The sequence below is a fragment of the Mangifera indica genome, chromosome 11 (assembly GCF_011075055.1).
Source record: "Mangifera indica cultivar Alphonso chromosome 11, CATAS_Mindica_2.1, whole genome shotgun sequence".
Classification (NCBI taxonomy): Eukaryota; Viridiplantae; Streptophyta; class Magnoliopsida; order Sapindales; family Anacardiaceae; genus Mangifera; species Mangifera indica.
Genome location: NC_058147.1, coordinates 15418764 through 15490852, shown reverse-complemented (window position 1 = coordinate 15490852; position 72089 = coordinate 15418764). Strand labels below are relative to the sequence as shown.

Here is a 72089-nt window from a genome sequence, read left to right as displayed (position 1 = left end):
GAAAAAGTTGGAAGAAAACAAGTAAAAACTGATTGCTTTAGGGTTTATCAAGCAGAACGTGAGAGATTGAAGAAGACTTTTGAGGAGACTAGAAGGATTAGTATTACTACTGATCTTTGGAATTTAGATCATCAAAATATTGAGTATATGGTACTCACGACACATTGGGTGGACCAGTCGTGGTCCTTAAATAAACAAATTATAAATTTTGTGCACCTACCTCCACCTAGGAGAGGAATAGACATTGTAGCAGCAATTTTTTACTATCTAAAGGGTTGGGGGATTGAACATAAGGTAAAATCAAATTTGCAAATTGTTTATCAAAACACATATAATTTTATCGCATATCATTTCATTAATATTCATTAATTTTGTTTGTAGGTGGAAACTGTCACAGTAGACAATGCTACTGCAAATGATAGTTGTGTTAGAAGATTGAAGGAAGATTTTCAAATGCAGAGACCTTTGTTGTGTGATGGAAAACTTTTCCATGTTAGGTGCACTGCCCATATTGTAAATTTGTTAGTTCAGGATGGGGTGGCCATGATTAAACCCATCATAGACAATATTCGGAAAGTGTGAAGTTTGTGAAAGCTAGTGAGGCAAGGCAAAAAAATTTTGCGAAAATTGCTATGCAGTGTGGAATAAAATAGAGGAAGCTAGTTTTGGATTGTACTACACGATGGAATAGTACATACAAAATGCTAATGACAACACTGCAGTTTAGAGAGGTCTTTCTTCGGTTTATGTTTATTAAGTCAAGCTATATATATTGTCCGACAAGGGAAGAGTGAGAGAGATTAGAGGTCGTCTATGACTTTTTGGAAATATTTGATGATATAACAAAATTAATTTCTGGGTCGCAGTATACAATTGTGAATAGATATTTTCAAGAAGTGTTTAGGATAAAAGAGGTCCTGAAAGAGCGAGAATTTGATGAAGATTATTCTATATCAATGATGGTGCGAGCAATGTCAGAAAAATTTGACAAATATTGGGGTGAGGTGAATTTCCTTCTGGCGATTGCTAGCATCATGGATCCCAGGTAATTAATTTACAATTGATTGGGTATATTATAATATATATGTATATGAAGAACATGTTTTTGACTAATTAGTTTGCTTGTGATGATTTCAGGATAAAGTTTCTTATGATTACTTTGGCATTTCCCACTTTATATGGTGAAGAAAATGCCCCTGTGGAGATAGAAAATGTCAAAAGGGCGTTAGAAAAATTATACGAAGAATACGTTGACATGTTGTCATCAGGAAATTCATCAACCGTATTTGTACATCCACAACATCAGCCAAAGACCCAACAAGCACCATCAAGTACATCAGGTACATTAGATCATTGTCATTAAATGAAATTTTATAACATATCATAAATTCTAACATTTAATTTGTAGGTAAATCATCAAGCTCTCGATATTCAGAAACTAGACATTATGGTCCTGGATATAGTTGGATGCGTTTGAAGGATCATAAGGAGAAAACATACTCAGGGGAAACTAAGAAGTTTGAGTTAGAAATTTATTTGGATGAACATTGTGTTGAGATACCTAATGATGTCAACTCAGGCGACTTTAATGTGCTTCACTGGTGGAGAGACAATCAATATAAATATAATGTGCTTTCACAAATGGCAGTCGATATCTTAGCAATTCCTATTACAACAGTGGCTTCGGAGAGCGCATTTAGTACGGGTAGTAGAGTGATTGACACGTACAGGTCAACTTTATCACCAGAAACAGTCAACATGCTTATGTGTAGAGCTGATTGGATGAGAACACATTATAATATGAAGAAACAAGATGAGGTAGTCAATAACTTATCACAACTATATGATCTTTAAATTGATTTTTCATTTAACTGTTGGCAGTATGATTAATAGCTTTCATTAATTTTTAATTTCTTGAAGATTGAAGTTGAAAACGAGATTGCTGAGATTATCTTGCCAGATAAATTATGATTGGGTAAATAGGTGAGAATAGTCTAGCCTTGAAGATTCTTCTTTCTTAAATGTGATTGTAGATATCTCAAATTATTTGCCTGCATAAATGTGCTATCCAGTTACATGTTATCAGTGAGTTTTTCGTTTTGGTGGACATAGTTGTCACTTAGATTAATCTTGGCATGGCATGGGTAGCTTTGATTTATATACCTCTAGTTATATAACCTGATTCTGTTGCAGATATGCATATCCTCCCCCAGATGGAAATATCCTGACCAATATTGTAAATGCCCTTATTGCTGTTCCTAGCTTCTATACTCAGGTTACTCCCCCAAATTTTCTTTCTTAATGTCATGTGGTTATTATTTGATGTGGACTTCATACTCATCCATTTGGCTTTTCTTTTCTTTTGTAGGTGTTGCACTTGATGAACAAAATGAACATTCCAGCTTCATTTCGTATGGCTCTGCCCACACCACCGCTTCCGCCTTTAGTACCTGCACTACCAGCACCACAACCACCACCACCTGCTCTTGTAGTAGATCTGTTAAGCAGTGAGTCAGAAATGGAGTCCTCATATGAGGTAACCTCTAGCTGCTAAATATCGCACAATTTTATAAAATGTCATTCCTTCTGATTTTGGACATTTTTAGTGAGGAAGCAGATCAACATTTTGTTTTCTGTTATTTGAAAAGTACTAGTGATGGGTTTGCAAGTTGTCATGCATGTTGTTTGTCATATCTTGTCAATAGATCAGGGTTTTAATTCAACAGCCTCATGAGCCATCTTCACACAAGTTCCTAAATTTGATTGATACTTAGTGTTTTATGAATACAATTTCATAGGAAAAATGTGATTCATTGGGGGATGTAAAAACAGCAAAATCTGGAAGAAAGCGTACCAGGCGAGAATTTATTGTTAGCCCTGCAATTGATAAGGAAGTGGCTCATGAGGCTGTTGGAGTGAAACCAGCTACCTTAATGCCAAAAGAGATCCTAGTGATAAAAAAGAACCCTGTATTACAGGTTTGTTCTTATCCTATATAATTTATTGTGCGATGAATTTTCCTCTGTCGGACTACTTTATAGTTCTTTCTTTTTCTTTCATAGATCAAAATTGCCCCCAAAGTAATTTAGAGTCAACATAGAGATGATAGCATTACTGAGGAATTGGAGGAGCCCATCGAAGTGGATTCTGACAATAGACCTTTTGTGACCCCAGAAGAGGTGGAGAGGGGGAAGTTGCCTCTAGAGGAACTTTTATCACTTCCAATGTTCAAGGTATCAGAATTTTATATAAGTAAGTGGTGAAACCAATTGAATATGCAGTGATTACAAACAAATTAACTTGTCAATCAATTATGATCTCATTCGTTTAGATCTGTTATTTGATGCTTCAAAGATTATTAGCATGAGTGATGCATACCTGTGATATTTAAAAAATAAATAAATATGAAAGAGGCTTTCATGGTCTTTCTTTTGTAGTCTGGCAGGACTTTTCCTTGACCCTACGACTATTTACATTGTTTGTTAATAGATCTGAAGATCAATTATTGTACATCTGATGCAATCCACAAATCTGAGATTCAATTAACATGCATAATTTATAGCCATAGAATAATTAGACATTTGAACTTTGCAGAACTACACTGCTGGGAATCTTGCATCCATGTTATACATAAAGAACTTGGCAAAAGATGTTGTTTCTGATGACTTTTACTTTATATTTGGTGAGTGCACAAATATTGATGCTTACTGTGTCCTAATGGTAGCCTTCTTTTAGTGATGCGAGCTTTGTAACAAATATAATTTGTACAATTACATTATGATCATATCCCCTTGAAATGTTCAGTGTTAAATCCCTTTGGTGCTTGAACTCTATGCTTCTGTACTTTATTTTTTATTGTTATAGCAAAGGTTTTTTGGGCTTATTAATTTATTGCTTTCATTGTGCTGTAGGGTCACTATTTGGAACCATTGATGCAGCTATGTCTGGTCTTAGTGTAAAGCTAATGCAGGTGAGTTGTATTGTGTATGTACTCATATATAAGTTTCATGTATAAATGCATTTATGGAAATTGCATTGAAAAATATTCATTTAGAAATTACATAAGGATCTAGGTTGCCATAGTGATTTCTTGTTGCTGTATTGAGGGGGAACTGTGAACGTCATCCAAAAGTTTAAGTTTATTTATAGAGCAACAATATAACTGGACTGTTATCAGGTGTAGATGTGTATTTGATTTGCTAATCATGTTAATTTGTTGTACCATATCTTTCTATTTTTTTAAAAAACTTTATGATCATGCTGAGCTAGAAAGTCTCCAGGCCAGTTTTATATTGGTCCGGAGACAAGTTAGAAGAGCAGACTAAAGTGTCTAACACTACATCAATTGCAGGAGGGAAGAATGAGGGGCCAAGCCTTTGTGACATTTCATCAGTTGAACTTGCCCATCATGCTTTGGTATGTTTTTCACATGATGCAATTTCATATCCAATTTTTAATCCCTATAAATGTTTGCTTGGCCATATGGCATACATGGCATGAAGTCTTGCTCAAATAGTCTATTATACAACTTTTGTGCTGATTGATGAACTATGACTTATTCTTTGAATGTTGTAAATGATTTGTTACAGAATCTAACTTTTGAGCTATGATCCTAATGTTCTCTTGCAGAATCTAGTGAATGGATACGTTTTCAAAGGCAAACCAATAATCCTCCAGTTTGGGCGGAATCCTGTTTCTTCAAAAGCAAATTAATTGAACATTTCTGCATGAACAGGAGAAAGCTCTTTATGCTGCCCTGTCATCGTTGGTTTTATATTAACTATTCGTTCTCATATTCCTAATAAAGTTGGACTTCAAATCCATCAAACTTTGGTTTTTTAAGTTTCTTAGTGACTGGTGCTCCTTCATTGACTCAATTAATACATGAAAAATTTTTTGTTGATCTTGGAGAATTGATACAAGTTGTGATTTATGTCAATATAATTAACTTGGTTCTATTAGCCTTATAGATGAGCAAACATAAGTTGAAAAATTAATTCTTTCTACTCAATGTAGGTAATTGCATCATATGAAAGATGGCAAGTCTTTCTACTCAGGCAGAAGCATATTGTTATGGCATTCGCAGCTCTTAACAAGATTGTTATCTGAGCATGCTCTGACACAACTATCAATGACAATATATTACTTAGTAATAAGTTAAAACTAAAAAAAAAAAATTACCTAGGGATGCGTCTCCTTACCCCTTGATTCCCTAAAATAGAAAAAAACAAATACAATTTTTTTATTTGGATTTAAATTTGTGTCAAGGACTTACACAAAAAAAAAGAAAAAAAGGAAAATCAAAAGCAGAGGAAGCCATTTGCGTTTTTACATTGCTTCTCCATTTGGGTTTATCTTTCAATAAATACATTTCACTGTTTTCTCTTCTCTCTCAAAATATGTAAATAGATTGATTTACAAACAATGAAAATGTATTAAACAATGTTTAAACGAAAATAATATTTTTAAATTTTGAAACTGTGATCTTGCGAACAAGCTCGTTAAGCTTGGCTCAAAAGCTCGGCTCGTAAGCTCTTTCGAAAGCTTGGCTCGTAAGCTCATTCGAAGCTCGGCTCGTTAAGATTTTCGATCCTAGCTCGATCTCTCGGCTCGTTAAAAAGGCTCACGAATTTCAGCTTGTTAAGCATTACGACCCGAGCTCGTTAAAGGCTCGCGAGCCAACGAGCTCGAATACGAGCTGCATTTTCGTTAAGCTCGGCTAGAATGAATAGTAATCGAGCTGAAACCGAGTTTGTCTGTGTTCGAGCTCGACTCGGCTCAAATCCACCCCTAATCACTACCTTTATGATTACCCTAGTTGTGGTAGCATGTTGGATACCATCAAACCATACAAATTCTTACATGAGATGGTCTAGCAAACTTAATTCAAAGGATCACATGCACCTATGGTGTTTAGAGGTATTTATTTCATAGATACTAGAGTAACCATCCATATGAATATCCTTTGGTCAAGTCAATTTGATAAACATGTCTACAACATGCACCCATGTGTTGTACAAAGTTGTCTACAAACAGCTTCAACTTATAGGAACTATCACCACCTTTTGGTAGAGTCACTCAACACTATGATGATCTTATCATTATTACAAGTACCATTGATTATAGTAATGTCGGGATTATAAACATTTCTAGAATAGCCTTTTCATATGTGTATAAGGTTTCCACGATCAATCATCTAAATCCCCTCATCACATTTTTATTATCCTAAGAGCATATTATTCATACAATTATATAATTGAGATACATATGAATTGAATAATAATAAATCTTTTTATTAATAAATAATATAAAACTGTAGTTACAAATGTTAATTGCAATTGGCTCTAAGGCATATAACCTAACAAATATCAAATAATCTCATATCTCAATAGGATATTCGACCCCTATCGATACCTAATTTCTTGGAACTCTTTTGACATTACCTTAAATCTAATCTATCTATGTCTAATAGGTATCAAATTATCTCTTATTTTATTTGGATATCAATTCCCTATAATACCCAGTTGTCCATAATGTTCTTGAACTTATCTCAAGTTTAATTTATTCAATACCTGGGAGATCCATTCTCTCCCTTAGGTATCTAACCCCTCAAATAGTTCTCATATCAATCTTATTCCCCCCCTCTTGTATCTTTCAATACCTCGACAGACGTATGTTAATAAACTTATCACAATTCCAATAATTTCTAAATTTCTATTTCCTATGCATAACAAACTTATGTCTATTTTTTCCTTTGAAGTATGGCATATCTTCAGTCATATTCAGACATACAAATTTATTGGTTGACGTATGATTCTCCCTAGTTGGAATGTTTTTCCTTATCAAACGTGAAACTTTATTTCAAAACTTATTTGCAGCAGTGGCAAAAGAATCTTTTAAAAATTAAAATCAGTGGCCACAATAAGGAATTTATAGGCTTTTTCTTAAGACGACTTGTGGCCTAATTTTTAGCAAGAATTCCAATCTAGACTCATAAACTAAGCATATTACATTCAAAAGTGTGTGTGGCAATCCAATGAGAAATCTCACAACAGCTTATCAATGCCCTTAGAAGGTGGATTTCCTAGCTAAATCTTTGTTTATCGTCCAACTAGGGTTGGATTCGAGAGCTCGACTTGAACGAGCTCAAAACGAGCCAACCCTAAGCCAGTTTGAGCCAATGTTTTCGAGCTCGAGCTTAATTGTCAAAATTTGTAAATTAAAATTTTTGATACAAAACGACGTCGTTTTGACCAATATGTATTAAAACGACATAGTTTTAATAACGAATATTCGAATTCAAAATGAGCTGAGCTGAACTCGAGCCTAGTTCGAGCTCAAGCATAACGAGCTCGACAAGCCCGAGCTCGAGCTCGAGTTATATTATTATTAAGTCGAGTCGAGCTCTAGCTCAAGCGAGCTCGAGCTCGGTTCGGTTTGAATCCAGCCTTACGTCCAACCTATTTGGTTCATAAACATGCAATTTTCACAAATATTTTTTAAGCAGCAGGTATTCAAGTGGACTTTTAGCATCTTTAAATCTCAAAGGCTTGCACCAAAAACATTAGCACATGTAAGATGATCTATCCAACAACCATTCAAGAACCATTTTTGCCTAAGAATAGTGTTAGACAAAGAAGGATAACTAGTGAAAAATTTCCACAAAACTCATAACATGTAGACCATGTTAATATGTCATAAACTTTTTATGCCATATTAATTAGTTAAGAACAAGATTCCAACACTAACTTTTGCAAGAGTTATGCTAGAAATCTATAAACTACATCAACTTGAATCACCAAAATCACAATAACAAGAACTCAAGGATCAAGCCAAAAATTCAACCAAGTTTCATGCAAAATCCAAGCAACACCAAGTAAGAAATCATCCTACTTGCCTGAATCTTTCTCTACAAGGAGAGATATTAGCAAGTTGTCATTTTTATTTCCTTTATGTTATTGCTAGTGGCTAACTTTTCTCTCCCCCTTTCATTTTTTTCAGACTCTAACAACACAAAGATGTAGTTTGTTGCTATTTTGGCCAATTTATTTTTCAACTTCTTCAAGATTCTTGGTTATTAAAGATCATCCCAAGGCTATTAGACTTTGGCTCTCTTTTTCCTGTAAATCAATGTGGCGAAACTCAACTAAAAATTAAGGAAAGAGGTTGCTTATATACACAGTATTGTCTCACTTTCACAAGCACTTCCATATGCATAAGTCTTCTTTTATTTTTCTTCTTTTCTTTTTTTTTTTCCTTTTTTTCTTTTCTTTTTCTTCTTTTTTTTTTTCTATTTAATCCGCACATGCATGGTTCGACTAGCAAACCCAAAACAAGGTCTTATATCTATTTCATCTTGATTGAAATTTGGTTTTCAATTTTGACCTAATTTTTGCCCAAATTTGATTTAAATCAAAATTAAAAATTCTAAGAAAGGACACTAATACCCGAGGAGAAAAATTGAAGGTGTTACATGTGTGTGTATGAAAGTCCTCATGCTGGCATGTGCATGAAACACCTCATAGGTATCATCACACAACATCCCTCACACTTTTACATTGAATTCATGAGCCAAAGATCTCTCAGTAGTGACTCTTAGACCTAGACTAAAGATCACATAGCATTTATTCTTCATGCTAAAGATCACACAAAAGTAGCACAATATCCATTTCTTATGCCAAATATCACAAATTAATGGCGTCTCGTGTTAAGGATTACATAGTAATGACACAATATCTCCTTATGTCAAAGATCACACAACATTGGCATTTAACTTTTTATCATATATAACACAACAGTGGCTATTATCCATCCTTGTTGTATGAAAGATCACACAACATTGGTATTTACTCAATCCACTTAAATAAAATAGCATACAGTAATGATTGTTCTTCTATGATCTTATGCCACAATTCACATAGTCAATGGCTCATTATACTATTTCTCAACACAGTTGTCATTGTCTAAGTGACGACCATGCATCCTTACACATAATCTTAATCGTTCATTCCATGAATGAGCCACTATTTATTGTCTTCATTCTTGCAAATAAACGGTCATTTATCACGACTTGTAATTTGAATTTTTGTCTTTTTGGAAAATGTATGTACATCCTAATGCATGAAATTTAAGCTATAAAGCTTTATGTCGTTCGTTCATCATCCAAACATGAAAATGCATCCTTATTCCTTCTATATGTAAATCAGTGTAACAATTCATAGATATACAAAGAATTCATTTTCTATTTATTCTTCTTAAAACATGTTAATATCCAATATACTTATATCATCACATTTATATAATCACAATAGATTATAGCCTCCAGTGTTAGTCTCAGATAAAGTCACTCCTTGTTTAGCTATCATCAAATCTCAACTAAAAGTAGGGTAATGGACATCCTTACTTACCTTATTATCTTATGACTTGCTCAATTCTTTATGTGGCAAGAATTATAGCAATTGATCATTTTTCGGTAGTAGTTGATCAATCTCCAATACACTTTTTGGTCTTTCTATTTCCTCTCCTATTTTAGCTTGAGTCAAAAGTATAAGTTTTATAAAAAATTATCTAGTTAGATATGTGTCACCTTTCATAAAAATTTAAATGAAAACTACCATGAACAAGCATGCATCATCCTTCAAGAAATTGTGTCCCTTCTTTTCCAACGATTATCTAATAGGAAAAAGTAAACTTTGGTAAACTTTATGTCAAAGAAGAGGAGTAGAGATGGGGAGAATGATGAAAAAAGGGATATGTTTAGTCTATAACTCGAGTTTATCTTTATATCGACTTGCATTATTTTTTTTGTTGATATTTTCTTTTTCTAAATTTTCTCATGGTCCGACTGAATTATTGAATTTGGGACTTTTTTATATCGTTTACATTAAATATACAAGGCTAGTTTTTTGTACTAAAGTTTATATAGGTTTAAAGTTGCTTGTTTTATGTTTGTTGCAGGTCCTAACCTACCATCATAGAGTTTGGTTGAAAGAATTGACCATCTTTTCTTTTCTTTAGTGATGATGACTTATTGTATCTGCATAGACTTATTGATTATCCGAATGTATGTGCAACTACTTGATCACATTTATAAATTTGTTCTTTTTACAGGTTGTTACTTTTGTCATTGAACAAGTTCTTTGTTCATAAGTTGTTACTTGATCACATTTATCTTTTAGGTTTGTTTGCTTGCTTAGATCATGGATTGTGCATCCATTACTAGAGCTTGAAGGGATTTCAAATCTAAGTGTTAAAGGAATTTCAACTATAAAGTTTGAGGGGAGCTTGAACTATGGTTAGATTTAAGTCAAACCGAACTCAAGCTTACATAGGCTTGAGCTTAGCTTGGCTCGATTTGAGGGAAGCCAAACTCAAGTTCACCAAGCTCTCCTCAAAGATTTTAAAGCTTAACTCTCTTTAAGAAAGTTTGAGCTTGAATCAGCTATAATGTTTAGCAGAGCAGACCTTTGAGCTTGGCTCGATACTATAGTCGAGTAAAAAATAACTAAAACTATGTCCTTTTAAGATATATTGATCAAAATAATATCAGTTTAGTCGATTCGTATTTAATTTTTTCAGGCTCAGGAGCTTAGCGAGTTGAACACCCCTCAAACTCAAACTAGAAAATATTTAACTCAAGCTCGAGTTTGCTAAATTTAAGCTCATTTTAGGCTTATTCAAACTAAGCTTATTTCTTAGTTCAAATAAATTCAATTCGAATCTAGCCTTGACTTAAGCAACCAAGTGGAATTTTCGAAGTGCTTTAGTTACGAGGATATGTTGTTGCCTATAGGAGAGTTTTAGAAATTAATTAAGTGAAAAGGGAGCGTTCTATTTTCAGATGCATTTGACAATTTGTTTATTGTTTAGTAGATAATTTTTATTAGACTTAGTCACATGAATATAGGTTATATTGAGTTTAGCCAAAACCCTGTTTACTTTCTCTTCACTTCTTTTTGATTGCGTTAAGTTTGGTAAAATCACAATATAAACGAAGTTCAATGCAACCTAAACAAACCAATCATATATCATTAAACTTTCCATTTTAAAGTTTCTCATCGTAATTTCAATTGAAATGTTTAATAGTTTTTGAAATTATTCAACACTTGCGGAAATGAAATTAACCACATTAATTGTATTAATCTATACATCTGAAAATTCTGGGACAATTTAAATATAAATAAAAAAAAAGGTATATAATTGATGGGTTGGGTAATGTTAGACACGTCAATGGGTCAAGCTGAGCGTCCATCGGGCTCATTAGTCGGGTCAGGGTCAAGCCCGTACAACAATAGACCTTTAGACTGACTAATAGATTTTTGAAGGCCTAAGGCCCGACTCTATATATATAGGGTCGGGCAAGCCTTAAATGCGCTAGTCCAAGGGCTTTAATTGGGCCAACCATTTAAAAAAATTTTAAAAAATTTTGATTAAAACTTTTAAACATAAATTATTTTTCAATTATTAAAATCGATGATAGTACTTTAAATATTTTATTTATAATATCTTACTTGTGACTGAGAAATACCATAGTTATATGATCAAAAATATTATGAGTTTATAACATAGTACAAATAAATTAATTTATATACTGTGTAATTACAAATATAAATAAAATATATATATCATACAATTTATCTACTCGTCCTCAATATCCAAATTTCTGAATTTATTTGACATTGAATCTATTTGTAATATTTTGTAATAATAAAATTGAATTAAAAATAAAATTATAAACACAAATAATTATTATTTGTAAATTCAGACAATTTTTAAAAAAGAGTTAATGAGAAAAAATAAGACTAAGAATGTAATAAAAGAATTGAGAATGAGAGAATTTAGATTGGTTTATATAAAAAAAAAAAAAACTGCCACAAGTAGAAGCAATGAAGCGAAAGAGCAAGGCTTCTATGTAGAAGTCTTTATTTCTATCTTTTTTTTAATTTGTAAATAGTATTAGATCGGGTTGGCCTATAGATCTAATATTAAAGTTTACAATCTAATCTGAAAAGCCTATGAGATAGGTTCGATATACTATAATATTGAATCAAACTTTAAATCCATATTTTAGGATGAGTTTTTATTTGGTTAAAGCTAATTGACATGTATAGATAATATTCTAAATTAATTTATACAAACATAGACATAAAAAATTGACTAAGAGCATTAATTGCAGTGGGAACCACTCAATTATACGAAAACAAGTAACATGGGTGAAAGATAAATCATTAAAATAAAATAAAATAAAATAAAACCATAACAAAATCAAGCGGCTGTCATATCATAAAAGGCAAGTGGCGTGTATTTTCTTGGAAGAAAGTGAGGAAGATAAAAAGAATAAAACTAGTTGAATGGCCACAAAATGTGATAAGAGTTGAAAGCAAATGGATATTCCTTCAAATATCCATTGAGTTTTCTTGAGCCCCATATTGCATTTCTCTCTCTCAATAAATTTGTTCTTATTGCGATTATGATGTCAACCTCTCCAACTCCCATGTCCGTACAACGTGGAAACTTTAATGCAAAAAGTGCTTTTTGGTTTAACAAATTCGAAGAAACAATTGATTTTCAATTTTATTTAATTAATTAAGAAGAGCTAATTTTAAAAGGTAAATAGAAAATCTTGAATGCAAAAATCCGAAACCCTTATATTCTGTAGGTAACTTTAATTTGGAAGAGCTTATGCAAACAATGATTTTAAATAAAGACATATATATAAGTGCAAATTCAATTAATACCTTGTTTAGAATAAAAAGAGGACAAATAACTGACCCATCCCCCCAAATGTTTAATCAAATGATATATTCTTACCCTTTAAGTATAGGAAAACCACTTTTCTATTTTTCTATTAAAGTCAACAATTAGTTTTGTTAGTTAAAGGATATTTATGTCATTTTATTCAAATATTATAATAAAATTAGTACCACTTATATCTTTACTAATATAAATAATTATACTTTAACCTTAAATAGTTTATTTTTTCCTCTCATTTTTACATCACCATTACAACTACAATTTACCCAATTCAGTAAGATTTGTAGTAAAATGATTCTCTTTGCTTTGATAAGAACGTGAGGTTGAAACAAAGTTATTAGATTTATTAGACAAGAGGGCCATGACAATAACACACCACTCTATATAGAAGTGATGAGGTGAAATTAAGGGTGAATAAGTTGAAGATGAATATAAGAAAAAGAATATGTGAAAATGGGAAGAAAGCATCCAGTGGCTTGCAAAAGGAATGGTTTGATCGGAAAAAGCAAGAATGAAGACAATGAGAGAGATTGATAAAATGAGAGTTAAAGTTGATGCTAAAAGAGGAGAAATGGACCTCAAAACAACTTAATTTCAAAATCGCACTGATGCAATTTGACTAATGTGGAGGTTATTGTCGAGGAAATAATGGAGGTCTACTACTATGAAGGTGGTAGAGGTGAAGGTGCAAAGGGGAGTCATACTGAAAGAGGTAATAGAGAGAAGGGTTTTTTTGTAGTTAGAAAAAGATGTGCTAAGTCACTGGTGAGTCAATTTGGGGCGAGAAATTAAAGGATGATGATGTGAGCAATCCTTGATCAATTTAGAAAGTCGTTTTGACTTCGTTGGTGGAATCAACTTGACCCTTGCCTTAAGAATAAACCCTACATTGGAACGCCTGTCAATTTGTACACAAATGATTATACCAACAAAATTTTGTTTGCACAAGAAAACAAAAGAAAAATTTGACAAAAATTTACCAATTAAACTAAAGATGAAACAAAAATTCATTCTTTGGCTAAAATCATTGAAATTAGTTTATGTGCATCTAGTTGGTGTGTTTAGTTTATGTTTGTTTTGAGCTAAAGAATGCATTATTTGTATTTGGGTAAAACTTTTGTTTAATAAAATTTTGAGGCAAAGTAATATTTAGCTTGAAGACTTTTTTCTCTTTTCTATAATTTTATGAAAAAGAAATTTAACAAATTTTGTTAACGCATTGTTTCACTAACAACTTAGTTACTTGAGTTGCTAAATTGAAGTGGAGCTTATTTCTTTCCCAATTCATCTTCCTCGCTCTTCACTTCTTCTCTCTATTTTTGTTAATTACTAATCCTCTTGTTACTTACTAATCCAACAGTTGACAAGAAAACTTTTAGTGTTTTCTTTCTCTTATTTTCAATGGTTTGGATTGTATTGTGACAAGGATTGTCAAAGTAGCACTAACTCCTAAACACTATATAAACAAATCTATACGGTTTTTTCTATTTTGAAAATATTGAGGAATTTCAACTGTTGTTTGTTAGGTTTTTTTTTTTAGTACAATTTTTCAAACTACCACATATAAGATTATTCTTGGATGAAAACCCAATGCCCTGGGGGAATAAATTACATTGATATATATAATGTAATATATTAGTAGAATACAATAAAAGTGTAGATAAAGCTAACAAATTATAAAATGATAAAGCTAATAAATTGTAAGATATGCAAACTGATTTACAGGTGTACAATCCTAATTTTTTTCATTTGTACTGTATACAATATCATCCCCCTTCAAGATTTGCGTGTAAGGCTTGTATTTAACAACTAGTTGTATTTAATGCAAAGATTGGCACAAAGACTTGGTGAAGACATTAGCAACTTGATCAACACTATGAATGTATTTAACAAGTTATCCACTAGACACTTTTTCTCTTACAAAATGAATGGAAATTCCAATATGTTTGAAGTAAGCATGTTGAATGCGATTAACAGTGATGTAAATTGCACTGACATTGTCACGATAGATAATTAGAGGTTGTGAGAGATTGAAGGATAGTTCATGAAGCATGTTTTGTAACCAACATACCTTTATTGTTGCACTTGCTAGGGCATGATATTATGCTTCAGTGAAAGAGTGAATCGTTACATGTTTCTTCGTAGACTAGGAAATTAAATTAGAACCTAGAAAAATGCAAAAACCAGACATAAAACTCGTAGTATCATGACTCTGTACCCAATCAGCATCACAGTAAATAGACATACGGTCAATAGGACCAAAAAATAATTTAAGCCCATAAGTTGTAGTACCTTCGATGTATCTAATAATGTACTTAAATGCTTTCAAATGATTTTCTCAAAGAGCACTTAAAAATTGACAAACTTTATTAACTGCAAAACTAATGTTAGGTCGAGTAAATGTCAAGCACTGCAATGCACCAACAATTCTCTGATATAACTAAACATCATGTAATAAAGGACTCTTAACAACAAATAATCTATTTGTACATACTACTGGTGTGACAACAGGTTTGGCATGTTGAAGACCACTTCACTGAATAACGGAAGTTGCATATTTAGATTAATCTAAAAAGATACCTTCTAAATTCTTTATAACCAAAATTCCTAAGAAATAATTTAAAGAACCAAGATCGGTCATTGCAGATTCAATCTTCAGTAAATAAAGAAGTTTCTGCAAAGATGTTGTTGTAGATGTAGTTAAAACAATATCATCAACATACAATACTAAAACTGTCATGCTAGTACTAGTTTTGAGAGTAAGCATGGAACTATCTATAGCATAATAATTGAATCTGATTTGTCACAAAAATAATGTGAATCTATGAAATTAAGCCCGTGAGACCTATTTGAGGCTGTAAATTTAACTTGCATGTACAATCTGGTTTATCAGGATATCCAAACCCCTTTAGTTGTTTCATGTAAACATTTTCTTGCAAATTGTCATATAAAAAGGCATTTTTGACATTTAATTGCTTAATGCACCAGCTCTATGAAACTAAGAAGCTTAATATTGTACGAATAGTTGTCGACTTTACAATTGGGTTGTATGTCTCATCATAGTCTAGGCTAGCTTGTTGAGTATACCCCTATACAACTAAACACGCTTTATAGCATGTTATAGAACCATCTGCCTTTCTTTTGATTTTATAGACTCATTTACTACCAATCAAAATTTATGTTAGGAGGACAAGGAACAAGAGTCCAAGTGTTGTTCTGAATCAAAGCATTGTGTACACCATTCAAAATGTTATTGTGATTGAGTGGCTCAAAAAGTGTAGCATTAGAGGTACTCATAGTTTTGTTGTTATTTTTCAATATGGTAGGAAAAGAAGGAATGTGTTTGGGTTTAAAATGACTTGTCTTAAACTTGGTTTGCATATGTTATATTTTATTTGATTGGTTTGCATGTGAGGATGCATTGGAAAAAATAGTTATGGGAGGAACAATTTGTCGTGTTGTTAAAGGTTATGATATTGATCCAGAAGGGATATTATCATGTGGGTAAGGAGATAAGGGATAAGATGGAAAAGAACACTATTAGGTAGACTAAAGGTATCTTGTTGTGGTGATAAAGATAAGGAAAGATTATCTATATCTTAAGAAGAGTTAATTAAGGGTGGTGATAAGGATAAAAGAGAATATGATGGGGAAGAATATGCAAGATTAGGATTAGAATTAGAATTATCATGGTTTGGTGATAAAGATGAAGTAGAGGAAATAAATATAGATTGCCAATTTGATGATTTATTTGGGATACAATGAGATGAAATTAATTATTGAGATAGAGATAAAATAGAAAATAATGCAAGAAAGAGACTTTAAGGAAAGGTGTTTGTGGTAGAATGAAAGTCTTTGGTTTTAGATAGTGTTTGAAATAGAAAAACATTTTCAAAAAACGTCACATGTTGAGAGAGATATACCTATTTTGAAATAAGATCATAACATTTGAACCCTTTATAACCATTCAAGAAACCAAGAAAAATGCAAGCAACTGATTAAGTTGATAACTTGTGTTATGATTTGGCAGTAAGATTAGGATAACGCAAACACCCAATATACTCACAAATTTGTTTAACTAGGTGTTTAACGAAACAACATCTGAAAAGGAGAACAATTTGCAATAGATTTCTTAGGTAGTAAATTAAGTATATAAACTAACCTATGAAGGGCCTTTACCCAAAAAAAATTGGTAGCAATTCAACTCGTAATAGCAAAGTGCAAACCGCCTCAATAATTGTCCTATATGATGTCTTTGCTGCCACCATATAGGCCATATAAGGACAAGAAAATTGCATTTTGATACCATGTAAATTGGCATAATCTTTTAATAATTTACTTGTGAACTCACTGACACCATCACATTGGAATGTTTTAATGGAATATCCAAACTGATTAATTATAAATTTTATGAAATAATTTAAAATTTTCAAGAACTTGCAAATTATAGTGCAGTGGAAAAACCCAAATGTAACACGAGTAATCATCCAAGAACACTACATAGTATTATGCCCAAAAAAAAAAAGAAACAAGTGATTGTTAGTGTATGCTCTTAGAACCATTTGTGTTGTTAGTTTTTGGATATTTTATCTTTTATATATATGTGAGTATTTATTAATAAAAAAAGAGTTATTTTGTTCATAAACATAAATGTTTCATTTATTTGCATTCATATAAAACATGTATGTTAAGTATTCAGATAATTCACTTAATCTATAAAACTGAATTATCTTCCTTATGGACATTATATAAGTTGGATAATAATATCAATCAGTAGGCTTATTGAATGTTTCTGTTGAATATCATGAGATGATATTAATACGGGTGACGAAGATAGTCATGTCATTAGGGTATTAGTATGGATTCACAGTTAGTGAACCATTTTTTGAACATAATTAATAACGATAAATCACATGCTCATTAAATGGTAGTCAATGACTTATTATATGATTGTACAAATGTACCAAGTAATCCTGCAAGTTGAGACGTCATGGTCGAGGTACAATACAAATAGAGATAATTCATATGGTGTATAAATGCAACGCTAACCACTTTCCACATGAAAGGCCATTTTTGTCATACATTATTTGTACACAAAGATGATTTATGATCAAGATGTGATCCATTGACTCAAAAATATTGGATTCAAAATATCCATTGATTCGATCTGAATCTAAGTTTTGGAATGAATGTCACTAAATATTGGAAATCAAAATATTTGTCTAGAGTATAATGTAAGTCATACAAAAGGTGTTTGTTATGACGTATTTTGAATATATCGATCAAAAATTTGTAGAGAATCAAAATTAGGGTTTTGACAAACCATGAGCTTGAAATCGACCAAGATTAGACAACAGAAAGATCTTACCTATACGAAATTTACAATTGGTAAATTAGATTTGATAGTGTTTCTTCATTGTGGCTTAGGGATGATATTTTTCCACTACATTCATTCATACTTATATGTCACATGTATGTCGTTTTTCATCCTAATCGTCACCAAGTTCTTTCAAATGGTATCAAAGCCAGGTTTTGGCTCCTTGCATGTTTGATTTTGAGCCAAAGTCATGTTCTTTATGCATAAGAGTATGTGTGGTTAACATGGGTACACATGCATGTTGTGGATTTGCCTTAAAATCAACATTTCAAGCTTGTTTTGGTAATGTACCTATCGACCAAGCTTCAATGGATGGGTTTTTGTTGATAATTTTGTGTTCTAATGATTTTAAGTTGAAGAACACATCATTTAAGACAAATATATGATGAATGGTTCATGGGATGCATGCATATATGCTTGAAAAATGACATGCTTGTTCTTATTTGGCTTGTAAATTGATTTCAACATGAATGATTAACGTACATGTCTTGGCTATGGTTTATATTTGATATACATTGCATTTATGATAATGTTTTTATGTATGGTACATGAAACATGGGTATTAGAGACATGCATCTAGAGTGTATATATGGAAAATGCCTAATATACAGAGATGTATTGTTTTACATACATATGGGTTTTGAGATGTTGAAATTTAAATAATATGATTTTTGAAATTTGGGTTAAACATGCTAAATGTATAAGCTTTAATGTTGATTAAAGAGTGTTTTTGGGTAAAGAATAATATATGTGAAATTAATGTAATTTCATTTGGATAGATTATGGATGCATGGTAAAAGGAGTTTTATGTGACATGATAGATGGCATGAGATCTGTATGAGCCATGAAAGGAAGTGAACAGTTTTGTTCACTTTGTTTAAATGATAGATTATGTACAAGTATCAATTTACATTAATGTAATTGAGTGTGTGAATTGATTATAGGTGAACAAAAGTCAACTAACATTTGAAAATTACCATGCAATCATTCCATTTGTGCTTAAATTATTGGATCAATGTTAGTTGAATATAATATTATAATGTTGCATAAGAGTACATGCAATCATGATCTAGTATTAGGTAATATTATCATGAGAAAGTTGAATATTATGAATATTTGGATAATATACATCATGTCATTTGTGCTTAAAGTATTGGATCAATGTTATTTTATTATATTGATAATTAATTTGATAAATTATGTGGCTAATATTTATTTGGGTTATAAAAAGTTCATAAAGTATGATAAATATTAATTTAGTTAATAGATTGATATCATTAGGGATGATCATAGGGGTGATTTGTGATTTTTCAAAGTTTAAATATTTGAAATGCAATATTCTTTTATTAAGGGATTTGTAATAAATAACCTTTTATTTATTTTTACTTTATTTGACATGCGTGCTTAAATTTCAAATGTAATTGAAACGGTTAGACAAGGACTCGAAGGCAATCCAAATGGTGATCCAAATGAAGATATAGACCTAGGTGAATAGTTTATCACTAGGTTGTATTTTTGAAAACCCCTTGATCATCTCACCATGTTTTATTTTATACATATATGAGATGTATGTATGTCATGTTAAATTGACTTAATTAAATCTTAAGTTAAACTTAAAACCTTCCTAAAAAAAATTATTAATTCTTTGTCTCTTATCATGGGATAACTAAATTTTACAACATAAAATTTAATATCCCAAGATTTCTATTATACGAGGGATATGAAATTTATTTCATGGAATTAAGTTTATCTTGTTCTTGGATGATTATTTTCATTTTGCCCAAGATTTTTATTATGTGAGAACATGATGGAAATGTTATTTTAGGAAAAAGTGATGGTTCGGATTTAACTAATCAAGGATACTAAGATTTCTATTATGTAAGGTACCCGAAAAGAAGGGCAAGAAAAATAAATCGAGTCTTATATAGGGATATAAATGGAAAAGGTTTCCTACTTGTTGAATTTAATTGACCATGATTTCTATTATGTGAGATTAATTATATTTAATAAGAATTTGATTCCCTACTAGAAATTTAATCTAACGAAAATTTTGGATCCTGTCTAAGGGAGTGCAGAATTTGAATAAAATAGTTTGAGCTAATAAGGTTATGCATAAAAGGTTTAAATTTATACAAGACACTAATTAAACCATATTTTCTCTTTGTAGTATTCTCTGATTAATTGTGATAAATTAAAAATGGCCAACAATGTGTTGTTGTGTAATTTGAATAATAATGTTTTAACCAGACTGAACATCAAGGATTGGCTAAGAAACTTGATAATTGTTTTCAGTTTTGAAAAAGTTGTATACATATTACAAGTGCCCATTCCTATTAATTTAGCTCCAGATAACATAGAACAAGAAAAGGAAGTTTTCAAAAATTGGCAGAAAGGTAATCTTAGAGCCCGAAGCTACATGCTAGCTTCGATAAATAGAGAATTACAAACAAAGCATGAAAACATGCAAAATGCATTCGATGTACTCATAGTCTTACAAGAATTGTATGGGAAAAATTCACAAGTAGTCGAGTACGATCTATGTGTAACACTATTTAGAATAAAACTAAGGAAATGAATGCCTCTAGATGACCATATCATAAAGATGATAAATATTCTAGAGTAGCTGAATGTCTATAGGGTTGTCATTCCCCACAAAGTCAAGGTGAATTTGATTCTCCATTCCCTTCCAAACATTTATAAACCATTTATAACAAATTATAACTTGAATAGAATCGAGCACACGCTTCCGGAGCTTCTAAATGAGATCTAAGAGTTTTACAAGCAAGAGAAAGGGCACGAGGAAGTTAACATTACTTTCAAAAGTGGAACTAAGAAGAAGCAGAAACAACCTCAAAAAGGTCCAAAATTTGGACCAAAGAAAAAGAATTTCAAAAAAGTTGAAACCAATACAGAAAAAGCTAAGGCCAAGGGGCGGTGTTTCCACTACAAAAGGGATAAACATTGGAAGAGGAATTGTCCTTTGTACCTTTAGATCTTGAAAGGAAAGAAAGCAAATATATTTCCTTGTGATAGAATTTGAATTAAATGTTAATTCAAATGATCAATCTTGAATATTAGATTTAATAGCTACATCTCACATGTGTATCATTGCAAAACTTATAAAATATTTATATGTTGTCCAAGAATGAAGTCATTTTAAAGATGGCGAATGGATCAAAGTTATAGTTGATGTCACAGGAAAATAGAATTTGAATTAAATGTTAATTCAAATGATCAATCTTGAATATTAGATTTAATAGCTACATCTCACATGTGTATCATTGCAAAACTTATAAAATATTTATATGTTGTCCAAGAATGAAGTCATTTTAAAGATGGCGAATGGATCAAAGTTATAGTTGATGTCACAGGAAATTATTCTATTATAGTCCCATATGGACATGCTTTGAGATTATTTAGAGTTCTGTATTTTGTCAAAGCTACTAAAATTATTATTTCTATATCTGTTCTTTAGAAAAACGGTTACATCGTACAATTTAATGAAAATAAATGTTTGATTCATTTTGGAAATTCTTTAGTTGGCAAAGCAATAAATACAAATGGTTTTTATGTTTTAAAAATGAAAGGTTTGAGTATATGAATGTTGTCACAAATAAAAGATCCTGAAATGAAGTCAACCTAAGGTTATTTTGGCACCATCGATTAGATCATATAGGAAACAAATGGAATTTTGAATTCATTGGGTTCTAAACCTATCCAACTTGTGAATTTTGTCTTTAAGAAAAATGACCAAATCACCCTTTAAAAATAAAAAGAAAAGATCCAAAGAACTGTTAGAACTAATATATTTGAATGTATGCAAGCCATTCAGTGAAATGGTAAGAGATGGTTTCCAATACTTCACCACATTTACCAATGATTATCCAAAGTATGGGTATATGTATTTGATGAAATACAAATCTAAATCATTTGAAAAGTTAAAGGAATTCAAGAATGAAGTAGAGAAACAATCCGAAAAGAATATTAATACCTTATGATCATATTATGAAGGCAAATATGACCACAACACAATGGTGTATTAGAAATGAGGAATTGCAGCCTATTAGATATGGTATGGCCTATGGAAACTTTTATGGACCTACCGATGTCATTATAAGGATATACATTGCTTACTATTATGCATATTTTGAATAAAACACCATCCAAATTCCTCTAGAAAACACTATATGGATGTGGTATAGCAAGCCTCCTAGTATCCATTATCTTAAAATTTCGAGATGTCTAGCTTATGTTAAATTAGTTAAATTTGATAAGCTAGATGCTAAATTCGAAAAAGGTCGGTTTATAGGATATCATAAAGATTGTTTAGAATATTATTTCCACTTTCCAGTTGATCAAAAAATTTCAATAAGTAAAAATACAAATTTTTTAGAGAATACGTTCTTACAAGAAAGAGGTATGAAAGGAAGAATAGAGCTCAATAAAAATTTTGAAGAGCCTTAGATTGAACAGGTTAAGCTATGAGAGTCCTCTCAGTAAACTTTTGCATATGATGTACCAATTCTAGTTTGAAAATCTTCTAGAGTATCAAGACCTCTAGATAGATACAAATTTCTTCATATATAGGATTTTGAATCTTTCTTATTGGAAGAAATAGATCATGGTAATGATCCTATAAGTTATAAGGAAGCTATACAAGATATCGATTCAAAGAAATAGCTAGAAGTTATGAATTCGAAAATAAAATCCATGCATGCTAATTAGATATGGACATTGTTGATCCACTGGAAAGAATTGTTCCTGTAAGTTGTAAATGGATATTCAAGAGAAAGATTGGCAAGGATGGACGAGTAGAGACCTATAAAGCTTGGCTAATGCTAAAAAGGCTATACTTAGAAACAAGGGTTGGATTTTGAGGAAACCTTTTCACCCGTAATTATGATTAAATCCATTTAGATAATGTTAGCCATTATTTCATAGCATGACTATGAGATTTGGAAAATGGATGGCAAGACTATGCTCCTTAATAAATTCATTGAGGAAAATATATATATAGAACAACCTATAGGTTTCGTATTTGCTACCGAAAGATATAAAGTATGCAATTGCACCGATCTATTTATAGATTGAAGCAAGCTTCAAGAAGCTAAAACATCTTATTTGATAAAATAATCAAATTGTTTAGTTTCATAGAGAATTCTGATGAACCTTATGTTTACAAATAGGTTAAGGATCATGCGATTACATTTCTCATATTGTATATAAATGACATAATTCTTATGGGTAATGATATTAGCATGATGAATAAGGTCAAGATCTGGTTATCCACAACCTTCTCAATGAAAGATTGAGGAGATGTTACATATGTCCTTGGAATTTGTATTTATAAAGATAAAACGCAAAGGATAATTGGATTATCCCATAAATTATACATAGAAAATTATTGAAAAGGTTTAACATAGAAAACTTAAAAAGAGAATTTTTGCCCTTCACTTACGATCTTCATCTTTCTAAAAATATGGGTCTAAAGACAGATGAAAAGCGACAACAGATGCATAATGTATCTTATGCTTTAGCTTTGGGTGGGCTTATGTTCGCAATCTTATGTACAAGACTTGATATAGCATATATCGTAAGTGTTACAAGTAGATATCAAGATAATCCAGGTAAAAAAAAACATTGGTCAATTGTAAAATCAATCCTTAAATACTTAAAAAAACTAAAGATCTTATTCTAAGTTATGGATGTTTAGGGTTAAACATTCAAGGATACTCAGATTATGATTTCAACTGGATGTTAATAATAGAAAGTCTACATCATGGTTCATTTTTATTTGTAATAAGGGTGTGGTTAGTTGAAAGAGTTCCAAAAAATCAACCACAACTAACTCCACTATAAAGGCTAAATATATCGCTACTTTAGAAGTAGCAAAAAAGGTTATATGGATATGTAAGTTACTATCTGAACTTGTTGTGGTTCTAAATATGGCTTATTCGATAGCCATATTCTATGACAATATCAGTATTGTTACATAAGCAAAGAAACTAAGAGAGCATTAGAAGTCTAAACATATTCAACAAAAATATCACGTTTTGAGAGAATTCATTGAAATTAGAGAGATATTAACACAAAAGACACCAGCAACAAAAAATGTTATTGACCCACTAACTAAGACAATAACACTAAAGTAATTGGACCATCATCTTGAGAAGATAGGTATGAGTTACAACAATGAATGGCTCTAGCACAAATAAGAGTTTTGTTAGTGTATGCCCTAGGTTCCATTCATGTTGTCAATTTCAAGGTATTTTATCTTGTGTATATATGTGATAATTTATTAATAAAAGAAATAATTTTTTTGTTCATATACATAAAATGCTTTCTTTATTTGCGTTACTACAAAATATATATGTGAATTGTCCAGATAATTCACTTGATCTATAAAATTGAATTATCAAATTATTTCCTACAGATGTGATATAAGTTGGGCAATAACATTGCACAATATGCATATTAAATGCCTCTATTGAATATCATGAGATAATATTAGTGTAGGTGATGAAAATGGTCAAGTTATTAAGGCATTAGTGTGAATTAATAGTTAGTAAACTGTTTTTCAAATATGACCAATAACGATAAGTCACATGATCATTACATGGTAGTCAATAACTTATTGTATAATTGTACTAATATACAAAGTAATCATTTGACCAAAGACATTATGATTGAATTTGATATAAATACGAATGATTCATATAATGTATAAATATGGGGCTAACCACATTCCATACGAAAGGCCATTTTGGTTGTACGTTGTTTGTATGTGGAGGCGATTGATGACTAAAATGGGATCTATTAACTGAAAAATATTAGGTTTAAATATCTTTTGATTTGATCCTAATCTAAGTTCTAGAACAAATATCGATAACTAATAAAAACCAAAATTTCTAGCTAGAATATAATGTAAGTCACACTTTATATGACAAAATGCTTACTATGGTATAATGTAAGCATGAAAAGATCTTGCCTACATAGAATGTACAATTAGGAGATTAGGTTTATTGTGGTGTTTTTTTATCATGGTTTAGAGATTATGGCATATTGCTAAATGTTTACCATAGTAATTGAGTTTTCCAGATATGTTTTCAGATCATCTAACAAAAGGGCTCATGACTACACCTCATTGAATATAAAGGGTCACGCCAATAAACCAAACATTTTGAGAGTAAGGATTAACTACCTAAGGTTGGCTAGCACCTTCTGAAGGATAATGAAATTAAATCATATAAAGTGTTATATAGGTGCAAAAGTAACATTTTAAAAGTTAAGATGTTAGTAAGATTGAATTAGGGTAGCTAAAGTATATGTCTGATATACTTGCATGATCATAGTTTAAATTGAGAATTTAAAAGGACCAAATAACAAATATGAAATTGTTAATTAGCCATCACTATAAAAATTGGCTTTTAGTTCATTTGAACCAAAAATTCTCTCACACTAAAGAAAAGCTCTCCATTCTTTCAAGATGCACTTCTCTAAAGACATTCATCCCTTAGGTTTGGCCTTTTTTCTTGGTTGGTGCATCTCTTTTGGAGGCTTTTCACTTGAGAAGTTATTCTTTTTCATCACCATCAAAGAAAGAAGCAAGGAGTAGGTAAAATCACTAATCCTTCTGCATGTTTTTTCCACTACATTGTTTCATACTTATGTGTCATAGGTATGTTGTTTTTCATCATAATCTTCATAAAGTTCTTTTAGTAATTTCCATAGATCTGAATGAATTATTTCAAATAAAGCTAGAGCTTTACATCAGAGTGAAAGAAAGGAATTATAACATGTTTTTTTAAAGAACAAGCATTACATAAAAACTTAAAATTCCTATCTAAAGAGTAGGACATCTTATTAAATGATAAAGTTGTGGACAAAACTTAAGAATTAGGATAACCAAGCTAAAGGTGCCAAAGGTCAATTAGGACGTGTCTTGCAGCTAATGACTGAAGGTATTTTAGAATATGATGAGGAAGAATTAAAAAGACATTGAGCTCTTAGATTATTATACCTAAAAAGTAAAGTCAGTGTCTACAGATCCTTCACAAAAAAACCAATTAAATCAAATTCAATACTACACAAGTTATCTTTAGCAAACTTTTTAACAAAAAGTAAATTGGAAGTGACTAAAGGAACAATTAAGACATCATTCAAAATAAAAGAACCATGAGGTATTTGTAATTGTGCAAAACCTATTGAAGAAATTTTATGAACAAAATTATCACCAAACACAACAGAATCATTACCAAGATAAGTCAAAGATTGAAAAAGATTACCATAATCAATAGTCATGTGTGACGTAGCACTGGTGTTGAGAACCTAGGACAATGGTGAAGGCTCTTGAAGATGGAATGTAGCAAAGGATTTAAAGAGATTATCGCTGAAAGGTAAAGGAGAAGGTTGATATATATGATATAACACAAAACATTCATGAACTGTATATGAATTTTCATAACAAATTTGTCAGGGCATAGTTTGGAAAGAGAGAGAAAAATTCGTGAAGAAGTTTGGTTTAGGACCTAAGACACTAGTTTTAGAGAGCTATAATAAGAAAAGAAACCACATCCTGAATGAAAACCGTGACTAGTGTGGGATCCTTGGCCAGATTGCAAACCACAACTATTGAAATTGTGTGAACGATTGTGTCCACATCCATGTTCATGACCAGTATTATCAAAAAAAAAGGATGGTCGTCGTTAAGAAGCATTTTTAGATGTTCAATTTTGTCTTTTACTCTTTGTCAAATGTTGATTAGCAACAAGTGTAGTAGAAGTGTTTGTGAGTGAAGGACGATTACATTTGAAATGAATCTCATGAAGGTATAATTAAGTATGAGTATTAACAAAATATGGTAAAGGTTTTTGGGCACAAATGTTTATGACAACACTATTGTATTCCGAAGGTAGACATTCAATAGCTTGAAGGACAAGATTGACTTCAATGATGGTATGCCCAATAAAGGTAAGGGAATCAAATATTGTTTTCAATTTTTGAAGTTATGCATCAATAAAGAGACCGTTCTTTTGAGTGTTGTAAAACTCACTTTTTAGTTGCAAATGCCAAAAGGAGGCTTGATCTTGAAAAAGTTTTTCAATCTCAAGCCAAGCTTCTCTAGTTGTCATTGTTTGATTTGGTTTGAGAAGCTGTCACAAAATGTTAGTTGAAAAAGTACCTTGGATCCATAAAAGAACAAAGTTATCAATTTTAATCCATAAGAAATAGGAAGGATTAGAAACATATTCTCCATTATCATTTGTAATGGTTTTTGGTGGACAAAGAAAAGTACCATCCTCACGCCCAAGAACATTATAAGTGGTAAGGATAGGAAGAAAAAGAGATTTCCCAAGTAAATAATTGGTAAAAGTTAAAATTTCCCCAATAGAATTCTTTATGTTTGAAACAAAAAATGAAGGATGATTTTTTGAGAGATTTGATAATGTTAGAGGAGCAGAAGATGAAGAAATTTTAGTTTTAGATTCTTTTGTGGACATGATGTCACGAAACAAGGAATAAATTGGCTCAAAACAGAAAGTAAAAAAAAATAATAGAGAGACCAAAAAAAATTCAATTTAGCTTTGATTCTATATAAAATTATTCTTGGATGAAAACCCACTATCCTGTGGAAATAAAATACATTGGTATTTATAACATAATACATTAATAGATTATAATGAAAGTGCAGATGAATCAAAAAAACTATAAAAAGATAAAATCAATAAACTGCAGGACATGCAAACTAATTTACATGTGTACGATCCTAATTTTTTTCATTTGTACTATATACAATATCAACACATCCATAAAATGTGGGTAGCTCCAATTTTGAAAAGCTTATACCAAAAGTGCTTTTAAACAAAGCTGCTTCATATAAATATATACTTTCATAGAATCTACACAGTAGTGCTAATATTTTAAGTGCTTTTGAACAAAACTGCTTCATGTAATTACATACAAATGCATTATACATATCATTCTTTACCAATTGACTTCTTTTGTAAAAGATGTTTTATTTTTCAAAATGTTTAAGAAAGATTAATTATGTTTTGTGAAAACTTAAAAGATACTCTCAAAAGTGTTTCTGATAACAAATAATCTCTTAAGAACAATTAATGGCTGGTCTATTGTATTTTTATTATCTTAACAAATATTCTCTTTACAATAACAAATTAAGCACCAATGTATAGATGCAAAAACACTTATAATTATTTAGAATTTTTTAATCTTAATGTACATTTTTTAGTTGCAAAAGCACTTCAAAATACTCTCCAACATAACTTTTCTTGCTAAAAATAACCTATTATTCTTAGTTCTTTGGTTCCTAACTCACCTTCTCAACTTTTATTTTCCCTTTTTTTCTCTCTCTCTTACTTTCTTTGATTCTTTTATATATGAATTCATATTTAGGCAACATTTTAGGTGGATGTTCTCTTGCGATGCCCTTTGTCTTTAATCTATACATAATTTAATGATAGATTAATATCTAAACAACCAATTATTGCCATGGAACATGTGCAATAATTAGTTGCCCTATTATGCAGGAAATTTTATTTTGAAAAAAGAATAATACATATGTAAAGAGTTCTAGATTCCATGCATATTAAAATTTCACACCCCTTTTTATAGTTATTTTTTTAAAACATTATATATATATAGGCTGCATAGAAATTAAAGTTCATAGTTGTTATCTTTAATTATCTTTTAAACAAAATGTGCCATATACATTTAATTACTTTTCTTGCTTTTAAAATCCTTTTATAATAAGCTTCTATAAATATATCTTAAATAAACAGGAACTGTGAATATTTTTAATTATTTTATTGAACAAATCTAATTGTTGTTTTTAATTGTGCTTTTTAGAGAAGCTTTATTATAAAGAAATAATGGATTGAAAGAATTAAAAATACTTATTACTACTTCTATATAGGCCAAACAACTATTTTCTACCCAAGGTTTGCTGCAAACTCAACTTTTTATCTATTAATTATCAAAAATCTAAATACATATCCTTTTGTTTAATTTTACTATTACATCAAAGGTAAAATCTTTATTTAATAAAAATATTTTAAAAAATTATAAATTCATCACAATCTCCCTGGGTTTAAAAATTAAAAATTTTTCCCCACCTTCTCATCACCCAAAGTTTGAAAAATCACTATTTTCTTTCTAGGGTTTGCATTTTTGCTTTGTTGTTTCTTTAATGACCAGAGTCGATCAACCTTCACCCTCCCATCTTCTAGACAAAGACGAATCGTTGACCAACAATTCATCAGTGAGGCACAAATTGGTGCGATACACAGATCGCATTGATCGATCTGTGTGTCGGCTTACACATAGACCGACGCATAGATTGGTCGGATGAAAGCTTAAACTCTTCATTCGATGCATCGGTCGATGCATAAGTCAGTTGACGGGATATGTGATCCACACAGATCCATGCCTCTAACAAATCGTCAACCAACAAATCATCCTCATCTTGGAGATGGAAGGGTGGAGGCTGGTCAACTATAGTCATCGGAGAAACGGCAAAGAAAAAATGCAAACCCTAGGAGGAAATAGTGATTTTTCAAACTTTGGGGGGAAGGTGGGAGGTAGAATTGTTAGTTTTTAAACCTGAAGGGGGAATGCGATAATTTATAATTTTTTAAATATTTTTATTAAATAACGATTTTACCTATAATAATACCAGTAAAATTTAACAAAATAGTGGGTATTTAGATTTTCAATAGTTAACAAGTGAAAAATTGAGTTTACACAAAACCTTGGGTGGGAAATAGTTGTTTGGCCTTCCGTATATTAATATCTGAAATTGTTTCAGGTAACTATTTCTTTGTGATCAAATTTATTTGAAAGGTCTCACTACATCAATGTCAGTATATTAGAATCATCTCATGTAAGTCTTTCTTAAATAATAGTAAATTTGAAAATAAAGCAATTTAAAACTAAAAGTATTAAAAAAAATTTCCCAAAAGAAAAATCTTCACTAAGACCTAATTCTAAAGTTTTTCTGTGGCAAATTTGTATGATAGAATGGAATTAATAATCAAGAAATTGTATTTTTGTAAATGTAAACAAGAGTTTGCAATCTTAATGAGCCACGAAAAATAAAAGCCATAGCGTATAAAAACGACGAAGGAATGACTTCTTGTTTGCTTGGGTTTAGACAAAATGTACTAAATGAGATTGCTCGTGAACAGATCACCCTTGAAAAATGTGCCTTGGAAGACTATGCAACTCACAAAGACAAAATATTACTTTTTTTCCGCAAAAAGGCCCATTCTTTTATGTATCACTCTAAATTAATTATTTAATTTTAATTATAAAAGGTTGTAATACAAGTTTAGTCCCAATAAAAATCATATTATCAACAAATTGAAGATTGTATCCATATTTTTAAATATATCTTGAAATATTTAATCAAACGATTGATCTACATATATATAATATAAGAAATTTTTTTATAAAATACAATATTATACTAACGAACTGAACATATAAATTTTATAAATCCTAGTATGATTAGTATTTTTATCAAGTGTTTTTTCTTCTCTTTTTCATTTATAAAGTTCTCTTGTAATGTCAAAGTTTGTCGTAAATCACAAATATTATTTGCAGTTGGTCTTCAAAGATGAATAATCAAGGACCACCATTACCATTTTATTTTTACGACATTCCTTGTGAGGCTTTGGGAAAAAGGATGAAAAAAAGACCCTTAATAATAAGTAAAGAATAATAAGTTTATGAAAAATAAAATTCAAAATGCGCTCTCTATATATGTTAAATTTCAAAAGAATGTTTACATATAAGTGGAGAATAACGGAAGAATATGGATGTGAGACTAATATGCCTTTGTAAAGAGAATTTTAAACATAAAAAAGAGAGAAAAGAAAGAGTGAATAAATGCCTCTCAATCCACTATCCATATTGTCAATAACACAATAAAAAGTTGATTAATTATTATAGAATATTAGAAAATTATACTTAAAATTAAAAGGTAAAAACCCATTCCTCAAACCTTATAAAAGCCTCTACTTGTTTACTTCCAAATCGGTTTCAAAAAACCATCACTTGAAACCTCACCTCTCTCTCTCTCTCTCTCTCTCTCACTCTTTATCTATCTTTCTCTTTGCTACCATGAAGATTTTCTTGGAAAATTTTAGTTGTGGAAAGTGGTATTTTCTATTATGATCCATTAGCTTTCAAAAATAATAATAGTTGAATTTCTCTGTATTACATATCATCAAACATCTATATATACATAAACCTAGGAGAGAAGTCTCTTGTGTTAATAGAATCAGAAGCACTTGAGAGAAGCATAAATGGCTGGAAATGAGTGGATAAATGGGTACTTGGAGGCAATTTTGGATGTGGGAAGTGGGAAAAGAAAAATGAATGATGGGAAGTTGAAGCTGTCGAAGTTTGAAGAATCAAAGCAGAAGGAAGGGCAATTGTTTAGTCCTACAAAGTACTTTGTTGAAGAAGTGATTAATAGTTTTGATGAATCCGACCTCCACAGAACTTGGGTCAAGGTTACTTCTCTATGCCATTTATTCATATATATATATATATAACTAACATTTCTCTTACGCATATATCAGCCTTTTTATTTAATTCAGACTAAAATTTGCATATTCTTTCGGAATTTTATAAAAATGTAAACGTTCACTAGAGAAACTAAGAAACTATTTTTATTATAATTATTATTATTATGATATTAAATGAGCTTTCTACCTTAAATTATTTTTTGAAAAAGGGTGTAGGAAAATGTCTATGTAATATAATGTAATTATGAACATAAAACAAAAAAAAATTGAAAATATATATAGAAAATGAACATATATCTGAAGATTTTGTGTGGCAGAGTTTGGAACAATTAGATTGGTTCTCATTGTAGGCCAATTGAAAACAATTGGTTCTCTAAGGTCCCCACCAATATTAACATTTTTCCTTTTGTTTTGTTTTGTTTTTTTTTTAAATTTGTTATGACTTATTTAATTATTTGGAATGAAACTTTAACATAAAAAAGTCCCAGTATTTTGAGAATTATCAATTTATTACACATGAAATTAAGTATGTATATTGATATTGAATTAAATCCCTCCTAGGTTCTCTTAATTCTAAACAAATCCCAATATTTTGAGAATTATTGGTCACCCCCTTAAGTATTGTTAACTTCCCTAAAGGCCTCTTATCATTAAAACCACCACTTTGTTAGTGAAATTAGCTATGCTTAAGCAAAATCTTAGGAGAGAAGAGGGATCCAATAATAATTCTAAGTTTGTATGTAGTATTATAAATTACACTAAAATTCAAGGGAGTTCAATAACACCAACCCAAAAAGACATAATAAATTGAACCCACTTCAAAGTAAATTAAAAATTAATTGTACCCGTTTAATTTGTATTTGAAACAATTCAACAAAACTAGGAAGTTATTTATGTTAGTTGTTTCTTATTAATGATAATTATATAATAAAGAAAGTTCTTAGTGGAACAGACACATTTGCATCCACTCCGTCACACTATATTAATATTGTACACCATGCTTAAATAAGTACGTATTCATCCATTCATCCCACTAAAATATATGTTTTCATGAATTAATTCATCATTAATTGTAACCATATATAGCATATACACAAAAGAAGGTCATTAGTTTGACCTATATATATATGCTTATACATTTACTTGTCCTAGTAATTGATATAAATATAGTACAAATGTTGATATGTAATTATGTTATTTATATTTTAAATTCACTCAATAATGTTAGTATTTAAAATATTGTTTATATTTATTGTTAGTGGGTAAAGTATTATTGAAAAGAAAATCTTTCACTGAAAGAGATACATATGCCTCTATTCAATCACAATACATTTAAAATGTATATATTAATATAATAAATCGAGATTGGATAGATACACATATACTAGTCTGTCCCAATTAAATTGGTGGGAATAATATTTAATTGGGGTTTTTTTTATTTATTTTAAATTAAATATAAAGTGGAAACTTGTGAGATATCGAAGGCTTGATGTGAATGGCAGGTAATAGCAACAAGGAATACCCGTGAAAGGAGTAACAGGCTGGAGAATATGTGCTGGCGAATTTGGCATCTTGCTCGCAAAAAGAAACAAGTATGACTTTTTCAACTTTCTTTTTCTCATTTCCAAGAAAAGTTATAGCAAAATTCATGAATATAATTCCCCTTTGAAGTAATAATCAAACCAAAAATAAATAACTTACATATTATGCTAACCATGCTTATGCAAAACTTACAATTAACTACATTGCAACATTTATAGTGTTATACAATAACTTTATCTCTTGAACTTATTATTCTATCGTTTAATTATAAACGTCAAACAGTGAGTTATGATATATTCATACAATCTTGTTTTTATGTTTTTATTGTGAATTATTTATGTTTGTAGATTGCTTGGGAGGATGCACAGAGGCTAGCCAAGAGACGTATCGAGCGTGAGCAAGGTCGTGACGATGCTGCCAATGATCTTTCAGAGCTCTCTGAAGGGGAGAAGGAGAAGGGAGATGCTAATATCTCAGATTCTTCCAAGTATATCACAAGAATCAATTCTGATTTGCAAATGTGGAATGATGAAGACAAGTCTAACAAGAACCTCTACATTGTGTTGATAAGGTATGTAAACACTTGAGAGAAATGAATGATATTTATATATGTAAAGTTAAATTCGAAAATAAAACTGAATATTTTTCGGATAACTTCACTTTTATTTGGACCGTCGGATGCTGCTTACCAATCATAGTATAACGTTCAAATGAGAGTAACGTTACTTCGGTACTGTAAGTTAGTTTGAAGAACAAAATTTTAAAAGTAAAAAATCTCGTGGTGAGAATTATTTTAATAAATTATGCGTGGTTTGTAGTATGCATGGGTTGGTACGAGGAGAAAATATGGAACTTGGGAGAGATTCTGATACTGGTGGTCAGGTATTTATTTCTACATTCGAGTATTACCAAAACTAATATTTTATCTATATGTAAGCAAATGTTAACAGAGTTTTATTTTTTCATTTTAAAATTTTGAAGGATGTGATCATATTTATTTCTAGGTCTTATTCTTCAGGTAAAATATGTTGTTGAACTCGCAAGAGCCCTGGCCAACACTAAGGGAGTTTATCGTGTGGATCTGTTGACAAGGCAAATTGCCTCACCAGAGGTAGACTCTAGTTATGGTGAACCCATTGAGATGTTGTCTTGCCCCGCCGACGGCAGTGGCAGTTGCGGAGCCTATATCATCCGTATCCCTTGTGGTGCTCGTGACAAGTAATAATCTTTTGCTTTCATTTTTCATATGTTCGAAAGAAATAAATACTAATTTTTTTGTTACACTTACAGGTACATAGCAAAAGAGTCACTTTGGCCACACATACCTGAATTTGTTGATGGTGCAATAAACCACATCGTCAACATGGCAAGGGCTCTTGGTGAACAAGTGAATGGAGGAAAACCCACATGGCCCTATGTGATTCACGGCCACTATGCTGATGCAGGGGAGGTGGCAGCTCACCTCTCCAGTGCCTTGAATGTGCCAATGGTGTTGACGGGGCACTCGTTGGGGCGGAACAAGTTCGAGCAACTTCTCAAGCAGGGGAGGCTGCCTAAGGACATAAATGCAACCTACAAGATAATGAGGAGGATAGAAGCTGAAGAGATGGGGCTGGATGCTGCTGAAATGGTGGTGACTAGCACGAGACAAGAGATCGAAGAGCAATGGGGGTTGTATGATGGGTTTGATATCAAATTGGAGAGGAAGCTTAGGGTTAGAAGACAGCGCGGTGTTAGCTGCTTTGGACGATACATGCCAAGGATGGTGGTATGTTTACCCTCAAACCTATCTAACATACAAATAACAAGCATTGTTCCGTATGTGCTAATCATTTTACTGCTTCAGGTTATACCACCAGGTCTGGATTTCAGCTATGTAACAACACAAGATTCATTGGAGGGTGATGCTGATCTTAAGTCATTGCTTAGCTCTGATAGAAATAACAAGCGCCATCTGCCTCCAATATGGTCTGAGGTAAACAAATTTTCTCTTCATCAAACTTGAATCTTCTTTGCCTCTCATACTATCTAGAATCTAAACTTTTACCGTCCAATTCATTTTTGATTCATTGACGTGCTTCAATACCATATATATCTAACATGATTTTCCCTTTCAGATCATGAGATTTTTCACAAACCCCCACAAGCCAACCATACTTGCATTGTCTCGTCCTGACCCAAAGAAAAATGTCACCACATTGCTCAAGGCATTTGGGGAGTGCCAGCCTCTGCGAGAGCTAGCTAACATGGTAAAAAAATTGTTTCATTCTGAAATTGCTTTAACAAAATGGAAAGCTCTCAACCAAATTTCCTGCTAGATTCTAAACAACTGTAATATTGCAGACATTGATACTGGGGAACAGAGATGACATCAATGAAATGTCTAATAGCAGTTCAGTTGTTCTTACCACTGTTCTAAAGCTCATCGACAAGTATGACTTGTACGGTCAGGTGGCTTATCCAAAGCATCATAAGCAATCTGAAGTTCCTGAAATTTATCGTCTGGCTGCAAAAACGAAGGTAAATTGTCCATATTCCCCTTGGTCTACAAAAACAAGGTATCCATATTGGCTGGTAGGTTAGAATTTTCACATTCAATGCATCTAAATAGTTATAAATGGGTGACAAGCTTCGGTACTTAACAAACAATGATCTATTGAATAAGAAAACACACTTTCATTGACAACATGCCTGAGGCTTGTTATCCTTGTGTTGCCGGATCAATCTATGCGACTCCATGTGAGCAGAAAATATCACCTTAGATTAACAACTAGAAGTTAGACACACTCCAACTCTTTCCTCTTCCTTGCAAGGATAAATCTGCTAATAGTTCTTCTATCGTGGCTTTGTCTGTTGAAGGGAGTTTTCATAAATCCAGCACTTGTGGAACCATTCGGTCTCACACTTATTGAGGTATGTCTCTGTGTTCTGTTCTCAAATGTTGCAAAGACAGAATCCTTCAATGAACAAACTAAAGTTATGTTGTGACTCTTTCAAAAGTAGCACTTGACAGGAATGAAAAACTCTTAAGCATCATAATCAAACGACTATGTCTAAATATATCAGTTACTTCTTATGGTATTTTCAACCTATACCTTGCAGGCAGCTGCATATGGTCTTCCAATTGTTGCCACAAAGAACGGGGGACCTGTGGACATTGTGAAGGTTCTAAATTTCTGCAATTCTTAGTAGAAAAAACTCATGCTTTGATGAAAAATGAAGAGAACGGTTATACCTCATCTTAAAACACTCCAAACAATGAAATCATTGACAGAAATAGCTTTAATGGGAAATTAAAACTTATGCAGAAATTTTGGCCACCTAATGGATTAGTAAAAAATGATAGTGACGGAGTAATCTGTTTTACCAGGCACTTAACAATGGTCTCCTGGTTGACCCGCATGATCAGAAAGCTATAGCAGACGCCCTCCTGAAGCTGGTTGCTGACAAAAACATGTGGTCTGATTGTCGAAAAAATGGACTCAAGAATATCCACCGCTTTTCATGGACAGAACACTGCCGCAACTACCTCTCACATGTAGAGCACTGCAGGAACCGTCACCCCACCACACGACTTGAGATCGTGACAATTCCTGAAGAACCAATGAGTGATTCTCTAAAGGATGTGGAAGATCTTTCTTTAAAGTTCTCCATTGAAGGAGACTTCAAGCTCAACGGAGAGCTTGATGCGGCAACTAGACAGAAAAAACTCATTGAAGCCATCACCCAAAAGGCTTCCTTCAATGGCAATGCCACTGTCACTCACAGTCCTGGTAGAAGGCAGATGCTATTTGTAATCGCTTCTGATTGCTATGACGGCAACGGCAATATCACAGACAAGTTTCAAACAACAATCAAGAATGTGATGAAAGCAGCAGGATTGAGTATAGGCCTAGGCAAAGTAGGCTTCATATTGGTAACTGGTTCGAGTTTGCGAGAGACTATGGAAGCAATCAAAAGCTGCCCATTAAATATAGAAGATTTTGATGCAATAATTTGCAACAGTGGAAGTGAACTGTATTACCCGTGGAGAGACATGGTGGCTGATATAGACTATGAAGCCCGTATAGAATACAAATGGCCAGGTGAGAATGTGAGATCAATGGTTATTAGGCTAGCGAGGACAGAAGATGGAGCTGAGGATGACATCTCTGAGTATGTGGATGCATGCAGTTCCAGGTGCTCCTCTTACAGTATAAAACCAGGAGCCAAGGTAAGAGTTTTATGGCAATGTAACAAATTACTTGTATAAACTGTGATAACAAAACTAAAGACAAATGAATATAACATACAAATGACAGACTCGAAGAGTAGATGAACTTCGCCAAAGGTTGCGAATGAGAGGATTCCGATGCAACCTAGCCTATACACGTGCAGCATCAAGGTTAAACGTGGTACCACTATTTGCATCAAGAAAACAAGCTCTAAGGTTAGACCTCTTTTCACTGCATATCATATTATTGTACACAATCATCAAATAATATCTCCATCAATGAGTAGCAGTAAAGTGAATTGAATTCACTACACTTGCATTACTCCCTTGTGTCATATAGGTATCTGTCAATTAGATGGGGAATTGATCTTTCGAAAACAGTAGTGTTTGTGGGCGAAAGAGGGGACACAGACTATGAAACCCTGCTGACTGGCCTCCACAAAACTATAATTGTAAGAGGCACAGTGGAGTGCAGCAGTGAGAAGTTTCTTCATGGTGAAGAGAGTTATAAAAGAGAAGATTCAGTTCCACAAGACAGTCCTAACATCACCCCAGTGGAAGGAAGTTATGAAGCCCAGGATATCTCTGCAGCTCTGAAGGCTCTTGAGATCAAGTGAATATGATATTTACTATATTTTCCTTTCAAGTGTTTATATATCCTCATCGTTAATGCAAAAGCAAGGATATAAGTACCATATATACAAGAATATACATCTCAACTTGTGAGAGATTTCAATTGTTCAAGTATAATAAAATACTAAACGTAGAATAATAAAGAATGTAAATTTGTGTGCGTGGCATTATTTCTTTATTAGTCTTTAAAAAAAAAATCTGGCATAACATTTTAGAATTATAAGCAAAAATGTTATAATCTTTATTTTTTTTTTTTTGGTAACAAGGAGCAAAATGTCATAATTGTAAAATACTAAATCAAATTCATGATACAAGGGTACAGTTTTATTTGCAGATGGTATAGGAAAACTTACCACTTTATTATATGAAAGCATCATCATTAAGTATTCCTTCAATATTTACAACAGATGAAGCACTAATGTTTCTGCAAATACACCACAACAGTTTAACTTGATCCGAGCTAACAGCTAAAGTCATTTATCATATAATCCCTTCACTTTGTAAGTTCCAATGATCATTTCCTAGTTTCATTTAACGTAGATTTACCTGTCAACTACCAATTTGTTTCTTCAGCCCTTTGAGTCATCTAAGTTTCATGTCTATTTTAAATTTGTAAGACTAAAGATTCACTTCCACCTTGTATTCCTCTCCACAATCACATTTCAGCACACACGAAATTCCCTGCAATAAGCAGAAGCATCAATTAGAATATGATAGTTTGGTATAGAAAAAGTAATCACACAGTTGAAATGACTTTTAGTAGCTTGAAGGCAAAAATTTTCCCAACGATAATTTAGTTTCAAAACCATGAACAAGACCCAACTGTATTTTGTGGTTTCCACTTTTAACCACCAAATAAGGACCTTTTTCTTTGAGTTCATGTTTAAGTGAAGAGGAGAAGAAGCAAGGGAAAAAGAAGCACGGGTGGCAACGCTGGGACAGCACCAGATGACACTCATCTAGCAGGACAACATCTAGCAGAGATTAGTCACCTAACAGGGGAGCATGCAGCACCACAGCAGCCAATAAATCAGAACATATAGCTAGAGTTGGGACCACGAAGATATCCCAGAATGATGTGGCAATACTGGATTGGAGAGACAAGTGGAGAGGGAAAGATCAAAAGCGACCTAGAGTGGAGAAAGGGGGAAGAAAAAAGAAAAGAAAAGAAAAGAAATGGAAAGAAGGGAGAAAACTAGCCTCTCGAAAGTTAGCTTTCAAATTATGTTTTGAACAGAATCAACCACGGGTTATCGCACTTTCATAGGAGGAAACTTGGTTACTTGGAGGAGTAAGAAACAAAATGTTATGGTCAGACCAAGTGTAGAGGTTGAATTTCGTGCTATGGCTCTTGCTATTTGTGAACTTCTTTGGATTAGAATAATGTTGAACGATTTAATGGTTGAAGGAAGTGGATTAATGAAATTATACTATAACAATAAATCAACCATTAGTATAGCTTATGACCCGGTTCAACATATTCGAACAAAACACTTTCATGCTCCTTTTCTCAATTGAAAAAGATAAATTCAAAGTGCTTTCATTAACTGTACTCTGTGTTGGCTCTTGGACTTGCTTTGATACTTGTGAAGGTCGTACTCTTCTTGAATACTGTTGTAGCGATTTCAACAAAGTAAGATCGTTATTTGAATTTTGGTTTTCTGATGTGTAATTGGCAATTTCAGTATATTCAAATTCATTGACAGCCTTATTACCATTCATAAAAACATCATCGACCGTGATACTTTTGGCTTAATCAGTGGGATTTTCTGAGGTTGAGAGTGATGGATATTATGGACACGCATTAATTTCTAGAAAGGGTATTGAACCTAAGCACACATATTCTCTAGACTGCTCCCCCTGAAAATAAGTGGGAGGGGATTTATAGAAAGGTTCAAACTCATGGAATGTGACATCTAGAGACACAACCATTCTCCCATTAGAGGAATCATAGCATTTGTAACCTTTTTGGATGGAAGAATATCCAATAAAAATGTATCGTTTTGTTCAAGAGTCCAATTTGGATCTTTGATTTTATGGATCTGCACGAAAGCAACACAATTGAACACTTTTGGAGGTAGGCTACAAATAGAAACGACATATGGAAAGTGTTTAGACAAGGTGTTTATCGAGCTATGATTTTCTAAAACTTTAGATGGAAGACAATTAATAAGATAAGTATCAGCTAGAACTGTGCCCCCCCATATTCTGGGAGATAGCGATTTTTCTTTTCCGCCACTCTGTTCTGTTGGGGTGTTTCGACACATGAGGACTCATGAATAACACCCTCTTTTTTTAAGAAAGAAAACAGATTTTGATTGAATTAATCTTTTGCATTATCAAATCAAAACCATTTTATCTTTTCTCCAAAATGTATAAAAATATTTTTTTTTTTTTGAAATTAGGGAAGTAATGAACTGACTTCAAATTTATCTTTCATTAAAAACATCTAAGTAGGACGAGTGCAATCACCAATAAAGGTTACAAGCCATCTTGACCCATGAATATTAGGAATTTTTGAAGGCTCCCAAATATCAGAATGTACCAAAGAAAAAGGTTTGCTACATTTTATTGATTTTATTGGAAACGAAGTACGATAATATTTTGCAAATTGACAAACTTCACATAGAAAATATGAAACAACTACATCCCTAAACAAAAAAGGGAACATATGTTTTAGTAAAAAGAAAGGTGGATGTAATTAAAAAGGCTTGAGAATGAGTGAATTAGTTTCCCTTTATTTGACCACCACACATGTCTTCAAGGTAATAGAAGCCATCGTGTTCTCTAGCAAATCCAATCGTCTTCCCTAAGGCTCGATCCTAAAAGACACAATGTGAATAAAAAAAAGATTACTTTGCAATGAAGTTCTTTAGCAATTTTGTGAATAGAAATTTGGTTAGTTGATGGTTTCGGTATATGTAACATATTTTTAAGGGATATCAAAGGAGCAATATGAAGACTATCTTGTCCAACAATATTAGTAGGCGAGCCATCAGCTACAATAATGTTTTGACTTCCTAATATGGGTTTATAAGAATCAAAGAAGGTGACATTGTGGATCATATGGTTGGTTGCCCTAGAAACTACAATCCAACTACTCAATTGCTTAGTATTTGATGCTTTAAAAGAGTCAGTTACAAGACACATACTATTTTTGGCAAGAGAACAAGAACCTGATTGGTCAATTGAGGCAAGGAGACATCTCAAGCATCCTATGTCTTCTTTGTTGAATTCTATGAAAGTTTCCTTGTCCCATTTTGTAGCTTCAATTGTTGTTTCTTCTGTGTTGATTAACTAGCCTAACTTTGGGCTTGACCTTTGAATCATCCAATCTGTGCCAAAACTTGTGTCTTACAATGCAGCTTGATACAATTTTCACGCATGTGACACAGCTTGTTACAATAAGTACACCAGAGGCCATCGTTATTAGATGATTTGTTTGATTTAGTAGTCTGTGGATTGTCATTCCCCTTATTCTCTCTTTCTCTAGGTTTGTGAGAGACCAATGCTAAAGCCTCTTGTGTATGAGGTTCCAACACAACACCTCGTTGACTTTCCTCAGCACGAACAATTAAAAAACCCTCATGAAGAGTTGGTATAGGATTCCTATAGAGAATCTGAATCCTAATCTGGCATATTCTACATTTAGTATTGCAAGGAATTCAAATACTTGATCATTCCAGAGGAGTTCCTAAACTACACTAATGTCTTGGTTGCAGTTCAATTGCAGATCATGGTTGTGATCAATTCCCAACCATAAGCCTGTCATACGATTGTAATAATCTCTAATAGACATACTCCCTTGCTTTGTCGAGCTCACTTGGAACTTTAACTCATAAATTAAAGTAGCATCCTTCTTCTTGGAGTACGTTTGTTACAGATTTTCCCATATTACCTTTGTTGTGCTAAGGAACAATAGATTCCTACTAACCTCCAGTGTCATTGAATTCCATAACTATGACATGATCATTAAGTCTTCCTCGTCCCATACTTTGAATCTTGGATCCTCTTCTTTTGGAGCGGCATTAGTAAGATGACTTATATTTCCACACCCCTTGAGGAAAGTGCGAACCACTTAACTCCATTGTAGATAGTTCTATCAAAACAATAGAGTAGATTCATATTTAGGATTGGGACACTTGTCCTCAATCAAATAGTGGTCTTCATTATAAATAGTGGTTTTAGGTTTCAAAAGAGAAGAAGGAAAAAAATATTTTAAGGTTTTGTAATTTGAACAACCAACCTTGGTTGATTTAGGGAGGTTTTTGACATCTCAAACGGCCGAAAATGGGAGGTCCTAGACTCTTCGAACTATCCAGAAAATAAGAGACTCCAAACCACTCAAATTGTTCAGTTTATCCTTGTAACCTTTTAATTAATGAAATAGTTTTATTTTATTATGTATTTTGTGTTTTTATCTTCTATTTTTGTTAAATAAGAGTTAGGTTCCTAACAAAATGGTACTAGAGAAGTTAGATCCGAGTTACTATTACGATTCTGACAAAGAAAATAGTCAGAGATGATGAGAAAGTCAAAGAAAAGTCTCTTATGGAAGAGGTATTGTCACTGGAAAGTCAAGCCAAAACGAAATCAACTCAAGATGATGATGGTGAAAGACAAGTCGGCAACAAGAACGCACGACGAAGATGGCGACTATAGATCTGAAAAGTCATCAAAGTTGGCACCGAGAAATGACAGAAAAGAAAAAAAATAGGAGGAGAAGAAAAGAAAGTGGCAAAGCATGAAAGAAAAAAATTTACAAAAGAAAGAGAGAAAACATAGAAGAAAGAAGAAAGCAGAAGAGGAAAAGAGATAAAAGGAAAAAAATGACGTGGAGGCTTATTAGGAGTGCAAAGGCTACAAATAGTCATTTGTTGGGAAAAGAAAAAGAGAAATTTGAAACCGTAGTGGGGGGCAACTATAGCCTATAAGAAAAAGGTTGTAAAACAATTTTAAAAAATAAATAAATAAAAGCAAGGTAGTGGGCTAGAAACATCTGGCGGAAAGAATTAAAAAAAAAAACCTAAAAAACATATATAAAAAATATATATATACTATTATCCAGCTTGAGGATAAGGTAGTTTTAAAAGTGAGGAAAATGTTAAGATTGGACATATGTCCTCAATCTAATGGTGGTCTTTATTATAAATAGTGTCTTTAAGTTTCAAAAGAGAGGAAGAAAAAAAAATATTTTAGAGTTTTGTAATTTGGGCAGCCAACCTTGACTAATTCAAGGAGGTCTCCAACACCTCGAATAGTTGGAAAATAAGAAGTCCTAAACTCTTCGAATTGTTCGGTTTATTTTTGTAACATTTTAATAAATGAAATAGTTATGTTTTATTGTATATTTTGTGTTTTTATCTTCTGCTTTTGTTAAATAAGAGTTTGATTCCTAACAAAATCGTTCCAACTCCTGTTATGGTGAAATTTGTTAATGTCGATGTAGTCCCACGTTCAACTTTAACAGTCGGAGAAATAAGGGTCGACATATTTCAAAGCAGAAGAAAAATGGAAAGAAAAGTTCTGCAATGAAGGTAGAATTGCAAGAGTATAAGTGGCGATTAACGTCGACAAGAAGAAAAAATCCTAGGAAAGTAGCTTTGATATTATGAAGAATTTTGATAACTTCAGATATATTATTTACAGAAGAATCAGAACAGTATTTAAGGAGAATACCGAACCTCCTAATCTATATAAATTAGGAAGCTAACTAACATAAAAGGAATCCTAAACAGAATTGGTAACATGCTAAACAAATCTCTTAAAATTATAATCCTAAAATTCAGAAAGAATAAAATAATGTACACCACAATCTTCTATAATTAGGAAAGAATAAAATAATTTATTCTACAATCTTCCATAATCAACAAATTCAATAATTAGCTTCTACATAAGAGTATAAGATATAGAAAACTATGTGCCACCATTCACCACTAAACAACCATTCAAAATATATGTATATTAAACAATATTTCTATAGGGCAATCCTATCTCTCCCTAGAGAAAACATTCCTTTTGCCAATAATTGATTTCATTCTATAATGGTAATACACACAAGCATAAGGACAGTCACATGAAAACATTTACATGATGTTGGGTAAACAACTAACCTGGGATGTTTTTGCCCTGCACCTCACTTGCTCAACGGAATTGTTTATCTAAAAAACATGTCCAAGATTAACTAATGAATATATGGGATTGATAAAACTAAAAGCAACAACATAATGTAGTTTCCTATGAAGAATTAGATCCACTTAATTAGGAAAACAACGCGTTGACACAATCACATGTACTTCTTTCACCACAAGGAAAAGCTAAAAAACTTACTCTTCAAATAAAATTTACCCAATAAGGAAGGTAAACTGAAATGCAAAAACAATTAAATCATTAATTAGAAAAACGTTCATCCATTCTCGAGACAGTTAGTTTTATGTACCTAAACTTACAAATAGATTTAATCCTAGATAATCAAAGTGACATGCATTAGTGTCACAAAAATTGAATTGAACTTAGCAAATAAAATTAAATGTTTGACATGCTACACTTGGCATGCAAACTCTAATCTACAGTCGAACAAAAAGGAAAACAGTCTTCCACTCAATAAATACTTTATAAAAAACAATGAACAAAAGTAAGAATTTAACTTTTATGGCGTTAGCCAAGACTAAGACAAAAAATTAGTAAATTGAAATGAAGTCGAAGCAATAAACTCTTTCTACACATAAAACTACAAGATTAAGAGACTGAAATCGAGACATGGTCTATCTACCAAAAAGGAAAAGACATATACATTCAATTAAAATCTTGCTTAAGTTACCTTTTTGTTCTCTTGAACAAGTTTTAATGTCTTTTGTGTAATTTCATCGAGCTTTTCTTTAGCAAAAACCAAATTGGTCATCAGGGTTTCCCTAGCTTCACTCTGCTATTATCCCAAAAATTAATTAGAAAATTGCAACACCATATATCTAATGATCCATAAGAGTTATTTACCTTACTATCCATGAATTCATGGTTATCAATGCCACACTTCCCTGCAGGAAAATTCAAATAAGATGAAAGGATGGTATTGTTTCTTATTCATAAATTTTATGCATCAATGACTACAATACAGATCAGAGTTATCAGTTTAGACGAACCACTACTCATCGTAAGAACATCTTCCATTTCCAAGTTAGCTATTTGTGATAAAGTTTTGTAGAAAAAAAGGATCTTCCCTTTTCTTCTTTTCCCTTTTCTCTTTCCCAAGTATATGACAACTCGGCTCCATACATAAAAGATTTTGAGCTTAGAAATCATATGAGCCTTCCCACTCTATAATGCATGGCTGCATTGGGTAGTAAGGTTACAAAGTTCTTTTGTGAGGACCAAACTTGGAAGTGTTTAAATAAACATGGTTCTCTAAAAGTTTACATTTTCAATTAAAGGCTTCAACATACATCCTTACTTGCCACTTATGGAGCAGAAAAGTCTTGCCCTTTAAATATAAACAAATCTCCCTAGATGTCCCAACCATAGGTAATTCAGATCTTTCAGTTATTTTAATTAACAACATTTAATAGATCAAACAGAGGAACTCTAATAAATTGACAAACCAAGTTGCATTACTTATGCCTCAATTTCAATCAACATGCTTAAAATCATGTCAGAAACTTAGGTAATTATCATGCTTTCCTTATTTCTGCAAAGGTCATAAACATCCCTTACATTCAAACCCACAAACCAACTGATGTATCTAAACAAATAATTGGAATTATGTATGGAAATCCCCTAACCCTCCACCATAAACATTAGTACAACTTTCATTTGTTGTCTTCCCAAAATATTTCTTAACTGTCAAAAACCAACATATAATTTTAATTGTAATTTAATATTCACCTTCTGATTAAAGGAAATTTTGATATTGTTGGTATACAAATATTCAAAGTCAAGGAATTTATTATTAAACTTGTTTTAACGATGTAAAATTTCAAGGACAAGTAATTAGGAAAGAGGGAAAATACATTTGCACAGAGTATGTGTCCTCCCTATGTATGTGAATGGAAAATTAAAGTCATCAATCAATAACTTGACACTTGCTTGGGAAAATTGTATCAAATACCAAATCACCGATTCATAGTTAAAGCCAACTTGGTCTTAAAAATGAAGTACCTTCAATTTCAACCACTTGCTCATCACTTTTACCCTTGACCTATACGAGTTCTAATCGTTAGAGTCACACAAATTTTATCCACAAAAATTTGATATACTTGAAAATTTTATCCATACACAATAGTAGAAAGTAGAGTGGATGGTAGCAACATAGAAGAAACCATAAACTCCATAACAATTAAATAATTATAAATTTGCAATTAAAATTAAAATTACATTACAACAGAAATACATCAAGAGGTTGAAGACAATAGCAAGATCTAAATATCGTTAGTACGTTAGATAACATAAAATTAGGTTAGATTTTGTACCAATCTTTAAGCATACAACTACATATATCTGAGGGGAATTTTCTAAATTATGACAAATTAGTTATGTATGTATACATGCTCACTTACTTTTGTTTCTTCTTTTCTTGGCCAGCAGAGACATGCATTAAAGAGAGATATTTACATCTCCAAGGATGTGTGTTTACAACCACATCTTCAACTACGAGACATAATTCTCAAACTCATCATCACCACTTGAGCAATTTCAATTATCAAGGAAGTAGCATAATCTAAACAAGAAGCTCCTAGACCAATATAGAAAGATAGTCAACTAGCAAAAAGTGAAGAGCTTTCTTACCTTCAGCCAGTCAGCGTGAACACATTGGGTCCTAAAGACTAGATGCATGACCAATTTATCATAAATATGGGGAGTCAATATCTTCATGTCTAAAGTTTCACATACATTTATCATGAAGAGAAATTACAGAACATGTAAATCATGAACTTAAAAAAAGATTTAACAAATGAATACCAATTTATGCTCAGTACTTTCTGTAGTTATGTCAAATCTGAACCATTCCTACATAATATAAGAAAGAGACCAGCAACTACAGGTTAAAATTTTGAAAATAGAAGACTGGATTCACATGAAGAGGCTCATGAATTATAACCTGTTGTTGCTTTAATTTTAACTTGATATCCTCTGCAACTTGAGTATAGTAAGCTCTATTGTAGTAAAGAAATTATGGCAATAACTGTCCATAATATCTGTGAAACTTAAACAATACAATATATCCTTAAGAATTACCTCTTCTCTGAAAGTTTTTTAAATGAACTAACTCTTTCTTGTTGTATAAGCCCCAGTGTCTGCACATTTAAAGGAACAATGATGATTCATGAATACACCCTGAGATTAAAGAAATAGTTTCTTCAACAACCCATTTCCCATAATAAAGAAGAATATATACAGAAACAGGAATTCACCACAGTAAGATATTACAGGATTATAGCAAGTTAGGGTAGCAACAAATAACTTTATCATAACAAAAGAACTATTCACAGACAATAAATTATTTTATAGCATGGAACATGAAAGATAGTGCGGTGGGCATCTATTAGCTTGCTAGCTCTTCAATTGTATAAATCTTCTTGCTCAAACATTAAATTGAGCAATTTAGAAAGTGCATCATCCAACAACAGAAGTTCTTATCAATTCAGCTATACTGTGCAGGTGTTCTGGTACCTGAAAGTATTAGCTACTCATGGTAAAAAAATATGAAAAAAAAAAACTGTCCTGTAACAGAGATATTATAGGCTTCAGGCTCAATTGAGCTCCTGCCAACAGACACACCAAAAGAGATCTCACCTGGTTAAGGGTGGATGAATCAGACTCCAGAGAAGCAATTTTTCTCTGTTTTGCCAATATCTGTGCACATATCTGACCCTTTTCCTTGTTCATCTTCTCAGTTTCTTCTTTCAGTTGCTTTGTATCAGATTTTGCTGCAAAAAAATACTGGGAAACTGTTCATACAATAAAAACAACTACTATAAAGAACTGATTCATTAAAAAAAAAAAAAACTGTATCCACAACTCTATAAATGGATTGAACCTACATAAATAAATTCTGTTTTAATAAAATATTTATATTTGGAAAAACCCAGAGGGATTCTTCAATTAAATCGTAAATTCATATTCATTTCTGTAATGATCAATTTATTTGCAACAAAAACACAAATCCTAACACAGAATTGACCAATAACAAGGTCATTTTCTATCATTATCACCGACCAGAAGTTCAATCTTCAAGCAAATCTTTAAAAATACAAACAAATTACTTTTCTTATCAGTAACAAGCATTCAATTTATTTGCAACAAAAACACAAAATCTTAATATAGTATGGAGCAGAAACGAGGTCATATTCTATCATTAACACAGAGCAGTAATTCAATTTTCAAGTAAATCTTTAAAACTATAGACAATTACATTCCTTATCAGTAATAATCATTTCATTTAATCACAGAATTCTCCAAAATATAAATATTATTTTATGATGCTAACTTTCAATTAACGTAATAAAATTCAATCTTCAATAATTATAAGGACTACCAAATAAATTTTTATTCATTTCCAAACAATCATTTAATTTTCAACAAAATCAAAGAAGGAAACCATACCTAATTATAGATTGGCCAAAAACAAGGCCGTTTCCATGACTAACAAGCCAAAATTCATTTTATTTCATTCAATTTTTAACTAAATAATAAAAATTCAGTTGCAATTTAATCATACTAACTACCTAAAAAATTCACACCAAATTCATAATCAAAAAAAAGGAAAGAAAGGAAAAAGACACGCGCACATAAGATCTAAGCAGAGAATTGACCAGAAACGAGGTCGTTTTCCATGGAGTTAATTGTGGTGATCAGCATTTGCTCTTCAACCGTGACCTTAGCGGCCTGATCCTCCACCTCTGCTTCATTAAAATCCAAAACTGAAAAAAGGTTACAATTCGAAGCAGACTTTGAACTGCGAACGAGCGAAAGAGATAGATATAAAGAGAAGTCAACCGTTCATTTGATAGCGTAATGTCTTCATGTACTGTAAGTACTCCTCCATCGTCTTGACCTTCTTGCTTTCAACTGTGAATTCAGAGATATGAAACGAGAGAGACCGTTAAGCTTTCCAAAATTGAAATGTGTTTGAATCTTCAAATTTGTTTAGCAGACGGGCGAAGTGTCTTTTAACCGTTTGTACTCTGGTTTCGTGTATCATAAGTCATCGGTCTTTATTTTATTTCAGTTTATTTTATTTTGGGAAATTAAAATTACCCCCTTTTTTTAGGGTAATAAAAAATTTACCCCAAATTTTGGGGTTTAAACAGAAATATCCCTATATTTAAGGATTTAAATGAAAATACCCTAAATATTCTATAAAATACCAAAACTATCCTTCTTTAGATAATATTAGAGGGTAAAATGATATTTTACAATGAAAGGCGTTAGAGATATGTTAGATAATATTTTGGGTTAAAATAATATTTTACAATATAGGGGTAAAGTAATATTTTCACAAATTAGTATCATATTAATCAAAATATATTAATAGTCATAATATATAATTGAATTATGGAATAGATATAATTGTGCAATAGAAATCTGTAAATAGTATTTTCAGTCATATTATTTATGTTGGTTATATATTTTATTGTAAGATTAATCTAAATAGCTGGATATGCTTCAATTAGAGACGGGGAGAAATGGATAAAAAGGGGTGACAATATTATAAAATATGTTGGAGGTAACAAAAAATTGATTAAAATTTCAAAATACACAACATTCGAGGAATTAATCCAAATGGTAAGCGACAAGTGTAATATAGATCGACGAATATTTAACATTTAGTTAAGTATAAAACCAAAGCATCTTGACGACGACATTCCGGTAGAAATTTTGAATGATGAAGATGTTGAGGTTTTTAACGGTCTATCTAACTTCTTCAAAGAATGTGTTCCAATTTTTATAACAACTACAATTAATGATGATAGTTATGAGGCTCAATAAACAGATGAGGGTTTGCAAGGTGGTGAGCCGAGTAGTTATCCAGAAAATCAAACTATTGGTTTAGAAGGGATTCAAAATATTAGGATCAATCTGAAACAAGAATTTTCAGAGGAAGATTTTGTGTGTATAAATGATGTTGATGTTGATGCATTGTATTGTGCAGAAGAATTTCTTCATGGCAATAAAGAAAATTTTCCAAAGTAGAGTGAATTTGACAGAAAGGTTATACATGATATTCCAATCGAGGAATCAAAAGTCGAAGAGAAGACACATGTTAATGAAGATATCAGAAGTATAAGTAGTTTTTCGAAAACAAATCCTGATGGTGAGAATGTTTGTATTGATGCATTTCATTAGCTAACACCTTTTCCTGACCAGCCATCTACATCTAGAAGCCCAAGAGTGTCAAGCGATAGTGATTCTCCAAAAGTTGGTATATTATTTTCAAGTAAACAACATGTTATTGATGCGATAAGATGAGATGTTTTTCAGAAGAGATATCAGTTTGCAATGGACAAGTTAGACATGGGCAGATAGGTGGTTAAATGTTGTAACGAATAATGTAAATGGCATGCATGAGCAATTAGGGCAGGAGAAAGTGATAGTTTTGAATTACATTGTTTGGATAACTATCACACATGTTCTAGAGACCAGATATTACCTCATCATAAGCAAGCAGACACCCGAGCTTTATGACAAATTTTGAGGACCAAATATATATTAGTTGATTGTGTTTATCAACCAAAGGAGATCATTACGGATATTACTGACTGATATAAAATTGATATATCATACGCATAAGCATGGCAGGTGAGAAATTAGGCACTTTAATCATTGAGGGGTACACCAGAAAAGTCGTTTATGTTACCGCTAGAGTATTACCACAATTTAGTAAGTTGTAATCCAAGAACTGTGACATATACACTAACGGATGAGCATGAACAATTTAAATACTTTTATATGGCATTGGGTTGTAGTATCTATGCATTCCAATAACATATTCGATCAATCATTTGTATTGACGTTGCCTTTAGCATTGGATGGTAATAATCAGATATACCCATTGGCTTTTGGCATTAGTCTCAAAGAAGACCATGATACATGGTGTTGGTTTTTAACAAAGCTGAAGAATTGTTTTAGTGAGGTACCTCATTTAACCATGATTTCAGATTGACATGTCTGTATATTTTCTACAATAGTTGAAGTATTCCCTAGTATGCACTATGGTTATTGTTGTCATCACCTCCATTGTAACATGCGATCCAAGTACAAAAAGAATGCAAAAGTTGTGTCGATGTATTGGAAAACAGTTAAGGCATACACGGAGTATGAATTTCGAGAGATAATGAACTCATTGGCTTATATGCACCCTAATGTAGTAGCATATATATGTGAGGTGGGTTTCGATCGATGGATATGGGCATATTTTCTAGGACATAGGTACAACATAATGACTACTAATGTCGCTGATTCATTTAATACACTTGTCAAACACATTCAAGGTTAACCCATTACTATGCTAATCGAGTTCATCCGAGGCATATTGTAGTGATGGTTTTATAAAATAGGAAATCATGCAAGTAAGTACATATTCAATATTATAACATGTTATAAATGTGTGTATGTAAAGTTATACTTAATTACTCACCATATCTGTTTATATTTATATGATTTACAGACACTTGTACTAGCCTAGTAACATCTTGGGTAAAGGAAAAGATTGTCAAATGTGTGTGAAAGTCTTCAAACTTGGAGGTACGTCTTATAACATTTGAATGATAATAGGTTCTTACTAGTGGCCAATATGATGCTCTGGTTGACCTTACGAAGCGGACATGTACCTATAGAAATTTTCAACTATTACAGATTCCTTGCATGCATGTTATTGCTATTGCTAGATATATGAAGCTCACCACCTATATTCAATAGGTGCATCCATACTATAGTACCGTTTTTTATCCTACAGTGTATGTGGAGGTCCTCAATCCATTAGGAGATTAATCAGAGTGGATCCATCCAAAGAAGCCAAGTGTTATCCACCTACCATTCATGTATCATCATCATGCGAAACGTCCAACAAATAAAAACAAACGTCCTTCACAAGAAGAGATTATTGAACAATTTATTTGTAGTCGATGTCACAAACCTAGACATACGAGATAGAATTGCCAAAAGATAATGATTGGCTAAATGCTAAGCACTCAATTTATTGTAACATGAACACACCACAATCACTTGATAGGGGCGTCTACTACTGTATATCCACCACCCTATGCAATGCAAATGGATCATCCTATGAACTCCCACCCATGTGAGACCAAAATGATGTCAGGTCACTGTCACAATGTTGACAGTAACGAGTTAACAAAGAATCGATAATTGAATGTGTAAATGAGATATAATATTAACAATCAATATTATACTTACTAGAATCATCATAAAAGGTGTCGACGGGGAAACTATGTAGGGTAATTCATCATCGTTGACATCCTGTAATAGTATTAACATTTTATATTGGTTAATCAAAGAGTTACGTATATTGAGATTAGAAGATGTACAGTCAATAGTATGTGTACATCTACTTTTGAAGCTGATGTCATCCGAGGATCTCTTATCGGTATAGCCTCAGAAACGTCAGGTCACTGTCACAATATGGATAGTAACGAGTTAACAGGTAATCAATCAACGATTGTTGAATTCAGATATAACATTTACAAATGACGTTATAATTGCTTGAACCATTATTGAAGATGCCAACGAAAAAACCTCATGCGATGATATGTCGTCACCCACATCAAAAGTCAAAATAGGATCTTCTCTAGATGGTCCCTCATCAAACAACTAACGCTATAATAATATCAACATTCACGAGTTAACAGAAGACTAAAAGTATTTCTAAAGTATCATTTCCAATATACTCAAAACGTTTAACACTCACATCCATAGTAGGTGGAGATAGAAATGTCGAACCCCCTCTTAATAATCCATCACCATCGTTACGAGAAGACTATAATAATATATACAATTATTATAAGGTTTATATGGTTGCATATATAAATAGATGGAATATCTAATAAATTATTAACTTTTTTACCTGTCGGACAGTATTTGTTTGGTGATGAGATCATGTCTCCTTCATACGAGTTATTATATCCTCTATACGACTCAACCTATCCTTCATACGACTCATCTTACCCTCGATCTGACTAAACCTATCCTCTATACTAGCTTTTATACTAGTGAATAGATCTAAGATAAGATTTCCCTATCGAGCTAATACAATATCAAAGTAATGAATGGAGAAATCTGGTCCACTAATAGGAGGATCGTCTGACTTGTGCTCAGTGGTAAAGGGTAGAATAAAAGGGTTCGATGATATGTGCTTACCGATAAGGGTCGTAATAAGGTCGCTGACAAAAGAAAAATGAGCAATAATTGGGGAAGTAACATCAGGAGGACTTGATGATGCATCTCCTGATGACGCTAGGGGTGATGTGGATAAAAAAGATCGACTATTCGACATCCCTATGTATATCATCATACCACGTTGTACCTTTCTCTACCCAAGATAAAGCTAATGGGAAATTAACATCATCTTATAATTTTTTTTAAGTGTACTTTGTTATTATACCTTATACATATGTTAATAAAAAACAAGTTAATACTTACTGCATCTCCAGTGAAGATAGTTGAGATAGAATCCCATCTCGGGATGTCTTTCATGTGCCATCTCAATATTTGGGCAACTCTTAAAACCGACAAGATATCCGCCCATTGATGTAACGAGTCTAATGTCTCATATATCCAAAACTGTAATTTCAACTTAAATTAGATATTGCATATATTTACAATTGTAGTAAATCAATTCTATTTTAATCACAAATTTTTTTAAATTTATCAATGCCACAATTACCTAAAACGCTAGTGGAAATCCCATGATACTATATTGTTTAAGTTAGTTTTTCTTCTTCTTTTTCAGACTGAAATCTATAGAAATTTGGGAGATATTATCACAAATCGAACGATATGTCATCTGCCACACCCGTACTCCCCATGGGTATGCATTGAACCTATCAAGATGATTCGCCAATTGTAATATCTTCTAGGGAATTGTTTTCCTCATATCACTCCCTAATAACCCCATGTAAAGATAAAACAACGCTAACTTTACTGCATCAGTGTCGTCCTCCCCCCCACTTCCTCTGCTGGAAAACACGACTCAGATGAACATATGTAATTGACTTATACCTAGGAAAATATGTTTGGAGGATTCGATCTGTGGCCTTCGATGGAATATAGATGTCAATATCTACCATATAACTGAATCGAAGGCTTGTCATAATGGCAAACTCATACGGACTAAACTTTACATCCACATCATTAACTCGAAATCATAACTCCTCTCTCGAGGATGAAGGAGTGTATTAAAATCTCACTAAGTCGACTATCATTCAAGTCCAAAAAGTGTTCGAAATAGGTACGTCAAAAAATTTTTAATTGCCTCTCTGTTAATAATTTTTTGATCACGACTCCTACATTTCAATATTCACGTGTAGTAACTTGAGCCTTAAAGTGTTTTTCGATAGGAAATTGTATTTCATCCTTGCCTTCATCCCTTTTTCTCTTTTGTCTAGCTTCCTGTATCAAAATTAGATTGCGACTACATTAAATTTGTACCAAATTTATATGGCCAAAGGACTATTTCCAACCCAAGGTATATTGTTTTCCCCAGTTTCCCCCCTTTAACTTTGAAAATCTCAAATACTTACTCATGAGCAGTTAAAATTAATGGTAGTAAGGACAAAATTATCATTTTATCTATAATATTAAAAATAAACTAAAATACAATCTCTTTTGCCCCCCTAAACTTTAAAAACTAAAAGTTTTCCTTAACCTAAATTTTAAAAAATGATAGTTTTCCCCTAGGGTTTAGTTTCCAAATCTCTGATGCCTTCTTTAGCAACATTGCAAGCGGTCTCTCCCTCCTGAAGCTTTCCCGATGAAGCTTTTCATCTTTTACAACTTTTTCGACACCAATTGGACATCTACATGGGTTGAGAGAGACCATCAGAAGGAGAGGTCATTGGTAATGACATCGGGATGATGTCAGATATTTGAAAACTAAACCCTAGGGGGAAACTATCATTTTTTAAAACTTAGGTTGGGAGAAAATTTTAGTTTTTAAAGTTTATGGGGTAAAAAGAGATAAAATTTTAAGGGTTTAGGGTTTTGTTAATTTTAACTGCTTATGGGTGGGTATTTGGGATTTTCAAAGTTAAAGGGGAGAAACTTGGGAAAGCAACATACCTAGGGTGGGAAATAGTTCTTTGGCCAATTTATATTATAAATTATTCAATTTTAAATATAGAGGTCTTATTCAAAAAAACAGATATCAAATTCGAATTTTATACATTAAAAAACTTTAAGATGCACAAATTTAAATTTGCCCCTTATATGGAAAAATAAAAAAAAAACCCCAAAATTTTGCATAACATGCATTTTTCCCCCTAAATCCAACCATGCGAATTCATGTAGTGGATAATTTTGGAAAAGGGCATTCTATCCCCCACCATGTGAATTCGCATGTCAATCGCACGAATTTGTGTGGTTGACCATTACCTTGCGTGTCAACCAACTTTTTGAATTTGTATTTCGTCCCACCACACGATTAAAACTCGTATTTTCACCCCCAACCACATGAGTTCGTGTGGTCTAGGAAGTTTGAAAAATGCACAAAACATCCCTGTCTCCGACAAATCTCACCATATAAATTCGTGTGGTCAGCGCACCATTTGCATGGTGGTTGTCGAATTCGTGTGGTTAGATTTCACCTCTCAAACTTCATTTTCAAATGTCATTTCCACAACAATCAACTCTACACCTAATCTAACACAAAAGCCCTAAGGAAATTTATCAAAATCACTAACAAATTAAGCAATTTCATCAATTCTTTCAAATCAGAACTCTAACGCTAAACACCCAAATTTCACATCAAATCGAGAAATCTTGACCCAAAATGCATAAAGAGATGACAAAGATTGTTTTACTAACCTTTTTGTCCATTTTCATCATCGAAAATGTTGTCAAAATCGCTTGAGGAAATGGATTGCACCGACTGCGCAAAAACGTGTGTTTGGAACTTTTGTTTTCGTGTGTTGGACACTAAACACGTTGTTTTCTTCATTTTTAATATTAGGGGCATTTTCGTCTCTATAGGTATTTAAGGCATTTTGGTTTAAAATTTAATTATAAGGGTAATTTCATTTTGCCCCCTTAACTTTGTGACAATTTAAATAATTTCCCTTTTATTTTTACAAATTAAAATACGAACAAACAATTTACAAATAGATTTTTTTTTTCTTTTTCATATTTAGCCATTTAAGGTGGTCATGATTTGAGTTAGTTTGAACTTGTATTATTGTTTGGTTTAAATAAATCAAATTTGAAATTGATGTTTCATTGATACTATTACATTGAATCTCCTATCGTTGATGATTCATTTTTCTTTTCTAACATTTTTTTTCTATTTGATGATTTTTTTCATTTGACGATTTTTTTTTACATCATTGAATCGGTAATTTGAGCTTAAACTAACCTAGAATCAAGCTCAACTCTATTTAAATACACTCCGAATCATTTTTCCTTCCTTTTTTTATTTTTAATTTAAACAAAATTAAAATAAAAAATTACATCATGTTGGTATGTGTTTTTTCTTTTGGTTTAGCAATGTTGGTACGTGTTACTATAGATAATAAACAATTATCCAAAAAACAATTCTATTAGGTGCTAAACTTTATGGATTGAGATTGTATTATGTGTAAGATTTATGGCCCATGTGACATATTGAAAATTTATTTTATAGGTATAATAGTATTTTTTTGATAAAATAATTAATATTTAATAAGATTTTCAAGACCTAAATTCTATTTGCAAATATTAGGGCTTGATTCAAGTGGAGTTGAGCTCGAGCTCGGTTCAGTTTACATATAACTAAGCTCGAGTTCGAGCTCGTAAAAGCTAAGCTCAAACTCGGTTCGAATTCGATTCGACTCATTTTTCGTTATTAAAATGATGTCGTTTTAATACATATTGGTCAAAACGACGTCGTTTTATATCAAAATTTTTAATTTAAAAATTTGCCCAGTAGCTCAAGCTCGAGCTCAGCTAGGACTGACTCGTTTCGGGTTTATTCGAACCGAGTTAGAGCTCAAACAGACTTAGTTCGAATCCAATCCTAGCAAATATAAAGATATACATCCTTATAATAAAAAGATGCAACTTTTTATAATAAAAAGATCTGATTTTCTATAATGAAAATAGGTAACTTTTTATGATGAAAAGAGGTGTATCTTTATAAGTCTATGATTTTTTATGAGAAATAATTATTAACTCTATAAATAGGAGTTTGTCCTCTTTCTATCTCATTACACATTTAAGACACAACACATTAACAACAACAATTTATATATAGAAAAAGCTTAAGTTGTTTTTATCCATCATTAAGCAAAGGGGTTAAGTGAGAAAAATCGACATTCTCTAACTTTTTATGAATTCTCTTTATGTATTAACATTTCAAAATGCGATGAATCAAAATATGTTTTTTTATCTTCAAATTATGTGAAAAAAAAATGAAGTTTAAGATCTATATGGGTATAATAATTTGATGTTTAATTATTTCTCCTTGAATATAATTATTATGACTTACATATGGTATCAGATCATAGTTTATTAAACATGGTTTAAAAACATGAATTGTTTCATGTTTTCCATCAAAGATTGTTGATTTAATGTATGGTTTAAATTAAATTTATTTGATTGCATATAAAAGTAAAAAAAATTTGATTTGTGTATAAATGTAAAGAATGAATCTTGGTATAACATAAACATATATGGCATAATCTTCACTTTTTAATTTTTGAAGAATACATATAATGTATGCTACACTGCACAAATAAATAAATGAATTATGCATTAATATATATATTTGCTAAACATGACAAATAAATGAGTATTATAACAACCGCAGGTACGTCTTAAGGGCAAAATAGTCTTTATGCATGTATCTAAATGTTATATGAATAAGTCAATATGATTTCAAAGTCAAAATGTCAGTTTTTTGTGACACATGATTGTGTATAGAGAGGTCATGCTTGTGTGTCGTGTCACATTAGTCCTATAAGATAGATTCCACATGAAATTCAAATTTCACGACACACGGCCATGTATTAGGTGGTACATACCCATGCGTGTAGTTATGCATTTTAGTTTTATAAAAAGACACATCGTTATCTTTTAGGGATTATTATCATCAATCCCTAAATGCATGAAATCTCCCAAAAGTGAGAGAGAGCGGAGCCTAACAATCAAACTTTCGTGCAGTATCTCTGATAGTTCGATTTTGACAATGTGGTGAAAGAAAAGGAAGAGAGAATAAGACCCTTTGATTAACTTTGTTGCTGTATAAATCTTCAAGAGGTAAGTAGGATTTACTTCTTGATCTCTGCACTATGGTTTATTTTGATGTTGAAGCAGATATATGGGAATGATTAGGTCTAAAATATTAGCATAGTTGAATGTGTGAGTTGTCTATATGATAATAGTTTGTGGAGTGGTTGTTCTTGAGATGAATAATTAGGTTTCCAACCTTAATGTTTGATGATGAATATTTTGTTTTGCTGAGATACATCCAATTACGTTATTGTGAATCCAATCAGTATTATTAGTGATGAGATGTCCTTGCATTTTAATCATTTGAGGGTTGTTGTAAGTTCTCTCCTTGTTATGGTGTTAAGTTTCATATAGGTTTTATGTGGAATTTTGTAGTGATGACAATGGTTTCTTGATGTTAAGATATTATAAAGACATGCTAACAAAATTGTATGTATTATAGGTATGCTTGGAATGGAAATAAGCATGTGGAGATCGAATTAGGGTACGATTCAGGTCTATTTCTAAACTCTGGGATTTGCCACACAATCATATGATATGGGACATATCCCTATGTGTTAAGACATACATGTTTGTGTATTTAGGGCAGAAGAAAAAAAAGTAAAGGAATTAGGCTAAAGATTTAAGGGTCGTCCCAAGTAATAGTATAGAGATCTTGGGTTCGTAGTAGTACCTCACATGCTTAAGAGTTAAGTCATAGTATGGTACGAGATATGTTGTTAGGTGACAAGGAGAGCAAGCTAAGTTAAGTACAGGTTTGAGACGCATGCATGCTAGACATCATAAGGTTGTTACGAGAGGACACCATGAGTACACATTTTCTACATCGCCTACATTAGGACCTACAGTAGGGTACTTGCTGACAATAGAGTCCAGTTGAGATACAGTTTGGTGTAGTGAAATAGAAAGATAGCTCACTTGGCCAAGGTGTTAAATCCTTTATTTGATATGAATCAATCAGCCTAGTGTATAGTTTTAGTTATAGCTTTTAGATTCAATTGCTCCCACCAAGTTTAGTATGGTCATACCAAGTAGAAATTCAGGGGAGTGGCTTTTAAGTAATCAAGCGGGACATAGTTCGATTCGAAAGTTATGTTATACAATCTAAACAATCTTTAGAGTACAGTATGAGCATAAAGACAATATACAAAACCTATCATCATGAATAAGGAGTTTAATGTCGACTTCAGAAAACAATGTTAGCATAGGTCAATTTTAAAGGCATTTTAGGAATTTCAGTAAAAGTTTCTAGTAGAGTCTTTTACTTATTAAGTGTTTATCACCCATTCCTTTACTTTTATATGTGCAGGTACAAGTAATCATGATGGGTGTAAGATGAGTGGCAGTTTGCAAGTAGAGAGCAACAACAATGTTTCCATCTTTTTAGTTTTTATTTTATTCAAATTTTATTTTTGTATCAGACTACACATACTATGTTTTTCAGCTTACATTTTGTGATTTAACATCTTTTAAACATTTCTAGTTTACTTAACAAGGGTATTTCAATAATTCTATAAGTTTTAATAAATGAAGTTTTATTCAGCTAGTTCATGAATTTATTAATTGTTTTAAATTGAATGCATGCTCAAAATAGTCAATTTGATGACGTCTTTCCTCTGGAGGGTGATACTTCTAGAAGAAGGGTGTGTTACAAGTACACTTAGATTTAAAGACAGATAAAACTGACCTATGCATGGTTAAAGACAATCTTTTAGTCACATGTCCATAGAGGCTATAAGATTATTTTCTCATTCATATGTACATTACTAAGGGAAAAGTCACATAGTCAAATTGTTGCATTGAAGAAACAGGATAAGAAATGTTGCATGTCATTTTGTAGTTTTTGAATTTTAATTTCCTAACAGCTATTATTATTGGTTCTGAAAGTTTATTTTCATTATGGTTTTCATATGTATAAACAGTTTTTAATCTAATGGTGACATATAAAATATTAACTGTTGCAAGTATGAAAGATTTTTAAAAAATTATTGTAAATTTTATTATAATTTGAAATTTATATTATGGATAATTGTTTAGTCACCAAAATAGTCAAATTTAACGTAAATATATCAAATTATAAATATTTCTAATGATTTGAAATTTATATTATGAATAATTTGTTAGTTAATTATTAAAGTGGCCAAATTTGAATATAAATAAATTTTAAATTGTAAATATTTCTAATAAGTTGATATTTATTATAATTTAAAATTATATTATGAATAATTTGTTCGACAACCTTAATTTAAATAAATTTAAATTATAATTTATTATTATTATATTTCAATTATGCACAAACTTTTATATTTAAAGATGACATTAAGATTATGCAATGATATTTGTTTATGGGTAAATTAAAGTTTGCATTATAAGATATTTTGGGATTAACCCAAAGGTTAATTAATTGTTCTTATAATTGACAAACATGATTATGGCACATAGTATCTTATATTTTGTATGTGATTATCAATTATAGTTTATATTTGTATATCATAGTATCACCCAAAAAAGAACTGTGATGTACTTTATATTATATTTTGAATATGAATTTATGTAATAAATTTTATGATGCAAAGTATTAATGTATGATTATTTTAATTTATTTGGAAATATTTGTATCCTTTTCACTTTATTTGCATGTTTCTTCTCTTATTGGAGTGGACAAGTCTAGTTTCACTTAAATATTCCAGATCTTGATTTGGCAGTTTGAATTGAGAAACTTGTTACTATTACTGATGAAAGGAGTGACAATGAAAAAACTTTATATAAAGTTCGGAAAAAATTGAATAGATTAAGCTTAATGTTTATGTGAATGATATTCAAAAACAACTCAAAGTCAACTCTTCTTAAAACTAATGGTACTAAAGAATTTAAGAAATTTGTAGATGAATGTTCTCAAATTATTGATAAATCATTTGCTGGCACATTAGCAAGTACTTTGACCACCATGGTTCACATACCATGCGTGAGCATGTTTTGAGATGACAAACTTAGCAGCAAAATTAAATATTTAGGAAATGAATGTGGATGAGTACTTCTTAGTACAACTCGTACTTAATTCTTTGTCTCTTAAACAATATGGGTCATTTCAAATGAATTACAACACTATATATAGCAACTAGAATGTTAGTGAATTGACTAGTATACTTGTTTAAAAGGAGACAAGGTTAAGGAATCAAAGAACTCATTATGTTAATCTCTTAAGTCATCAAGAAGCTCAAAAGAATTCTAAAAGAAACACATAATGTGTAAATTAAAGAAATTATTATACAAACTTAAAAAAACCTCCCAACAATGGTATCTAAATTTTAATGACATCATTTTTTTTGTTCTCAAGAAAATATTGTTGATCAAAGTATATAGATGACATTTGTTGTTAATGACTTTGGTTTATTAGATGAAGCCAAGAAATATCTTTTTGAGAATTTTGAAATGAAAGATATGGGAGAGACAACTTATATGATTGTAATGGAATTATTTTGTGATATATCACAAGGATTGTCAGAGATGTCTCAAATTTGTAACATTAGAGTGTTGTGTCTCACTTGCAAGTGCACGAATAATCAAGTAATATAATAGATATCGATCCCACAAAGATTAGGAAACTAACTTCTAATTTATTTCAAAGTCTGTATTAGCTAAAGAGATCATAATAAAAGACAAGAATATGTATGAATGTGACTATCACTAATACTAAACTAATCAGTCTAATAAGTAACTGAATTAATAAGCAAAATACTATCAAAACATTGTTGTTGACACTTATATAAATAAAAGACTTCTAAGACTTCAAGTTCATTGATAAATTTTACATAAATCTATAGTTTGATAAAACCATTAAGGCAATTGTGATATATTCACTGATTGGTTAACTTATATTAACCTAGTTTCCTTTGGGAGATTGATTAAACATGAAAATATTAAACTAGTTTCTACTTTGGTGATAACTCATATTACAACTACTCATTATGCTCTATGATTCCAATTAATTCACAAGGAGCTGACTTATCCCTAATATAAGCAATCTAGGTTTAATGAATGCATGAACTAACCCAACATCTACCTTTTGATAGTCTACGTGAGTCTACTAACATGTGCAAAGACAAAACATTATCTTTACTATAAGGAAGGAATAACCATTCAATAAATCAAAGCATAATGATTTTATATAAATTATAAGATAATGTACTACAAACTCATAGTGGTTTCAAATTCCCTTTAGCTCCTAAAACAGAGGAAATTAGCCACTTATACTAAAAACAAACATACAATAACAAATATATAAAATTATTGTACTTAGAGCAAAAGATGAAAAAGATTGTATATAAGTATGTATACAAGCTCTGAATGGCTAGTTGTTATTGTCACTTACTATCTTGTGTTGTTGGTAGTACTTTTGATGGCTTACGAAATGCAAGCAGTGGATTGCTTAAAGTTATCATTGAAAAATTCTAATAAGAGTAGTCTCTCTACACTAACAAATTGGATGCCTTTATATAGGTTCCTTTCTTCCTATGCACATAAGACTATTGTAGATTCTTTCTTGATTCCATTTAATGTTAAATCCACTCTTTCCCGATCCATTGATGTTGACAAGTCTAACTCTTTTCCTTATTCTTCCTTCTGCGCTTGTTTTATCCTAATGCAATCGAGGAAACTTTTCTAGTTTCTTCTATTTTCTTCACTTCTTTTCCATAATTCTTCCTAATTTCCATTTTATTTTTCTACAAACAAAAAAAGATTAATCAAATAAAATATCTAGGAACTTTATTATTAATTAATTAAAATTCTAAACTAAATTATTACTAAAATGCATATTTCTATGTCTTTAGACATTACATGTGAGTGTATATTTTTACTACAACAAATTCCCCCACACTTAAACATTTGCTTCTCCTCAAGCAAATCGAAATTAAAACACAAGGAGAAAGTGCAAATTTCATAGCCTTTGATCCCCCTTTGGCTCAAATATTTATGCAATCAATGAAAATACAATTTATAAAAGGATTTTTGTGTAAAGGTTTCAAACTGTCTAACATTCGATCACAACTTGGTCATCTACTTGAACTTCTCAATCAATCTTAGAAAAGTCCTCTCATAATCTCCATTCCAATTCTATTGCACTTCAGATCGAGCATATGTGCACCTCCCCATTATGACCTCTATAAATTATTATGATTTCTGACCCTATAGGCAAAACTGTACTCCTAATCTCCACTAATGCACGCCTTATATGGTCGAGAAATCAGTTAGCTCATTGTTTTGGTTGTAGCGTGGCTTAAAAGTGCTTGGCTTTGAATGAACTTGATAGGGGCTAAGTTTCTCGAACACATAGTTGTCTTCCCTTAGTTGAATTCTAGGCACTTGTATGATACTTCTCTTTTTCTCTGCTCCCTTTGTATATTTGTCTATCTTTTTTTGTCAAGGAAAGTGGCAACACATATATATACATATGCCTAGATTTTCTTTTAGTCAAAGTATACAATTCCCTTAGACTTGTTCACTTTGTAGTACTGAGATATTTTGTATTAAAACCTTCTCTGTTCTTCATGTTGTATTCCTTTTTGTATATTGCTTGGATACGGTGCCCTTATTCCTTTTTAGGGTTAACTTCTATACGATTAGGGTATGGCTATGATTAGGCTTGGTCAATTGATACAGGTTATAAAAGAATTGTCTACATGACTTCTCTTATGTACAGTGTATTTCGGCTCAAAAAAGTTTTCAAGTAGCTATGTTAATATGTGAATAATGAAGGATCACATATAAAAATAGTCTTTTTAGATTGTACAATAAAACTATGCTTGCATCACTTTTCTCTTGGTACAAACCTTTAAATTTCACCTTGAAAGGTTATATAGTCAATTTCTAGGGCAGTGAGGTTCTAGTCAAGTTACTTGGTATGCATAAGTTCTCTCTTAATAAGCCTTTATGTCTCTGGTCAATTAGTCATTTAAGGTCATTAATAGTAGAAAACCGTTAATCTTGCTTCCTTCCATGCTATTTTCTAATGCCTTCAAATATGAGATCTTCCAATAATTAAAAAAAAAAATTGAAAAGGATATTGTTGCATTATTTCCCTAGCCTTAGGGTTTCTTTAATTAATATAGAAAACACATTTTATGATAATATGTGATGATGGCATAAACTGATTGTAATGTATTTATGCGTGTACCATAGCGATGTGTTTCCTATGATTGTGTCTAAAGGTGACATGCATATGGTGCTAATATCTAATATGCGAACAAAAACAAAAACAACAATTCTCAAATTAAAAAAAAAAATTAAAAATTTTTAGTAAGAGATAAAATAAAATCATTCCTCCCCCCTTCCCCCTTACACTTAAACCAAACAATGTCTTTATTAAGAAGTTAAGGGCATTGTGTACTCCATGTATGAGTGTGATCGATAGACATGTAATAATGTGTCATGTTTGCATTGTGGTTGTATCAGTCAATCTCATAATGAAAAAAACATTAAGTCTAAGACAATAATAATAATTGAATACTGATTTCTCCATTAAACACACAAAAATTTGATACAATTAGTATTGAAAAGAAAAATAACAAACATAGTAGCAAAAAAAAAAAAAAATCACAATCATAACAAAAACAAGGGATATTCTAACTAGTCCTCAATCTACCTTGTGCTATTGTATTTTATTTTTCTCTAATCCATCACAAAGACCTAAAAATCATCATTATCATCCTCATTCCCACCCAAGAATGCCTGCGAAATTGTCTCACATGTGCTACTAATTTTTATCATCTCAACTTACATCAAATGAAGTTTCGCATTAAGAATCTCGATTTGACATTGAATTTTGAGGAACTTCTTTTCTAGCATAGGCATCGGTGTTGTGTAACACCTCTCCCCAGTTACATACCCCTACTAGAATATGTACCCAAAGTGACATGTTACTTTTCAAAAAATATAATTACAACAAATAATAAAAATGCATGATTTCTAACATATAAATCCAAAATCTTAAAAGTGTAAAAGCTATTCAATAAATTAAATCATCAACAAACGTGTACAGAAGATCCCAACACATATGAAAATCCAATCATAAAAACATTATAAAATGATAAGCGATATTCAAAGTAACAAAAAGATGAAAATGCCCTTACATATCATGTAATGTCTTAAACTGAATTGTTGCCTCTGTTGCTACCCCACTATTCTTGGTGGTTCATTACACTACATATAGTTCAGTGATGTGTCACATTACACATAACTTGATGACAAGTCATACTTATGTAGCTCAATGACTAATCCATGTTGCACTAAGCTTTGTGGAAGCTACACCGTACACAACTTACTGGTAAGAATTTAATGGGGCATCGTTGGCATTTTCGACTCAAAACCCCTCTAGTCAAGGTTCGTGATACCGTCCACATAATCGAGCACCTCTATAATGACTTCCATTATTTTCTTTCAGGGGTAAAATAGTTATTTTTATTAGTGTATGCAATATTTTTATATCCAAAATCCCTAAATTCCATTTTCCTTAAAAATACATGAGGGTGTGTTCCCTACACATAAGGGTGTTTTCTCTCCTGACACACGCCCATGTACACATCATACATAGGGGGAATTTTCCCAAATCTACACGGTTGTGTGTCAAATGACACACAGGTATGTGTCGACATTTTCCAAAATTCAGCTCTTGTGTTAAGCCATTTTACAAAAAACCATCTTATTCCTAATACCACATAATTCATACAAATCAATGTTTGTACCAACCACATCAATCTTCACTACCAAGGTCGTAGTAATCTCCTCAATTTCATCAAATTGTTACTATATAAATATTATATAAAAGAACATTTTATCAGTTTATTCCCTATACCATTCATCAATAGATTTCACTAAAAAAACATTGCTACACATGTAAAGGAATTATATTCTTTGGAATAATCAATTTATTATTGAATCAAACAGCACCATTCAAGCCATTTGCATAATTCCAACCTTAAAACTTCTATCAATACATATAACTACAAGATACAATCATATCTCTAAATTTCTACTTTGTATACACACAATTTCATCATCATAACAGATTATAATAAATAATTATTATAAGAATCAATAAGGAAAAACTTTCAAAATCGAAAACATAATCCTATTTACCTCTCCTCCAAAGTCTAGGGATGAATCTTCATATGGCAAGGTGATTTCCTAATCTTTCGTGTGTTGCTCTTTCGTGTGTTGCTTAGCTCTAATAGTTCTCTCAATTTTTAACCTCTCTGATTTCTCAAAAAGAATGGTGTGAATGGCCACAAAAATACATTTGGATTTATTTTTATTTTCATTGAAATTAATGATACATGTGCATGTAATGCTTATACATAGTCTTGTATGTCGTTACACAAAAATGGTAGTTTTCGAAATCCCCATAAAACTACTTTTTATCCAAAAATTCAAATATGTTAACAATACACGTGTGTACTGTTCCTATTTATCTGATAGATAGTCTTAGGTACCCCATAGAGTCCATAATCTCTCTGACATAGATCTGCCCAATTGATTATAACTCATATTATTTGTGATTAGGATGAAATAAGCTGACTTAGTCAATTGATCCACAATTACCTATAATACATTGAATCCATCTCTAGTCCAATCACAAAGTCTGTAGAGATGTGCTCCCATTTCCACTTAAGAATACTTAGAGGCTAAAGTAACCTTAATGTTTTATGATGTTTAGCCTTAACCTATTGACACACTAAACACTTATGTTGAATTACCAAATTCACCTCTTCAAGTCTTGATACATTTTTAACTATGTACCTTCGTGTGGATCTTACGCCTTAAATCATCATCACTTAGAACATAAACTTAGTTGCGGAACCTTAACATATCATCAACCATAGAAAACTCAGTCTCTATACCCTCAATAGCCCTGCCTTATCTAAACACCCCATTCATTTGACCAATGCATTGTTTGAACTCATCAAAGAGAGTCAACTAAATTTGTAAACCAGTCATCAATCTAGTAACCAACTCAATCTACTCCCTCATTGGGTCCTATTGTAGCCTCTTTCAAACAATGATATAAGATAAGACAACTTTTCTACTCAGGGTGTCAACCAAAACATAAGCTTTTCCTGGGCGGTATCCGATATCACTGTCATAATCCTTAATTAGCTCCATCCACCTTCATTGCCATATATTAAGCTTTTTTTGGGTGAAGAAATATTTCAAGCTCTTGTGGTTTTGTACACTTTACACTTTCATACCATATAAATAATGTCACCATATCTTTAGAGCAAACACAATAGTAGCTAGCTCTAAGTCATCGGTAGGATATCAAATCTTGTAAACCTTAAGCTATTAGAAAGCAAATGCAATCACTTTCCCTTTTTGCATCAATATAGCTCTCATACCTTGATGAGAAACATCTGTGTACAAATTATACTCCTCCCCCTCGATCAGTAACACTAAAACTAATACAAAAGTTAACCTTTGTTTCAACTCCTGGAAACTTCTTTCATAAGAATTAGACCATTTGAAAGGAACATTCTTTTTGGTCAATTCTATCAATGGTTTTGCCAACTTGGCAAAGCCTTTCACAAACTGCCTATAATATCCTACCAAACCCAAAAAACTTTAAACCTCTTGGCTGACTTAAGCCATTGCAAATCAAGTTATGCCTTCATCTTACTTAGGTCTACCAAGATACTATCAATCGACACCATGTGACCCAAGAATGCTACTCATCCAACCAAAACTCATACTTGAAGAACTTAGCATGAAAATGCTTTTTACACGGTCATTGTAACACAAACCTGAAATACTACTTGTATTCCTCACAAGTCTTAGAGTACAATAAGATATCATCAATAAACACCATGATGAATCTATCAAAACAATCCTAGAACACTTTATTCATTAGATCTATGAAGACTGCAGGTGCATTGGTCAATCCAAAAGGCATCACTACAAACTCATAATGTCTATATCTAGTTTAAAATGCAATCAACTAGATTTGAAGGTGATTTCATACAACAACATGCAACCTACAACTTTCAACCAAAATTTAAACTACAAATATCAACAAAACTCAAACAAAAATAAAAAATCATCACTCAATAATTTAACACAATTTATGTTATACATGATACTTAACAAATCATGTAACAAAATGATTGCCAATCATTTTTACCAATTTTAGTCTTGATTAATCTGATTACATGCATTCAACATATAAAATTAATTAAAACAATCTAGCAAGTATATATTTTCAAGAAAAATATGTTAAATGGTGGCACTAATACCACTATTGGGTTTTTTAGGGCACTAATAATTGGTAACATAGTGGAATTCAAATTTTAAAAATCATAAAATCCTGAAAACCCTAACTAGAATACCCTTTTTTAAATATATAACCATGAACATATAAAACACACATTGGGTGTTTTAGTTTTTATACCTACATTGGTAACTCCTTTAAAACTTCGCATGGCCTAAGAATGAAAATTATCCAAGCCTTAAGAGGCAACACTTTGGTATCAACATGGAGCATGAACACGTAAGAGGCAATCCAAGGAAAAAGTTGCTACGACTTCTTTGCTAGATTTTGTGTTCACAAGAAGAGGAAAGAAAAATTGAAAACTTATAGCTAGGGTTTTTGGTTGTGTATATGTTATATTTTTGTTAAATTCTAACACACTTGTAAATATATGCAAGTGTTTGAGTATAATACAAATTTTATCTAGAGCTGGCACTCTCAACATACATGCATGGCTAACACGTAAACATGTCAATCAACATGTTTCAAACCATGCATGGGTGGCACAATTTATGTTCCATCCAATATGATTTTATGCCTTGCATGCTAGACAATATTTTGTACAGTCGTGCCATGCATTATATATATTACATGGTGTCATGTGGCACTATGCATACTAAGTTTGACTTGGTCAAAATATGCTCAACCAATTCTCTCATTCCCTAAACACTAGGATTATCACCAAATAATCTTCATCTTTGGGTTAGAATCAACCTCTATATGCATGTCACATATAAGCTATTTATCAAACAAGCAGTGTCTGAATTTAGACTGAATTCAGACACAAATCAAGATTGACCTCTAGCAAAGCTTCATGGTCATCTAGATGATAGAGTGTCGGTGGACATCTCTTAAGCTTTTGTAACATCAAAGTTATATGCAATTCAATCTTTTCATCAATCAATATCTTTCAAGACTGAGACAAAGAACTGCATTTATTTCATTGGTTTTTCAATATAAACTGATACATATAAAAGACTAATATGGATTAGGCAAAAACCTCATCTCATTGTGGCCATAGATTAAAACTGTCATGGATGTCATTTAGTATTCTCATGTGAGATATCTTCTCTTATGCTCAAAGGTGATGAATCCTTTATTGATCAACCATAGCCTCCATGTATCTTATGACATGATTGATTACTAACTTTATAGTTACCCCTATTATGACGACATGTAGGATAACGTCAAACTATAATGATCCTTACACGAGACAGTCTAATGACCTCAAGTCAGAGGATCATATGTACCCATGGTAATCAGAGGATTTATTCTATAGACACTAAAACAATCGTCTATATGGATATTCTCTGATTGGGTTAGCTGATAAACATGTCTACAATATGCACTCATTTGTTGCACCAATCTATTTACAATAACATCGACATATGAGAACTGTTGCCATTTTTGGAGGGGTCACTCAACACTATGATAATCCTATCATCATTACACGTGCCCTTGTTCATTATAATGTTGAGATTATGAACATTTAAAAATGATAACTAAAATATACATAGGGTTCCCACGATCAGTAAACTATTCCCCTTGTTACAGTTCTACCATTCTAAGGATATGTTATTCATACAATCATATAAATAGAAAACATAAGAATTGAATAATGATAAATGCTTTATTAATTATTAATATAAAATTACATTCATAAATGCCAAATTCCATTGGCTCTAGGGCACCTACCTTAACACTTTAGATTGAGGTTTCATCCCAATAGTCAACTTAATACTGAATTCTACGTTCCTCTTTGGTGCCAACCTTAGTAGTTTATCAAGAAATGTATCCTATAACTCTCACACATCTAGAATGGATTGCAAACTTAAGACTAAACCAACATTATTGCCTATAACATATGTTAAATAACCTGTACAACCTTTACTAAACAATTTTTTGGCTTTAATACATTGATCATCAAACTCAGTACACAACCCTCACTAAATGTGAACTCTTCACCATCATCTAGGAGAAATCTAACTTTCTTCTTTTAGCAGTTAATCTTGGCTCCATACTGACTCAAGAAATCCATACCCAAGATTATATCGAAATTGCGTATGTCAAACACAATCAGATCAGTTGTCATACTCTACCCCTTAAGGTTATTGTCTCACCCAACAACATCTTATCACTAGTAATTTTATTCCTATTTGGTAGTTAAATGTACACACTATCTATTAGTGTAGGCTTTAATTCTAACCTCTTAATAATACTACGTGCAATAAAGTTATGAATAGAACTATAATAAATTAGTACATATAAGTAGCATGAATAAAAAGTCAACTAACCCATCACAATAAATGGGTTAGCCTCAGCCTATGCTTAAGTGGCTATAAATAATCTGGCCCAACCTCACCCAACATCTGCTTAGTAGGAGCCAGTATCATAATAGTGCATTCTTAGGAGAACTAACCCAATTGTATCATAAAGGGACCTCAACTAGATGCCCTACATTTTTAAAAACCTCTCGATTCTCTTAAAGAGATCTATTGGACCACCTGTCTGGATCATCGAGGTGTTAATCTACAACGCTACAACTATACTAGATATTTGTCTTTGTGTCTCCTTTTGACTTCCATCTAGGGTAGGTACCTTTTGCTCAATACCCATGAGTCTCTTAGATATCCTCATCTTGAAATAACACACATGCTGAAGCATACATAAAGCATAACTTAATTGCAAGTTAGATGATATTTACTATAACACCTACAGGTAAGCCCAAGGGTATTTTAGTATTTCCTCTTGATTTAAATAAATTTCATTAATGTTTTCTAGAGTAATACACGTCTGTGTATAAAGGTATACACAATTGTGTATCGCTAACGAATTTCAACTTATTAGATAAGTAAGAATCATGACAAGATTAGAGGTTGCCTTAGTTGTGCGATGTGACACATGCTAATGTAAAGTCCATTTATGCCTATGTATTATGTCTAGTAAGCAAAAATAAAAGCATGTTTAACCATATCCTCTCATTATTTTTTCGCCCTAGTCGCACCTCAACAAAAGAACAGTGAGAAAGAGTCTTGTAGTCATCGAAAAAGAGTTGTCAATCACTGAAAATCACCGTAGCCATATGAAAAATTGCTTGTACATCAAAAGACAAGTAAGTTGGCACATTTTGGTTAAGCTAAGCAAAATTGTTGATAGTTTGCGAATTTTGATAATGGAGTATGACATTTTCATAGAGTAGTAATGTTATATTGATGATTTTGATGATTATACATGTTGAGGTGTTATTGGTTTTGTCTAAGAATCGCATAAATTGATGAACTCGCCTTTATACAT

General features: G+C 31.8%; 2 protein-coding genes, 1 long non-coding RNA gene and 1 pseudogene across 11 annotated transcripts; 2 read left to right on the top strand and 2 right to left on the bottom strand.

Annotated features, from left to right (window-relative positions):
* Positions 1–2005: 2005 nt before the first annotated feature.
* LOC123230017 lies at positions 2006–4959 on the top strand (annotated as a pseudogene).
* Positions 4960–31199: 26240 nt separating this feature from the next.
* LOC123229541 (probable sucrose-phosphate synthase 4) lies at positions 31200–38228 on the top strand. Its single transcript, XM_044655421.1, has 14 exons — positions 31200–31665; positions 33183–33272; positions 33570–33793; positions 34041–34104; positions 34241–34440; positions 34513–34990; positions 35069–35197; positions 35340–35471; positions 35566–35742; positions 36082–36135; positions 36325–36387; positions 36593–37435; positions 37524–37651; positions 37776–38228. Exons 1-14 carry the CDS (start codon positions 31456–31458, stop codon positions 38050–38052), a joined length of 3069 nt encoding a protein of 1022 aa, XP_044511356.1. The 5' UTR covers positions 31200–31455; the 3' UTR covers positions 38053–38228.
* LOC123229543 lies at positions 35327–36725 on the bottom strand. The gene is made up of 4 exons (XR_006504910.1): positions 36590–36725; positions 36318–36370; positions 35631–36179; positions 35327–35463 (listed from the first exon to the last, which is right to left on the bottom strand). It is a non-coding gene; the product is annotated as an uncharacterized LOC123229543 (long non-coding RNA).
* Positions 38229–38424: 196 nt separating the features above from the next.
* LOC123229542 lies at positions 38425–49227 on the bottom strand. 9 transcript variants are annotated; one of them, XM_044655423.1, is made up of 11 exons: positions 49058–49227; positions 48874–48960; positions 47855–47988; positions 47297–47355; positions 47160–47214; positions 47021–47068; positions 45062–45102; positions 44889–44993; positions 44182–44229; positions 38615–38749; positions 38425–38492 (listed from the first exon to the last, which is right to left on the bottom strand). In XM_044655423.1, exons 1-8 carry the CDS (start codon positions 49104–49106, stop codon positions 44969–44971), a joined length of 498 nt encoding a protein of 165 aa, XP_044511358.1. In that variant the 5' UTR covers positions 49107–49227; the 3' UTR covers positions 38425–38492; positions 38615–38749; positions 44182–44229; positions 44889–44968. The 9 variants fall into 9 exon arrangements, with proteins under 9 accessions (XP_044511358.1, XP_044511357.1, XP_044511359.1 ...); XM_044655422.1 differs by having other exon boundaries at positions 38425–38749; XM_044655424.1 differs by having other exon boundaries at positions 38425–38749; positions 44889–44990.
* Between the last annotated feature and the right edge of the window lie 22862 nt (positions 49228–72089).

Bases quoted from the DNA above. Each gene is read 5' to 3' on its own strand.
- LOC123229541 (XM_044655421.1), top strand. From the start codon at position 31,456: ATGGCTGGAAATGAGTGGATAAATGGGTACTTGGAGGCAATTTTGGAT. The intron at 36,388-36,592 runs GTTCTAAATTTC...CTGTTTTACCAG, and splicing joins GACCTGTGGACATTGTGAAG to GCACTTAACAATGGTCTCCT. The intron at 37,652-37,775 runs GTTAGACCTCTT...TGTGTCATATAG, and splicing joins TCAAGAAAACAAGCTCTAAG to GTATCTGTCAATTAGATGGG.
- LOC123229542 (XM_044655422.1), bottom strand. From the start codon at position 49,106: ATGGAGGAGTACTTACAGTACATGAAGACATTACGCTATCAAATGAAC. The intron at 47,356-47,854 runs GTGAGATCTCTT...TTAAATGTGCAG, and splicing joins ATTCATCCACCCTTAACCAG to ACACTGGGGCTTATACAACA. The intron at 47,069-47,159 runs GTTATAATTCAT...TATATTATGTAG, and splicing joins TAAAATTAAAGCAACAACAG to GAATGGTTCAGATTTGACAT.